Source organism: Ranitomeya imitator, unplaced genomic scaffold (assembly GCF_032444005.1).
Source record: "Ranitomeya imitator isolate aRanImi1 unplaced genomic scaffold, aRanImi1.pri SCAFFOLD_24, whole genome shotgun sequence".
NCBI lineage: Eukaryota > Metazoa > Chordata > Amphibia > Anura > Dendrobatidae > Ranitomeya > Ranitomeya imitator.
In genome coordinates this window covers 27936-99740 of record NW_027194605.1, presented here as the reverse complement: position 1 = coordinate 99740, position 71805 = coordinate 27936, and the positions used below count along the sequence as shown (strand labels likewise).

General features: G+C 50.1%; 3 non-coding genes across 3 annotated transcripts; all 3 read right to left on the bottom strand.

Annotated features, from left to right (window-relative positions):
* Window positions 1-19899: 19899 nt before the first annotated feature.
* TRNAV-AAC (transfer RNA valine (anticodon AAC)) lies at window positions 19900-19972 on the bottom strand. The gene has a single exon. It is a non-coding gene; the product is annotated as a tRNA-Val (tRNA).
* Window positions 19973-38328: 18356 nt separating this feature from the next.
* Window positions 38329-38401, bottom strand: TRNAV-AAC (transfer RNA valine (anticodon AAC)). The gene has a single exon. It is a non-coding gene; the product is annotated as a tRNA-Val (tRNA).
* Window positions 38402-40252: 1851 nt separating this feature from the next.
* TRNAV-UAC (transfer RNA valine (anticodon UAC)) lies at window positions 40253-40325 on the bottom strand. Its single transcript has one exon. It is a non-coding gene; the product is annotated as a tRNA-Val (tRNA).
* Window positions 40326-71805: the final 31480 nt, after the last annotated feature.

Genomic DNA, 71805 nt, shown 5'->3' with positions numbered 1-71805 from the left:
AGCGTTGTTTGATTCCGTCATGGACCCTGCGCTGTTATGTTATCCCTTGGCCATGCACAGTTTGCGCTGCCCATCCTCTGACATCATTTGTTGTCGTCCTGGCTGCGCCTGTGCGTCCACGCTGCCCGAAATCACACCTCGCAGTGTCGTCTAATGTGATCCCACAGTGGGCCTGGTATCCATGGCCATGCGCAGTGCATATACTAGCCTCTCACTCCCCTTCTTCACGCTTCTTCAGACTAGGCGGCGTCAGCTGATCCCTAATAGCATGCCACGGCCGTGACGCCGCATAGTCTGAAGAAGCAGGAAGGAGGTGAGTGAGAGGCGATGATATGCACTGCGCATGCCCATGGATCCCTGGCCCGCAGTGGGACTACATTAGATGACACTGCAAGGTTGGATCTAGGGCAGCTTGGACGCACAGGCACTGCCAGCCTGACACCTACATGATGTCAGAAGACGGGCACCGCTAACTGTGCATGGCCAAGGGATAGCATTACAGCGCGGGCTCCGTGACAGAACCAAACAACGTTGAGGAGGTGGCGCCCGGCACCAAGGGGGTTGGAATGACGGCTGTGCTGTGTCACATTACAAAGGAAAGTCCCACTTCCGGGATGGTTTGACGGTGTGAGGGGACACATTATATGAGTGTGTACTTCAGCGTTTGCAAGGAGCATAATTTTCGGAGCCACCATTTTCCATGTGCAGTATTACTGCTGTACAAGATGGCTCCTTCAGCAACAAATGCCTGGGGGGGGGGGGTTAAAGGTTCCCTTTCAACTTGCTCCACTGCAGGCTTCGGCCTACACTCTGCTCCTCTTTGATTCCCTGGGTTTCAACACTGTCAGTTGCCACCTGGAAGTGTTGTCTACACAGAAAAAACACTAGGTGATGTGTCAGTGGGGTTCAGCACCACCAGCTGTTCCCCTGCTGTGTAGTCGGCAACGTGTCCAGCACAAGCCACGCTGGCACAACAGAACAAAAGCTGCCACCAGTGCAGGCTTCAGCCTACACTCTGCTCCTCTCCTCCTCCTGCTGACCCTGGGCTCAAACACCGCTAGTTTTTGCCCGGAAGTGCTAGCTGCACAGAGAAAAACACCAGCCAATGTGTTAGTGGGGTTCAGCACCGCCAGCTGTTCCCCTGCTGTGTAGCCGGCAACGTGACCTGCAAACGCCACGCAGGCACATGAACTGAAATTAAAGGGAACCTGGCCCCACCCCCCCAGGTGTTTCTATGTATAACAGCCACCTAGTACAGCAGTACTGCTGCATTTGTACAAGGTGGCTGACTTTTTCTCCTTGCCCACGTGGAACTCAACACGTACAAAATGTGTCTCATTGAGACCATTCCACTGTCCCTGAGGTGTGACTTTCCTTTCAAATGATACGCAGCACCCCCCTTGGTAGCGTTTCCCGTCTTTTGTCATCATGGTTAGCTGGCTGCGCCTGTGCATCTGCCCTGCTAGAAACAACGCCCCTCGTTGTCATATTTATTTTGTCAGCGAGGGTGTGGTTTATGGGCACGAGCAGTGCATATGTTCGCCTGTCTTAACTCATCTCCTTCCGCCTTCTTCAGACTGTGCGGCCTCCTGGCCGTGGTAGGCGATAAGGGATCAGCTGAGGCCGCCCAGTCTGAAGCAGGTGTAAGGACATGTGTGAGCGGCAAACCTATTTACTGCACAAGGCCACGAATCCCAGCCACGCAGTGTGATTTTTTGAAAACACATTGTGGGTCTGGGATTCATGTCCATCGCTAACCGCAACGGCCGACATGAAATGAGGTCAGAAGACAGGAAGCGCTCACAGCGCATGGCCAAGGGATCACAATAGCGCAGACTCCTGTACAGCAAATAACAACGCTCAGGAATCTGCGCCCAGTACCTAAGTGCAAATTTTGACACCTGTGCTGCGTCTCCTTAAAAAGACAAGTCACGCCTCCACAACTGTTTGACAGTATAATGGGCTAAATAGTGTACGTGTTTTATTCAGCGTGTGCAAGGAGCAAACTAAATAGAACAACCTTTTACTTGTGCAGCATTAATGCTGCACAAGGTGTGGCTCTTGTACCTTGCAACACCTGAGGGGGGGGTTAAAGGTAACCTTTGAAATTGGTTCAACTAGGCTTCGGCCTACACTCTGCTCCTCTCCTCCTCCTGCTGACCCTGGGCTCTAACACCGCCAGTTTTTGCCCGGACATGCGATCTGCACAGAGAAAAACACCAGTCAATGTGTCAGTGGGGTTCAGCAACGCCAGCTGTTCCCCTGCTGTGTAGCTTGCATCGTGTCCAGCACAAGCCACGCTGGCACAACCGACCAAAAGCTGCCAACAGTGCAGGCTTCGGCCTACACATTGCTCCTCTCCTCCTCCTGCTGACCCTGGGCTCTAACACCGCCAGTTTTTGCCCGGACATGCGAGCTGCACAGAGAAAAACACCAGTCAATGTGTCAGTGGGGTTCAGCAACGCCAGCTGTTCCCCTGCTGTGTAGCTTGCATCGTGTCCAGCACAAGCCACGCTGGCACAACCGACCAAAAGCTGCCAACAGTGCAGGCTTCGGCCTACACATTGCTCCTCTCCTCCTCCTGCTGACCCTGGGCTCTAACACCGCCAGTTTTTGCCCGGACATGCGAGCTGCACAGAGAAAAACACCAGTCAATGTGTCAGTGGGGTTCAGCAACGCCAGCTGTTCCCCTGCTGTGTAGCTTGCATCGTGTCCAGCACAAGCCACGCTGGCACAACCGACCAAAAGCTGCCACCAGTGCAGGCTTCGACCTACACATTGCTCCTCTCCTCCTCCTGCTGACCCTGGGCTCTAACACCGCCAGTTTTTGCCCGGACATGCGAGCTGCACAGAGAAAAACACCAGTCAATGTGTCAGTGGGGTTCAGCAACGCCAGCTGTTCCCCTGCTGTGCAGCTTGCAACGTGACCTGCAAACGCCACGCAGGCACATGAACTGAAATTGAAGGGAGCCTGCCCCCCACCCCCAGGTGTTTCTATGTATAACAGCCACCTTGTACAGCAGTACTGCTGCATTTGTACAAGGTGGCTGACTTTTTCTCCTTGCCCACGTGGAACTCAACACGTACAAAATGTGTCTCATTGAGACCATTCCACTGTCCCTGAGGTGTGACTTTCCTTTCTAATGATACGCAGCACCACCCTTGTTAGCGCTGCCCGTCTTTTGACATCATTGGTTAGCTGGCTGCGCCTGTGCGTCTGCCCTGCTCGAAACAACGCCCCTCGGTGTCTTATTTTTTGGACAGCGAGGGTGTGATTGATGGGCATGTGCAGTGCATATGTTTGCCTGTGTTCACTCATCTCCTTCCGCCTTCTTCAGACTGGGTGTCCTCATGGCCGCGGCAGGCGATAAGGGATCAGATGAGGTCGCCCAGTCTGAAGCTGGTGTAAGGACATGTGTGAGTGTTAAACATATTTACTGCACAAGGCCACGAATCCCAGCCATGCAGTGTGATTTTTTGAAAACACACTGTGGGTCTGGGATTCATGTCCATCGCTAACCGCAACGGCCGACATGAAATGAGGTCAGAAGACAGGAAGCGCTCACAGCGCATGACCAAGGGATCACAATAGCGCAGACTCCTGTACAGCAAATAACAACGCTCAGGAATCTGCGCCCAGCAGCTAGGTGTAAATTTTGACACCTGTGCTGCATCTCCTTAAAAAGACAAGTCACGCCTCCACTACTGTTTGACAGTATAGTGGGCTAAATAGTGTACGTGTTTTATTCAGCGTGTGCAAGGAGCAAATTAAATAGAGCAACCTTTTACTTGTGCAGCATTAATGCTGCACAAGGTGTGGCTCTTGTACCTTGCAACACCTGAGGGGGGGTTAAAGGTAACCTTTGAAATTGGTTCAACTAGGCTTCGGCCTACACTCTGCTCCTCTCCTGCTGACCCTGGGCTCAAACACCGCTAGTTTTTGCCCGGAACTGCTAGCTGCACAGAGAAAAACACCAGCCAATGTGTTAGTGGGGTTCAGCACCGCCAGCTGTTCCCCTGCTGTGTAGCCGACATCGTGTCCAGCACAAGCCATGCTGGCACAACCGACCAAAAGCTGCCACCATTGCAGGCTTCGGCCTACACTCTGCTCCTCTCCTCCTCCTGCTGACCCTGGGCTCAAACACCGCCAGTTTCTGCCCGGACATGCTAGCTGCACAGAGAAAAACACCAGCCAATGTGTTAGTGGGGTTCAGCACCGCCAGCTGTTCCCCTGCTGTGTAGCCGACATCGTGTCCAGCACAAGCCACGCTGGCACAACCGACCAAAAGCTGCCACCAGTGCAGGCTTCGGCCTACACTCTGCTCCTCTCCTCCTCCTGCTGACCCTGGGCTCAAACACCTCCAGTTTCTGCCCGGAAGTGCTAGCTGCACAGAGAAAAACACCAGCCAATGTGTCAGTGGGGTTCAGCACCGCCAGCTGTTCCCCTGCTGTGTAGCCGGCAACGTGACCTGCAAACGCCACGCAGGCACATGAACTGAAATTAAAGGGAACCTGGCCCCACCCCCCCAGGTGTTTCTATGTATAACAGCCACCTTGTACAGCAGTACTGCTGCATTTGTACAAGGTGGCTGACTTTTTCTCCTTGCCCACGTGGAACTCAACACGTACAAAATGTGTCTCATTAGAGACCATTCCACTGTCCCTGAGGTGTGACTTTCCTTTCTAATGACACGCAGCACCCCCATTGTTAGCACTGCCCGTCTTCTGACATCATTGGTTGGCTGGCTGTGCCTGTGCGTCCGCCCTGCCCGACACAACGCCCCTCGTTGTCTCATATATTTTGACTGCGAGGGTGTGATTGATGGGCACGAGCAGTGCATATGTTCCCCTGTCTTCACTCCCCTCCTTCCGCCTTCTTCTGACTGTGCGGCCTCATGGCCGCGGCATGCGATAAGGGATCAGCTGAGGCCGCCCAGTCTGAAGCAGGTGTAAGGACATGTGTGAGCGGCGGACATATTTACTGCACAAGGCCATGAATCCCAGCACCGCAGTGTGACTTTAGGAAAAGGCACTGTGGGTCTGGGATTTATGGCCATCGTTAACCGCACCGGCCAACATGAAATGAGGTCATGAGACGGCCTGCACTAACAGGGTATTGCCAAGGGATAACACAAGAGCGCAGTTTCCTGTACTGCAAATAACAACGGTAAGGAATCTGCGCCCAGCACCTAGGTGTAAATATGTACACCTGTGCTGCGTCTCCTTAAAAAGACAAGTCACGCCTCCACTACTGTTTGACAGTATAATGGGCTAAATAGTGTACGTGTTTTATTCAGCGTGTGCAAGGAGCAAAATTAAGAGAGCAACCTTTGACTTGTGCATCATTAATGCAGTTCAAGGTGTGGCTCTTGTACCTTGCAACACCTGAGGTGGGGTAAAAGGTTACCTTTGAAATTGGTTCAACTAGGCTTCGGCCTACACTCTGCTCCTCTTCTCCTCCTGCTGACCCTGGGCTATAACACTGCCAGTTGTAGCCTGGAAGTGCTAGCTGCACAGAGAAAAACACCAGCCAATGTGTTAGTGGGGTTCAGCACCGCCAGCTGTTCCCCTGCTGTGTAGCCGACATCGTGTCCAGCACAAGCCACGCTGGCACAACTGACCAAAAGCTGCCACCAGTGCAGGCTTCGGCCTACACTCTGCTCCTCTCCTCCTCCTGCTGACCCTGGGCTCAAACACCTCCAGTTTCTGCCCGGAAGTGCTAGCTGCACAGAGAAAAACACCAGCCAATGTGTCAGTGGGGTTCAGCACCGCCAGCTGTTCCCCTGCTGTGTAGCCGGCAACGTGACCTGCAAACGCCACGCAGGCACATGAACTGAAATTAAAGGGAACCTGGCCCCACCCCCCCAGGTGTTTCTATGTATAACAGCCACCTTGTACAGCAGTACTGCTGCATTTGTACAAGGTGGCTGACTTTTTCTCCTTGCCCACGTGGAACTCAACACGTACAAAATGTGTCTCATTAGAGACCATTCCACTGTCCCTGAGGTGTGACTTTCCTTTCTAATGACACGCAGCACCCCCATTGTTAGCGCTGCCCGTCTTCTGACATCATTGGTTGGCTGGCTGTGCCTGTGCGTCCGCCCTGCCCGACACAACGCCCCTCGTTGTCTCATATATTTTGACTGCGAGGGTGTGATTGATGGGCACGAGCAGTGCATATGTTCCCCAGTATTCACTCCCCTCCTTCCGCCTTCTTCTGACTGTGCGGCCTCATGGCCGCGGCATGCGATAAGGGATCAGCTGAGGCCGCCCAGTCTGAAGCAGGTGTAAGGACATGTGTGAGCGGCGGACATATTTACTGCACAAGGCCACGAATCCCAGCACCGCAGTGTGACTTTAGGAAAAGGCACTGTGGGTCTGGGATTTATGGCCATCGTTAACCGCACCGGCCAACATGAAATGAGGTCATGAGACGGCCTGCACTAACAGGGTATTGCCAAGGGATAACACAAGAGCGCAGTTTCCTGTACTGCAAATAACAACGGTAAGGAATCTGCGCCCAGCACCTAGGTGTAAATTTGTACACCTGTGCTGCGTCTCCTTAAAAAGACAAGTCACGCCTCCACTACTGTTTGACAGTATAATGGGCTAAATAGTGTACGTGTTTTATTCAGCGTGTGCAAGGAGCAAAATTAAGAGAGCAACCTTTGACTTGTGCATCATTAATGCAGTTCAAGGTGTGGCTCTTGTACCTTGCAACACCTGAGGGGGGGTTAAAGGTTACCTTTGAAATTGGTTCAACTAGGCTTCGGCCTACACTCTGCTCCTCTCCTCCTCCTGCTGACCCTGGGCTATAACACCGCCAGTTGTAGCCTGGAAGTGCTAGCTGCACAGAGAAAAACACCAGCCAATGTGTTAGTGGGGTTCAGCACCGCCAGCTGTTCCCCTGCTGTGTAGCCGACATCGTGTCCAGCACAAGCCACGCTGGCACAACAGAACAAAAGCTGCCACCAGTGCAGGCTTCGGCCTACACTCTGCTCCTCTCCTCCTCCTGCTGACCCTGGGCTCAAACACCGCCAGTTTCTGCCCGGACATGCTAGCTGCACAGAGAAAAACACCCACCATTGTGTCAGTGGGGTTCAGCACCGCCAGCTGTTCCCCCGCTGTGTAGCCGGCATCGTGTCCAGCACAAGCCACGCTGGCACAACTGACCAAAAGCTGCCACCAGTGCAGGCTTCGGCCTACACTCTGCTCCTCTCCTCCTCCTGCTGACCCTGGGCTCAAACACCTCCAGTTTCTGCCCGGAAGTGCTAGCTGCACAGAGAAAAACACCAGCCAATGTGTCAGTGGGGTTCAGCACCGCCAGCTGTTCCCCTGCTGTGTAGCCGGCAACGTGACCTGCAAACGCCACGCAGGCACATGAACTGAAATTAAAGGGAACCTGGCCCCACCCCCCCAGGTGTTTCTATGTATAACAGCCACCTTGTACAGCAGTACTGCTGCATTTGCACAAGGTGGCTGACTTTTTCTCCTTGCCCACGTGGAACTCAACACGTACAAAATGTGTCTCATTAGAGACCATTCCACTGTCCCTGAGGTGTGACTTTCCTTTCTAATGACACGCAGCACCCCCATTGTTAGCGCTGCCCGTCTTCTGACATCATTGGTTGGCTGGCTGTGCCTGTGCGTCCGCCCTGCCCGACACAACGCCCCTCGTTGTCTCATATATTTTGACTGCGAGCTGTGATTGATGGGCACGAGCAGTGCATATCTTCGCCTGTCTTAACTCATCTCCTTCCGCCTTCTTCAGACTGTGCAGCCTCATGGCCGCGGCATGCGAGAAGGGATCAGCAGAGGCCGCCCAGTCTGAAGCAGGTGTAAGGACGTGTGTGAGCGGCCAAAATATTTACTGCTCAAGGCCACGAATCCCAGCACCGCAGTGTGACTTTATGAAAAGGCACTGTGGGTCTGGGATTTATGGCCATCGTTAACCGCACCGGCCAACATGAAATGAGGTCATAAGACGGGCAGCTCTAACAGGGCATTGCCAAGGGATAACACAAGAGCGCAGACTCCTGTACAGCAAATAACAACGCTCAGGAAGCTGCGCCAAGCACCAAGGCGTTATTTGGGACACCTGTGCTGCGTCTCCTTAAAAAGCCAAGTCACGCATCCACTACAGTTTGACTGTAGAATGGGCTAAATTGTGTACGTCTTTCATTCAGCGTGTGCAAGTAGACAAATTAATAGAGCAACCTTTCACTTGTGCAGCATTAATACTGCACAAGGTGTGTCTCTTGTAGTTTGTAACACCTGAGGGGCGGTTAAAGGTTTCCTTTGAAATTGGTTCAACTAGGCTTCGGCCTACACTCTGCTCCTCTCCTCCTCCTCCTGCTTCACCACGGGCTCTAACATCGCAAGTTTTTGCCCGCAAGTGCTAGCTGCACAGAGAAAAACACCCGCCATTGTGTTAGTGGGGTTCAGCAACGCCAGCTGTTCCCACACTGTGTAGCCGGCAAAGTGTCCTGCAAACGCAACGCTGACACAAAGCTGCCTCCAGTGCAGGCTTCGGCCTACACTCTGCTCCCCCTGCTTACCCTTTGCTCCAGCACCGCTAGTTGGGGCTCTAGGAAGACAATCTTTAATAGGCAACGCATCTGGGTTCCAGCACCGCCAGCTGGTTCTCGGCAGTGTTTTTGTCACTGGTACTCCCTCATGCCAAACCTGGTTCCAGCACCGTCAGCTGTTTCCGGGTAGTGTCAAGCTCACTGAGACGCCTATGCTTGCCCCGTCGTGTTGCGGTCGGGTTAGCCAACTCCAGGGTGCCTCCAGTTTAGGAGCTTCCTATGTGGGCTGCGTGAACTGGTAGTCAAGGCTGGTTCTGTAGTGCCAGTAGGCCCAGCTCCCCCTGTAGGACTGTTGGGGTTCGGTAACTGCGGCTGCCTCGCGGCCTAGCTGTTCTCTCCTCTCCTGTGGGCCTTGGGGTCCACCACCTGGTTCCAGCACCGTCAGCTGGTTCCGGGCCGAGCCATTGGCTTAGGTGCCTCCTCCTGGGTATCCGAGTTCCGCCAACGTCAGGCGGTCCTTGGTAGTGCTTTTAAGCGCGGGCACCTACAGCTTAGTAACCGGGTTCCAGCACCGCCAGCTGGTCCTCGGTCGTGCCATTGGCTCTTTCACACTGGGGCAACGCATCTGGGTTCCAGCACCGCCAGCTGGTTCTCGGCAGTGTTTTTGTCACAGGTACTCCCTCGTGCCAAGCCTGGTTTCAGCACCGTCAGCTGTTTCCGGGTTGTGTCAAACTCGCTGAGACGCCTATGCTTGCCCCGACGTGGTGCGGTCGGGTTAGCCAACTCCAGGGTGCCTCCAGTTTAGGAGCTTCCTATGTGGGCTGCGTGAACTGGTAGTCAAGGCTGGTTCTGTAGTGCCAGTAGGCCCAGCTCCCCCTGTAGGACTGTTGGGGTTCGGTAACTGCGGCTGCCTCGCGGCCTAGCTGTTCTCTCCTCTCCTGTGGGCCTTGGGGTCCACCACCTGGTTCCAGCACCGTCAGCTGGTTCCGGGCCGAGCCTTTGGCTTAGGTGCCTCCTCCTGGGTATCCGAGTTCCGCCAACGTCAGGCGGTCCTTGGTAGTGCTTTTAAGCGCGGGCACCTACAGCTTAGTAACTGGGTTCCAGCACCGCCAGCTGTTCCTCGGTCGTGCCATTGGCTCTTGCACACTGGGACAACGCATCTGGGTTCCAGCACCGCCAGCTGGTTCTCGGCAGTGTTTTTGTCACAGGTACTCCCTCGTGCCAAACCTGGTTTCAGCACCGTCAGCTGTTTCCGGGTTGTGTCAAACTCGCTGAGACGCCTATGCTTGCCCCGTCGTGGTGCGGTCGGGTTAGCCAACTCCAGGGTGCCTCCAGTTTAGGAGCTTCCTATGTGGGCTGCGTGAACTGGTAGTCAAGGCTGGTTCTGTAGTGCCAGTAGGCCCAGCTCCCCCTGTAGGACTGTTGGGGTTCGGTAACTGCGGCTGCCTCGCGGCCTAGCTGTTCTCTCCTCTCCTGTGGGCCTTGGGGTCCACCACCTGGTTCCAGCACCGTCAGCTGGTTCCAGGCCGAGCCTTTGGCTTAGGTGCCTCCTCCTGGGTATCCGAGTTCCGCCAACGTCAGGCGGTCCTTGGTAGTGCTTTTAAGCGCGGGCACCTACAGCTTAGTAACCGGGTTCCAGCACCGCCAGCTGTTCCTCGGTCGTGCCATTGGCTCTTGCACACTGGGGCAACGCATCTGGGTTCCAGCACCGCCAGCTGGTTCTCGGCAGTGTTTTTGTCACAGCTACTCCCTCGTGCCAAACCTGGTTTCAGCACCGTCAGCTGTTTCCGGGTTGTGTCAAACTCGCTGAGACGCCTATGCTTGCCCCGTCGTGGTGCGGTCGGGTTAGCCAACTCCAGGGTGCCTCCAGTTTAGGAGCTTCCTATGTGGGCTGCGTGAACTGGTAGTCAAGGCTGGTTCTGTAGTGCCAGTAGGCCCAGCTCCCCCTGTAGGACTGTTGGGGTTCGGTAACTGCGGCTGCCTCGCGGCCTAGCTGTTCTCTCCTCTCCTGTGGGCCTTGGGGTCCACCACCTGGTTCCAGCACCGTCAGCTGGTTCCAGGCCGAGCCTTTGGCTTAGGTGCCTCCTCCTGGGTATCCGAGTTCCGCCAACGTCAGGCGGTCCTTGGTAGTGCTTTTAAGCGCGGGCACCTACAGCTTAATAACCGGGTTCCAGCACCGCCAGCTGGTCCTCGGTCGTGCCATTGGCTCTTGCACACTGGGGCAACGCATCTGGGTTCCAGCACCGCCAGCTGGTTCTCGGCAGTGTTTTTGTCACAGGTACTCCCTCGTGCCAAACCTGGTTTCAGCACCGTCAGCTGTTTCCGGGTTGTGTCAAACTCGCTGAGACGCCTATGCTTGCCCCGTCGTGGTGCGGTCGGGTTAGCCAACTCCAGGGTGCCTCCAGTTTAGGAGCTTCCTATGTGGGCTGCGTGAACTGGTAGTCAAGGCTGGTTCTGTAGTGCCAGTAGGCCCAGCTCCCCCTGTAGGACTGTTGGGGTTCGGTAACTGCGGCTGCCTCGCGGCCTAGCTGTTCTCTCCTCTCTAGTGGGCCTTGGGGTCCAACACCTGGTTCCAGCACCGTCAGCTGGTTCCAGGCCGAGCCTTTGGCTTAAGTGCCTCCTCCTGGGTATCCGAGTTCCGCCAACGTCAGGCGGTCCTTGGTAGTGCTTTTAAGCGCGGGCACCTACAGCTTAGTAACCGGGTTCCAGCACCGCCAGCTGGTCCTCGGTCGTGCCATTGGCTCTTGCACACTGGGGCAACGCATCTGGGTTCCAGCACCGCCAGCTGGTTCTCGGCAGTGTTTTTGTCACAGGTACTCCCTCGTGCCAAACCTGGTTTCAGCACCGTCAGCTGTTTCCGGGTTGTGTCAAACTCGCTGAGACGCCTATGCTTGCCCCGTCGTGGTGCGGTCGGGTTAGCCAACTCCAGGGTGCCTCCAGTTTAGGAGCTTCCTACGTGGGCTGCGTGAACTGGTAGTCAAGGCTGGTTCTGTAGTGCCAGTAGGCCCAGCTCCCCCTGTAGGACTGTTGAGGTTCGGTAACTGCGGCTGCCTCGCGGCCTAGCTGTTCTCTCCTCTCCTGTGGGCCTTGGGGTCCACCACCTGGTTCCAGCACCGTCAGCTGGTTCCAGGCCGAGCCTTTGGCTTAGGTGCCTCCTCCTGGGTATCCGAGTTCCGCCAACGTCAGGCGGTCCTTGGTAGTGCTTTTAAGCGTGGGCACCTACAGCTTAGTAACCGGGTTCCAGCACCGCCAGCTGGTCCTCGGTCGTGCCATTGGCTCTTGCACACTGGGGCAACGCATCTGGGTTCCAGCACCGCCAGCTGGTTCTCGGCAGTGTTTTTGTCACAGGTACTCCCTCGTGCCAAACCTGGTTTCAGCACCGTCAGCTGTTTCCGGGTTGTGTCAAACTCGCTGAGACGCCTATGCTTGCCCCGTCGTGGTGCGGTCGGGTTAGCCAACTCCAGGGTGCCTCCAGTTTAGGAGCTTCCTATGTGGGCTGCGTGAACTGGTAGTCAAGGCTGGTTCTGTAGTGCCAGTAGGCCCAGCTCCCCCTGTAGGACTGTTGGGGTTCGGTAACTGCGGCTGCCTCGCGGCCTAGCTGTTCTCTCCTCTCCTGTGGGCCTTGGGGTCCACCACCTGGTTCCAGCACCGTCAGCTGGTTCCAGGCCGAGCCTTTGGCTTAGGTGCCTCCTCCTGGGTATCCGAGTTCCGCCAACGTCAGGCGGTCCTTGGTAGTGCTTTTAAGCGCGGGCACCTACAGCTTAGTAACCGGGTTCCAGCACCGCCAGCTGGTCCTCGGTCGTGCCATTGGCTCTTGCACACTGGGGCAACGCATCTGGGTTCCAGCACCGCCAGCTGGTTCTCGGCAGTGTTTTTGTCACAGGTACTCCCTCGTGCCAAACCTGGTTTCAGCACCGTCAGCTGTTTCCGGGTTGTGTCAAACTCGCTGAGACGCTTATGCTTGCCCCGTCGTGGTGCGGTCGGGTTAGCCAACTCCAGGGTGCCTCCAGTTTAGGAGCTTCCTATGTGGGCTGCGTGAACTGGTAGTCAAGGCTGGTTCTGTAGTGCCAGTAGGCCCAGCTCCCCCTGTAGGACTGTTGGGGTTCGGTAACTGCGGCTGCCTCGCGGCCTAGCTGTTCTCTCCTCTCCTGTGGGCCTTGGGGTCCACCACCTGGTTCCAGCACCGTCAGCTGGTTCCAGGCCGAGCCTTTGGCTTAGGTGCCTCCTCCTGGGTATCCGAGTTCCGCCAACGTCAGGCGGTCCTTGGTAGTGCTTTTAAGCGCGGGCACCTACAGCTTAGTAACCGGGTTCCAGCACCGCCAGCTAGTCCTCGGTCGTGCCATTGGCTCTTGCACACTGGGGCAACGCATCTGGGTTCCAGCACCGCCAGCTGGTTCTCGGCAGTGTTCTTGTCACAGGTACTCCCTCGTGCCAAGCCTGGTTTCAGCACCGTCAGCTTTTTCCGGGTTGTGTCAAGCTCACTGAGACGCCTATGCTTGCCCCGTCGTGGTGCTGTCGGGTTAGTCAACTCCAGGGTGCCTCCAGTTTAGGAGCTTCCTATGTGGGCTGCGTGAACTGGTAGTCAAGGCTGGTTCTGTAGTGCCAGTAGGCCCAGCTCCCCCTGTAGGACTGTTGGGGTTCGGTAACTGCGGCTGCCTCGCGGCCTAGCTGTTCTCTCCTCTCCTGTGGACCTTCGGGTCCACCACCTGGTTCCAGCACCGTCAGCTGGTTCCAGGCCGAGCCTTTGGCTTAGGTGCCTCCTCCTGGGTATCCGAGTTCCGCCAACGCCAGGCGGTCCTTGGTAGTGCTTTTAAGCGCAGGCACCTACAGCTTAGTAACCGGGTTCCAGCACCGCCAGCTGGTCCTCGGTGCCATTGGCTCTTGCACACTGGGGCAACGCATCTGGGTTCCAGCACCGCCAGCTGGTTCTCGGCAGTGTTCTTGTCACAGGTACTCCCTCGTGCCAAGCCTGGTTTCAGCACCGTCAGCTGTTTCCGGGTTGTGTCAAGCTCACTGAGACGCCTATGCTTGCCCCGTCGTGGTGCTGTCGGGTTAGCCAACTCCAGGGTGCCTCCAGTTTAGGAGCTTCCTATGTGGGCTGCGTGAACTGGTAGTCAAGGCTGGTTCTGTAGTGCCAGTAGGCCCAGCTCCCCCTGTAGGACTGTTGGGGTTCGGTAACTGCGGCTGCCTCGCGGCCTAGCTGTTCTCTCCTCTCCTGTGGACCTTCGGGTCCACCACCTGGTTCCAGCACCGTCAGCTGGTTCCAGGCCGAGCCTTTGGCTTAGGTGCCTCCTCCTGGGTATCCGAGTTCCGCCAACGCCAGGCGGTCCTTGGTAGTGCTTTTAAGCGCGGACACCTACAGCTTAGTAACCGGGTTCCAGCACCGCCAGCTGGTCCTCGGTGCCATTGGCTCTTGCACACTGGGGCAACGCATCTGGGTTCCAGCACCGCCAGCTGGTTCTCGGCAGTGTTTTTGTCACAGGTACTCCCTCGTGCCAAACCTGGTTTCAGCACCGTCAGCTGTTTCCGGGTTGTGTCAAACTCGCTGAGACGCCTATGCTTGCCCCGTCGTGGTGCGGTCGGGTTAGCCAACTCCAGGGTGCCTCCAGTTTAGGAGCTTCCTACGTGGGCTGCGTGAACTGGTAGTCAAGGCTGGTTCTGTAGTGCCAGTAGGCCCAGCTCCCCCTGTAGGACTGTTGAGGTTCGGTAACTGCGGCTGCCTCGCGGCCTAGCTGTTCTCTCCTCTCCTGTGGGCCTTGGGGTCCACCACCTGGTTCCAGCACCGTCAGCTGGTTCCAGGCCGAGCCTTTGGCTTAGGTGCCTCCTCCTGGGTATCCGAGTTCCGCCAACGTCAGGCGGTCCTTGGTAGTGCTTTTAAGCGTGGGCACCTACAGCTTAGTAACCGGGTTCCAGCACCGCCAGCTGGTCCTCGGTCGTGCCATTGGCTCTTGCACACTGGGGCAACGCATCTGGGTTCCAGCACCGCCAGCTGGTTCTCGGCAGTGTTTTTGTCACAGGTACTCCCTCGTGCCAAACCTGGTTTCAGCACCGTCAGCTGTTTCCGGGTTGTGTCAAACTCGCTGAGACGCCTATGCTTGCCCCGTCGTGGTGCGGTCGGGTTAGCCAACTCCAGGGTGCCTCCAGTTTAGGAGCTTCCTATGTGGGCTGCGTGAACTGGTAGTCAAGGCTGGTTCTGTAGTGCCAGTAGGCCCAGCTCCCCCTGTAGGACTGTTGGGGTTCGGTAACTGCGGCTGCCTCGCGGCCTAGCTGTTCTCTCCTCTCCTGTGGGCCTTGGGGTCCACCACCTGGTTCCAGCACCGTCAGCTGGTTCCAGGCCGAGCCTTTGGCTTAGGTGCCTCCTCCTGGGTATCCGAGTTCCGCCAACGTCAGGCGGTCCTTGGTAGTGCTTTTAAGCGCGGGCACCTACAGCTTAGTAACCGGGTTCCAGCACCGCCAGCTGGTCCTCGGTCGTGCCATTGGCTCTTGCACACTGGGGCAACGCATCTGGGTTCCAGCACCGCCAGCTGGTTCTCGGCAGTGTTTTTGTCACAGGTACTCCCTCGTGCCAAACCTGGTTTCAGCACCGTCAGCTGTTTCCGGGTTGTGTCAAACTCGCTGAGACGCTTATGCTTGCCCCGTCGTGGTGCGGTCGGGTTAGCCAACTCCAGGGTGCCTCCAGTTTAGGAGCTTCCTATGTGGGCTGCGTGAACTGGTAGTCAAGGCTGGTTCTGTAGTGCCAGTAGGCCCAGCTCCCCCTGTAGGACTGTTGGGGTTCGGTAACTGCGGCTGCCTCGCGGCCTAGCTGTTCTCTCCTCTCCTGTGGGCCTTGGGGTCCACCACCTGGTTCCAGCACCGTCAGCTGGTTCCAGGCCGAGCCTTTGGCTTAGGTGCCTCCTCCTGGGTATCCGAGTTCCGCCAACGTCAGGCGGTCCTTGGTAGTGCTTTTAAGCGCGGGCACCTACAGCTTAGTAACCGGGTTCCAGCACCGCCAGCTAGTCCTCGGTCGTGCCATTGGCTCTTGCACACTGGGGCAACGCATCTGGGTTCCAGCACCGCCAGCTGGTTCTCGGCAGTGTTCTTGTCACAGGTACTCCCTCGTGCCAAGCCTGGTTTCAGCACCGTCAGCTTTTTCCGGGTTGTGTCAAGCTCACTGAGACGCCTATGCTTGCCCCGTCGTGGTGCTGTCGGGTTAGTCAACTCCAGGGTGCCTCCAGTTTAGGAGCTTCCTATGTGGGCTGCGTGAACTGGTAGTCAAGGCTGGTTCTGTAGTGCCAGTAGGCCCAGCTCCCCCTGTAGGACTGTTGGGGTTCGGTAACTGCGGCTGCCTCGCGGCCTAGCTGTTCTCTCCTCTCCTGTGGACCTTCGGGTCCACCACCTGGTTCCAGCACCGTCAGCTGGTTCCAGGCCGAGCCTTTGGCTTAGGTGCCTCCTCCTGGGTATCCGAGTTCCGCCAACGCCAGGCGGTCCTTGGTAGTGCTTTTAAGCGCAGGCACCTACAGCTTAGTAACCGGGTTCCAGCACCGCCAGCTGGTCCTCGGTGCCATTGGCTCTTGCACACTGGGGCAACGCATCTGGGTTCCAGCACCGCCAGCTGGTTCTCGGCAGTGTTCTTGTCACAGGTACTCCCTCGTGCCAAGCCTGGTTTCAGCACCGTCAGCTGTTTCCGGGTTGTGTCAAGCTCACTGAGACGCCTATGCTTGCCCCGTCGTGGTGCTGTCGGGTTAGCCAACTCCAGGGTGCCTCCAGTTTAGGAGCTTCCTATGTGGGCTGCGTGAACTGGTAGTCAAGGCTGGTTCTGTAGTGCCAGTAGGCCCAGCTCCCCCTGTAGGACTGTTGGGGTTCGGTAACTGCGGCTGCCTCGCGGCCTAGCTGTTCTCTCCTCTCCTGTGGACCTTCGGGTCCACCACCTGGTTCCAGCACCGTCAGCTGGTTCCAGGCCGAGCCTTTGGCTTAGGTGCCTCCTCCTGGGTATCCGAGTTCCGCCAACGCCAGGCGGTCCTTGGTAGTGCTTTTAAGCGCGGACACCTACAGCTTAGTAACCGGGTTCCAGCACCGCCAGCTGGTCCTCGGTGCCATTGGCTCTTGCACACTGGGGCAACGCATCTGGGTTCCAGCACCGCCAGCTGGTTCTCGGCAGTGTTCTTGTCACAGGTACTCCCTCGTGCCAAGCCTGGTTTCAGCACCGTCAGCTGTTTCCGGGTTGTGTCAAGCTCACTGAGACGCCTATGCTTGCCCCGTCGTGTTGCGGTCGGGTTAGCCAACTCCAGGGTGCCTCCAGTTTTGGAGCTTCCTATGTGGGCTGCGTGAACTGGTAGTCAAGGCTGGTTCTGTAGTGCCAGTAGGCCCAGCTCCCCCTGTAGGACTGTTGGGGTTCGGTAACTGCGGCAGCCTCGCGGCCTAGCTGTTCTCTCCTCTCCTGTGGACCTTCGGGTCCACCACCTGGTTCCAGCACCGTCAGCTGGTTCCAGGCCGAGCCTTTGGCTTAGGTGCCTCCTCCTGGGTATCCGAGTTCCGCCAACGTCAGGCGGTCCTTGGTAGTGCTTTTAAGCGCGGGCACCTACAGCTTAGTAACCGGGTTCCAGCACCGCCAGCTGGTCCTCGGTCGTGCCATTGGCTCTTGCACACTGGGGCAACGCATCTGGGTTCCAGCAACGCCAGCTGGTTCTCGGCAGTGTTTTTGACACAGGTACTCCCTCGTGCCAAGCCTGGTTTCAGCACCGTCAGCTGTTTCCGGGTTGTGTCAAGCTCACTGAGACGCCTATGCTTGCCCCGTCGTGGTGCTGTCGGGTTAGCCAACTCCAGGGTGCCTCCAGTTTAGGAGCTTCCTATGTGGGCTGCGTGAACTGGTAGTCAAGGCTGGTTCTGTAGTGCCAGTAGGCCCAGCTCCCCCTGTAGGACTGTTGGGGTTCGGTAACTGCGGCTGCCTCGCGGCCTAGCTGTTCTCTCCTCTCCTGTGGGCCTTCAGGTCCACCACCTGGTTCCAGCACCGTCAGCTGGTTCTCGGCAGTGTCTTTTGCTCTTGTACCTTCTGCTCCCCATCCTGGTTCCAGTAACGTCAGCTGGTTCCGGGCAGAGCCTTTGGCTTAGGTGCCTCCTTCTGGGTATCCAAGTTCCACCAACGTCAGGTGGTCCTTGGTAGTGCTTTCGGGCACGGGTACCTCCTGCTTAGTAACCGGGTTCCAGTAACGTCAGCTGGTCCTCGGTAGTTCCATTGGCTCTTGGACCTTCGGCTACCCATCTGTGTTCCAGTACCGTCAGCTGGTTCTCGGCAGTGTCTTTTGCTCTTGTACCTTCTGCTCCCCATCCTGGTTCCAGTACCGTCAGCTGGTTCCGGGCAGAGCCTTTGGCTTAGGTGCCTCCTTCTGGGTATCCGAGTTCCACCAACGTCAGGCGGTCCTTGGTAGTGCTTTTTAGCACGGGTACCTCCTGCTTAGTAACCGGGTTCCAGTAACGTCAGCTGGTCCTCGGTAGTTCCATAGGCTCTTGAACCTTCGGGTAGCCATCCGAGTTCCAGTTCCATCAGCTGGTTCTTGGCATTTTCTCAGCCTTCTTGTACCTTCTGCTACATTTCCAAGTTGAAGACCCTAAAGTCGATGACCCGGAAGACCACCCCGATGACGACGACGACGACCCGGAAGACCACCCCGATGACGACGATGGCGGAGACGACGACGGCTGAGACGACGACGGCGGAGATGACGACATGGAAGACCGAGAAGCAGAAGAACAAGAGGCTGCATAACAAAGAGCAGAAGAACATTAAGCATAAGACTTAATATCAGAGCAAAAGATATTATCTAAATTATATGCAGAAGAAGACTAAGCAGTGTATGGGGGTGAGTCCGTTCCTCCTCGTGGTGCCCCTGGATAAAGCCTGATGCTGCAGGCCAAACTGAACGCGGACAAATGTAACTTTTGTGACTGGCAGAACGGAGGGTGTAATCTTCCAACTTTTATAGATAACAACTACGGGAATGCCTGTCACAAATGAGAATATGATGAAGAAGTAGAATAGGAAGAATAATAACAGTGGAATAAAAAGAATATGTAGAATAGGAAGAATAATAATAGTTGAATAAAATGAATATGAAGAATGTAATAAAAAAAAAAAAAAAAAGGTAAAGGATGAAGAAGAAGATGAATAAGGTGAACAAGAAGTTGATGTCAAAGATGCTGATGATGATGAAGATGAAAGTGTGGGAAAAGAAAAAAAAAAAAGAAAAAAAAGAAGGGGAAGGGCGTGGAATAGTGAAACATCAATATCTGACAAAATAAAAAAAAAAATGTACATAGTCAATATCTTTGTCACTCCGAACGTCTTAAAAAAAAAAAAAACATGCTATTCTATTTGATTGGGATAAACCTCTATGACTTTAATGTCTCCGCCACCTCCCCAAATACATCCGGCATTATTCTTAGTTGTTTTCCTTCATGTAGAATGAACCTACAAGGCAAGAAAGGGTTTATTTTAATTCCGATATTTTGGTCCCATTGACTTGCATTGGGATCGGGTATCGGGTATCGGTATCGGCGATATCCGATATTTTTTGAATATCGGCCGATCCTATCCGATACCGATACTTTCCGATATCGGAAGGTATCGCTCAACACTAGTGATAACCACTACACTACAGAAACTAGATGAAAGACGTTACTGGGCTCACGACAAGCAATCGAGATCAAGAACTGAAAGTCAATAGCTTTGTCAGCAAAGCATAATGGCATGTTTCTGCCCAGTTTTGGACTGGGGACCTTTCGCGCGTTAGGCAAACATGATAACCACTACACTACAGAAACTCCGTGCTAAGCTCAAACTGTTCAAACACACCGAAATGAAATTGAAAAAAAATGATCCAGCCAAACTCAACAGGTCTTCCTCTATGTCTGAACACAGGACAAAGTGCACTTTTCAACCAAGGAACCTTTCATTTGTCAGACTACTGAAAAAAAGAAAAAACATGGAAACAAAACCATTTTGCAAAAAAAAATCTCATGCCTTTGTCCAAAAGCCAAAAAGAAGAGAAAAAGCAAGTAGATGCCTGGTTTCGCACCTTGATCCTATCAGGTGTTACTTGAACTAGAAAAACGTATACAATGTCAAAAACACCCACTCTTGACAAAAGCAGACGCATGTAGAAATCATCAAAGGGGTAAAAATGATGCTGATTACACCAACAATATACACTTGTGATCAAAATAAAGAGAAACCGCATGCTTTTGCCCGGGATCGAACCGGAGACCTTTCGCGTGTAAAGCGAACGTGATAACCACTACACTACAGAAACTAGATAAAAGACGTTACTGGGCTCACGACAAGCAATCGAGATCAAGAACTGAAAGTCAATAGCTTTGTCAGCAAAGCATAATGGCATGTTTCTGCCCAGTTTTGAACTGGGGACCTTTCGCGTGTTAGGCGAACGTGATAACCACTACACTACAGAAACTCCGTGCTAAGCTCGAACTGTTCAAACACACCGAAATGAAATTGAAATAAAATGATCCAGCCAAACTCAACAGGTCTTCCTCTATGTCTGAACACAGGACAAAGTGCACTTTTCAACCAAGGAACCTTTCATTTGTCAGACTACTGAAAAAAAGAAAAAACATGGAAACAAAACCATTTTGCAAAAAAAAATCTCATGCCTTTGTCCAAAAGCCAAAATGAAAGAGAAAAAGCAAGTAGATGCCTGGTTTCGCACCTTGATCATATCAGGTGTTACTTGAACTAGAAAAACGTATACAATGTCAAAAACACACACTCTTGACAAAAGCAGACGCATGTAGAAATCATCAAAGGGGTAAAAATGATGCTGATTACACCAACAATATATACTTGTGATCAAAATAAAGAGAAACCACATGCTTCTGCCCAGGATCGAACCGGAGACCTTTCGCGTGTAAAGCAAACGTGATAACCACTACACTACAGAAACTAGATAAAAGATGTTACTAGGCTCACGACAAGCAATCGAGATCAAGAACTGAAAGTCAATAGCTTTGTCAGCAAAGCATAATGGCATGTTTTTGCCCAGTTTTGAACTGGGGACCTTTCGCGTGTTAGGCGAATGTGATAACCACTACACTACAGAAATGGAACGAAAATGGTTACTGTGGTCATGGCAAGGAATAAAGATCAAGGATTGAAAGTCAAGACGCATTGTTTCTGCCCAGTTTCGAACTGGGGACCTTTCGCGTGTGAGGTGAAGATGATAACCACTACACTACAGAAACTAGATGAAAGACGTTACTGGGCTCACGACAAGCAATCGAGATCAAGAACTGAAAGTCAATAGCTTTGTCAGCAAAGCATAATTGCATGTTTCTGCCCAGTTTTGAACTGCGGACCTTTCGCGTGTTAGGCGAATGTGATAACTAGTGTTGAGCATTCCGATACCGCAAGTATCGGGTATCGGCCGATACTTGCGGTATAGGAATTCCGATACCGAATTCCGATACTTCCCGCGTATCGGATACCGGAATCGGAAGTTCCCAGAATTCAAACTGAACGCAGCAGCCAATGAGGAATGAATGGAAGTGTGGGCACATCCTCTTTAGCATGGTGGGCATGTAAGTACTGGCAAGGCTGTGATTGGCTGCTGAAATGATGTCACTCTGCACTATAAAAAACGCTGCCGCCATTTTGCGCTCACTCTGCTGTGATTTCAGTTAGGGACAGGACGCTGTGTTCTAACTGAGGGCCAGTTGAGATAGCTATTTGCTTTATTTTGCTTTTCCAAGGCTAATTTAGCAAACGCTGTGTTCACTGTTCAGTTCACCTTGCTCTTGCCTTGCAGCGCTGTTTTAACAGCGTTCTGCAAGGTCTCAGTGTGTGTGTGTGTGTGTGCAGCTCACTCTGTAGTCTGTGTGCAGCCATATACCCGGTTGTATTCAGCTCAGGGGGGGTTCACACTGCCTCACACAGTTCTATCCATTGTCCTTTTTGCTCATAGTGCAGCCTGCTGCACATTTTTTCTAAAATTTCCTATTAGTGTTTTTCCACCCGTCTCCAGCTAAATAGTGGAAAAACACTAGATAGGATAACCTAGAGGGGGGTTTTTGGGCCTTGCAGCGCCGTTTACGGCTGTCTGCACGGTCTCCATGTGAGCGCAGCTCGCCCTGTAGTCTGTGTGCAGCCATAGCCGGTTGTATTCAGCTCAGGGTGCGCCACTGCCTCATACTGTAAAATAACTTGTCCTTTTTTCAAATAGTGCAGCCTGTTGAAAAAATTTTAAAAAATTTCCTATTAGTGTCTTTCCACCCGTCTCCAGCCAAATAGTGGAAAAACACTAGATAGGAGTACCTAGAGGAGGGTTTTTGGGCCTTGCAGCGCCGTTTACGGCTGTCTGCACGGTCTCCGTGTGAGCGCAGCTCGCCCTGTAGTCTGTGTGCAGCCACAGCTCGTTGTATTCAGCTCAGGGTTTGTCACTGCCTCATACCGTTAAAAAACTTTTCCTTTTTTTGAAATAGTGCAGCCTGTTTAAAAATTATTTAAAAAATTCCTATTAGTGTCTTTCCACCCGTCTCCAGCTAAATAGTGGAAAAACACTAGATAGGATAACCTAGAGGAGGGTTTTTGGGCCTTGCAGCGCCGTTTACGGCTGTCTGCACGGTCTCCGTGTGAGCGCAGCTCGCCCTGTAGTCTGTGTGCAGCGACAGCCCGTTGTATTCAGCTCAGGGTTTGTCACTGCCTCATACCGTTAAATAACTTTTCCTTTTTTTTTCAACTAGTGCAGCCTGTTGAAAATTTTGTAAACAATTTCCTATTAGTGTCTTTCCACCCGTCTCCAGTAAAATAGTGGCAAAACACTAGATAGGATAACCTAGAGGAGGGTTTTTGGGCCTTGCAGCGCCGTTTACGGCTGTCTGCACGGTCTCCGTGTGAGTTAAACTCGCTCTGTAGCCCGATCTGCAGAAAAAAAAAGTAAAGTTCACCAAACACCACTTAACACTTGTGTAGGCCACATTTTATAAATAATAAAGTCTAGTCCACACTTTACAACATTAGTGTTTCTTACACCTGTTAGGAGGAGCATTTCAGGAATAAGCACACTAAGGCCTTAGTACTTTTCTGCTTATCTTTATCTGTCAACCAAGATGAAGAGGGCAGGGAGTAAGGGTCGTGGGCGTGGAGCAGGGAGAGGAGCAGGGAGAGGACATGGTGATTCTGTGCCTGCTGCGGGCACCGGTGACTCACCATCACCCAGTTTCAGCAGGGAACAGTCCTTCATGCGCAGCTTTGTCGGAGAGCGCCGTGCACCGCTGCTGCGTGAAGATCAAATTAAAGCTGTTGTCGGATGGATGGCAGCTAACGCATCGACTTCAATTAGTGCCACATCCTCTCAGGCACAGACCACTGGAGAGCAGTCATCTGTCTCTTCACCACCTGCCAAATTGGCCAGGCAGTCAGAGAGCCCAGGACAGGAGCCGTCTCTACTTTTGTTCTCTGAATCTCTTGGCTTGGAAACAGGGGGCCAGCCAAGCAGTATTTGAGATATGGAAGAAGAGGCAGTGTGAAGTGATGCCCAACAGCTTTGTCTCTCTGACTCTGAAGAGGCGGGTGGGTCAGTGCCTGCGGTGACCACAGCGCAGTACGCATCTGATGATGAAACTCAGGTGCCGCTTTCTGGTGCATACTGTGCTGCCGAGACTACCCAGGAGGAACAGTTGGTGGCAGAGGGTAGTGGAGATGATGAGGTCCTTGACCCATCGTGGCATGAGGAACAGGAAGGTGGTGGGAGCAGCTCAGAGGAAGAGATTCCCCTAACGGGCCAAAGAGGGAGAGGGAGGGGGAAGACTGCGAAGCCTGTAGCCTCCACTTTGGCACCAGTTAGGAGCCTGTCTCTTTCAAAAGCCAAAAAGGGCGCTCCCAAGACTTGCATTGCCTGGTCCTTTTTTGACACAGTTGCAGATGACATTTGTTTTGTCAAATGCAAGCTGTGTCATCAGAAAGTTAAAAGAGGTAAAAGTGTCAGCAACCTCAATACCACAAATATGTGGAAACATGTGCGGACCAGGCACGCGGTGGAGTTACAAAAACACACTGAAGACGTAGGCCAACCAACAGCGGCAGCTACCACCTCTTCAGCTCGTGTAGCTTCTTCCTCCAGCTCACGCACAGCTTGTTCGGCTTCCTCCTTGGATCGCCATGGAAGAACCTCTGGCACTGTTGTCCAGAGACCTAGTGTAATTCCACCCACAGCACCACGTTCCCAGTCATCCTCACACTCCCAGCCTAGTCTACAGCCATCGGTAGTACAGGCATGGGAGAAAGGGCGGGCATTCTCGGCAAACCACCCCCGAGCACAGGCTTTGAATGCAGGCATTGCCAAACTTCTGTCCCTGGAAATGCTCTCATTCAGGCTGGTGGAGACTGACAGCTTCCGTGACTTGATGGCATTGGCAGTCCCACAGTACAAGGTGCCCAGCCGCTTTTACTTCAGCAGGCAAGATGTCCCTGCCCTGCACAAGCATGTGGAGGGACAAATCAAACATGCGCTACTGAACGCCGTCAGTAGCAAGGTCCACCTCACCACCGATGCGTGGACCAGTCAACATGGACAGGGGCGATACCTTTCCGTCACTGCCCATTGGGTTAATGTTGTTGAGCCGGGTACAGACCGTGCGAGTGGCGCAGGACGTGTCCTGCCCACTCCAAGGATTGCAGGAATCCAGTCTGTACGCATTGACTCCTCCTCTTACACCAGTTCCTCAGATTCCTCGCTGCAGGATCCGTCACAGTCCACCTCCACATGGACCCGTGAACGTTTACCTGTTACGACTGACATGAGCACAGCCGTGGCCAAACATCAGCAGGCCGTCTTGAAATTAGTTTCGAAGCCACACAGCGCAGGAGCTCTGGAATGCCCTAAAGCAGGAGAGCGATGTGTGGTTTGTGCCAGCGAATCTCCAGCCAGGCATGGTAGTGTGTGACAATGGCCGAAATCTGGTGGCAGCTTTAGGCCTTGGCAACCTCACTCACATCCCATGTCTGGCACATGTGCTCAATTTGGTTGTGCAGAGTTTTCTGAGGGACTATCCGGATCTTGATGCACTTCTGCACAAGCCCCGCCTAGAGTGTGCTCACTTGCGGCGTTCCAGCTTGGCAAGATCCCGCATTGCTGCTCTGCAGCGTCGGTTTCGCCTTCCTGAACATCGCATCATATGTGACCTACCTACCAGGTGGAATTCCACGTTACATATGTTGGAGCGGTTGTGTGAGCAGCAGCAAGCAGTAATGGAGTACCAGCTGCATCAGGCGCAAAGAAGTTGCAGTCAGCGCCGCTCAGACTTCACAACCACAGAGTGGGCCACTATGAAGGACGTCTGCCAGGTTTTGCGTCCTTTTGATTATTCCACGCGGATGGCAAGTGCAGATGATGCACTAGTCAGCATGACTGTCCCCCTTATCTGCTTACTTCAAGAAACCCTGCAAGGGATAAGGGATGATGTGGAAGAGGTTGAGGATGAGGAGTCACCTTTTCCATCAGGTTCTGGACAGTCAGCGCCACGTGGTTCCTCACAAAGGGGTCGGCAGGGGACCCTTTGTGAGGAGGATGAGGAGGAGTCAATGGACGAGGAAGAGCTACGTCCAGAGGAGGGAGTTCCACCATTGTCCAGTAGTCAGTGTGTACAGCGAGGGTGGGGTGATGAAGAGCGGGCAGAGATCATGTCTCAAGCAGGGGACAGCGTTTCTGGGCCAGTTGGCAGTCTGCAGCACATGGTTGAGTTCATGTTGCAGTGCCTGAGAGACGACCGCCGCATCGACCACATTCTCAATGTGCCTGATTATTGGGTATACGCCCTCCTTGATCCTCGCTACCGTGACAATGTCCAAAACCTCATCCCGGCGTTGACACGGGAGCGTAAAATGCGGGAGTACCACGACACACTGGTGAATTCCATCATCTTCTCCAGTCCAACTGAGAGGAGTGCTGCTAGTGCTTTACAAAGCAGCTCAGTGCGTCGAGGCAGTGGAGGAGGAGGCTCTGCACAAAGAGGGAGCAGAAGCAGTGCCTCTGCCCAAGGCAAGCCAAGTATGGCACAACTGTGGAAAACTTTTGTGTGCCCGCCCCAAATGTCTACACCATCACCGGCGGCTCCAGTCAGCAGGAGGCAACGGTTCCGTCAGATGGTGATAGACTACATGGCTTGCCCTCTTAGTGTACTCCCAGACGGCTCTTCCCCGTTCAAGTTTTGGGTCTCTAAGCTGGATACATGGCCAGAGCTAAGCCAGTATGCATTGGAGGTGCTGGCTTGCCCTGCGGCTAGTGTCTTATCGGAACGTGTCTTTAGTGCCGCAGGTGGTGTACTAACAGACCGTCACATGCGACTATCCTCCGATAACGTTGACTGGCCTACTTTCCTGAAAATGAACCAGGCCTGGATCTCGCAGGAATTTGCCACTCCTCTGCCTGATTAAGTAATTGGGTGTCATCCAGGTCTCCTGATGTGTTCATCTTTCTACCACCTGAACTGCTATTCCTGGGCTCCAACACCGCCAGTTGCGGCTCAGAAGTGCAGGCTGCACAGTATAAACATACGACCCAGTGTTATTGGGTTTCAGTAACGTCAGCTGATCCCCAGCTGTGTAGCCGGCAATGTGTCCTGCAAACCGCCACGCTGGCACAACAACCTAAATGTAAGGGAACCTGCCCCCCCCCCCTCGGCGTTTGTTACTGAAAGAGCCATCTTGTGCAGCAGTAATGTTGCACAAGGAAAAGGTAGCTCTTTTATTTTAGCTCCTTGCACACACAGAACTTAACACTTATAAAATGTGCTCACTGATACCGTTATACCGTCCCGGAGCTGGGACTTTCCTTCATAATGTGATGCAGCACAGCCGTCATTCCTACCCCCTTGGTGCCATGCGCTGCCTCCTCAGCGTTGTTTTAAGCTGTCACGGAGCCTGCGCTGTTCTGTTATCCCTTGGCCATGGCCAGTTTGCGCTGCCTGTCTTCTGACATAATTTGGTGTCAGGATGGCTGCGCCTGTGCGCCCGCGCTGCCCGAGAACCCGCCTCGCAGTGTCTTCTGATTGAATCACACTGCGAGCCTGGGATCCATGGGCATGCACAGTGCATATCTACACCTCGGGCTCTCGCCCATCTCCCTCCGCCTTCTTTAGACTGTGCGCCGTCAGCTGATCCCTAATAGCATGCCACGGCCGTGACGCCGCACAGTCTGAAGAAGAGGGAAGGAGGGGAGTGAGAGTCGAGGATATGCACTGTGCATGTCCATGGATCCAAGGCCCGCAGTGGGATTACAATAGACGACACTGCGAGGTGAGATCTGGAGCAGCGTGGACGCACAGGCACTGACAGCCTGACACCAAATTATGTCAGAAGACAGGCAGCGCTAATTGGGCATGGCCAAGGGATAACAGAACAGCGCAGGCTCCGTGACAGCTTAAAACAACGCTGAGGAGGCAGCGCACGGCACCAAGGGGATAGGAATGACAGCTGTGCTGCGTCCCATTACGAAGGAAATTCCCACCTCCGGGACGGTTTTACGGTATAAGGCGACACATTTTTAGTGTTTACTTCTGTGTTTGCAAGGAGCATAATTAAAAGAGCAACCTTTTCCTTTTGCATCCTTAGTGCTGCACAAGATGGCTCTTTCAGCTACAAACGTCTTGGGGGGGGGTTAAAGATGCCTCTACCCTGTGCCAGTCATTACACTGGCTACCCATCCACTCCAGAATCCAGTACAAAACTACAACCCTCATCCACAAAGCACTCCATGGCTCAGCACCACCCTACATCTCCTCCCTGGTATCAGTCTACCACCCTACCCGTGCCCTCCGCTCCGCTAATGACCTCAGGTTAGCATCCTCAATAATCAGAACCTCCCACTCCCGTCTCCAAGACTTTACACGTGCTGCGCCGATTCTTTGGAATGCACTACCTAGGTTAATACGATTAATCCCCAATCCCCACAGTTTTAAGCGTGCCCTAAAAACTCATTTGTTCAGACTGGCCTACCGCCTCAATGCATTAACCTAACGATCCCTGTGTGGCCTATTTATAATAAATAAAAAAAAAAAAAAAAAAAAAAAGGTTCCTCGCATCATGTTCTCATACACTTTATGCAGTATTAGCCCTCTGTGTCTGTACTGCTACATACTTAGGCAGGTAACTGGTTCATGCAGCTTTACATGAACACCTGAGCCTTACACTATAGCTGGTCCGAATAACTAAAGCAATTGTTACCATCCACCTCTCGTGTCTCCCCTTTTCCCCATAGTTTGTAAGCTTGCGAGCAGGGCCCTCACTCCTCCTGGTATCTGTTTTGAACTGTATTTCTGTTATGCTGTAATGTCTATTGTCTGTACAAGTCCCCTCTATAATTTGTAAAGCGCTGCGGAATATGTTGGCGCTATATAAATAAAATTATTATTATTATATTATTATTATTAAAGGTTCCCTTTCAACTTGCTCCAATCAGGCTTCGGCCTACACTCTGTTCCTCTGCTCCTCCTGCTGTCCCTGGGCTCTAACACCGCCAGTTGGTGCCTGGAAGTGCTGTCTGCACAGTCAACAGTCGCTCCTCTGTTATTGGGGTTCAGTAACGTCAGCTGATCCCCAGCTGTGTGTGCGGCAATACCTCCAATCTGCTCCTTCTGCTGTCCCTGGGCTCTAACACCGCCAGTTGGTGCCTGGAAGTGCTGTCTGCACAGTCAACAGTCGCTCCTCTGTTATTGGGGTTCAGTAACGTCAGCTGATCCCCAGCTGTGTGTGCGGCAATACCTCCAATCTGCTCCTCCTGTTGTCCCTGGGCTCCAACACCGCCAGTTGGTGCCTGGAAGTGCTGTCTGCACAGTCAACAGTCGCTCCTGTTATTGGGGTTCAGTAACGTCAGCTGATCCCCAGCTGTGTATCCGGCAACGTGTCATGCGACCGCCACGCTGGCACAACTAAAATGTAAGGGGACCTGTTCCCCCCCCCCCTAGGCGTTTGTTACTGAAAGAGCCACCTTGTGCAGCACTAATACTGCACAAGGAAACGGTCGCTCTTGAAATTATGCTCCTTGCAAACGCTGAACTATACACTCATGTAATGTGTCCCCTCACACCGTCCAACCGTCCTGGAGGTGGGACTTTCCTTTGTAATGTGACGCAGCACAGCCGTCATTGCTACCCCCTTTGCACCTTGCGCTGCCTCCTTAGCGTTGTTTGATTCCGTCATGGACCCTGCGCTGTTATGTTATCCCTTGGCCATGCACAGTTTGCGCTGCCCGTCCTCTGACATCATTTGTTGTCGTCCTGGCTGCGCCTGTGCGTCCACGCTGCCCGAAATACCACCTCGCAGTGTCGCCTAATGTGATCCCACAGTGGGCCTGGTATCCATGGCCATGCGCAGTGCATATTGTAGCCTCTCACTCCCCTTCTTCACGCTTCTTCAGACTAGGCGGCGTCAGCTGATCCCTAATAGCATGCCACGGCGGTGACGCCGGACAGTCTGAAGAAGCAGGAAGGAGGTGAGTGAGAGGCGACGATATGCACTGCGCATGCCCATGGATCCCTGGCCCGCAGTGGGATTACATTAGATGACACTGCGAGGTTGGATCTCGGGCAGCTTGGACGCACAGGCACTGCCAGCCTGACACCTAAATGATGTCAGAAGACGGGCACCGATAACTGTGCATGGCCAAGGGATAACATTACAGCGCGGGCTCCCTGACAGAACCAAACTACGTTGAGGAGGTGGCGCACGGCACCAAGGGGGTTGGAATGACGGCTGTGCTGTGTCACATTACAAAGGAAAGTCCCACTTCCGGGACGGTTTGACGGTGTGAGGGGACACATTATATGAGTGTGTACTTCAGCGTTTGCAAGGCGCATAACTTTAGGAGCCACCATTTTCCATGTGCAGTATTACTGCTGTACAAGATGGCTCTTTCAGCAACAAATGCCTGGGGGGGGGTTAAAGGTTCCCTTTCAACTTGCTCCACTGCAGGCTTCGGCCTACACTCTGCTCCTCTTTGATTCCCTGGGTTTCAACACTGTCAGTTGCCACCTGGAAGTGTTGTCTACACAGAAAAAAACACCAGCTGATGTGTCAGTGGGGTTCAGCACCGCCAGCTGTTCCCCTGCTGTGTAGTCGGCAACGTGTCCAGCACAAGCCACGCTGGCACGACAGAACAAAAGCTGCCACCAGTGCAGGCTTCGGCCTACACTCTGCTCCTCTCCTCCTCCTGCTGACCCTGGGCTCTAACACCGCCAGTTTTTGCCCGGAACTGCGAGCTGCACAGAGAAAAACACCAGCCAATGTGTTAGTGGGGTTCAGCACCGCCAGCTGTTCCCCTGCTGTGTAGCCGGCAACGTGACCTGCAAACGCCACGCAGGCACATGAACTGAAATTGAAGGAAGCCTGCCCCCCACCCCCAGGTGTTTCTATGTATAACAGCCACCTTGTACAGCAGTACTGCTGCATTTGTACAAGGTGGCTGACTTTTTCTACTTGCCCACGTGGAACTCAACACGTACAAAATGTGTCTCATTAGAGACCATTACAATGTCCCTGAGGTGTGACTTTCCTTTTTAATGACACGCAGCACCCCCATTGTTAGCGCTGCCCGTCTTCTGACATCATCGGTTGGCTGGCTGTGCCTGTGCGTCCGCCCTGCCCGACACAACGCCCCTCGTTGTCTCATCTATTTTGACTGCGAGGGTGTGATTGATGGGCACGAGCAGTGCATATCGTCGCCAGTCTTCACTCCCCTCCTTCCGCCTTCTTCAGACTGTGCGGCCTCATGGCCGTGGCAGGCGATAAGGGATCAGATGAGGCCGCCCAGTCTGAAGCAGGTGTAAGGACATGTGTGAGCGGCGAACATATTTACTGCACAAGGCCACGAATCCCAGCACCGCAGTGTGACTTTATGAAAAGGCACTGTGGGTCTGGGATTTATGGCCATCGTTAACCGCACCGGCCAACATGAAATGAGGTCATAACACGGGCTGCGCTAACAGGGTATTGCCAAGGGATAACACAAGAGCGCAGACTACTGTACTGCAAATAACAACGCTCAGGAATCTGCGACCAGCACCTCGGTGTAAATTTTGACACCTGTGCTGCGTCTTCTTAAAAAGACAAGTCACGCCTCCACTACAGTTTGACAGTATAATGGGATAAATAGTGTACGTGTTTTATTCAGCGTGTGCAAGGAGCAAAATTAAGAGAGCAACCTTTGACTTGTGCAGCATTAATGCTGCACAAGGTGTGGCTCTTGTACCTTTCAACACCTGAGGGGGGTTAAAGGTTACCTTTGAAATTGGTTCACCTAGGCTTCGGCCTACACTCTGCTCCTCTCCTCCTCCTGCTGACCCTGGGCTCAAACAACGCTAGTTTTTGCCCGGAAGTGCTAGCTGCACAGAAAAAAACACCAGCCAATGTGTTAGTGGGGTTCAGCACCGCCAGCTGTTCCCCTGCTGTGTAGCCGGCATCGTCTCCAGCACAAGCCACGCTGGCACAACAGACCAAAAGCTGCCACCAGTGCAGGCTTCGGCCTACACTCTGCTCCTCTCCTCCTCCTGCTGACTCTGGGCTCAAACACCGCTAGTTTTTGCCCGGAAGTGCTAGCTGCACAGAGAAAAACACCAGCCAATGTGTTAGTGGGGTTCAGCACCGCCAGCTGTTCCCCTGCTGTGTAGCCGGCAACGTGACCTGCAAACGCCACGCAGGCACATGAACTGAAATTGAAGGAAGCCTGCCCCCCACCCCCAGGTGTTTCTATGTATAACAGCCACCTTGTACAGCAGTAATGCTGCATTTGTACAAGGTGGCTGACTTTTTCTACTTGCCCACGTGGAACTCAACACGTACAAAATGTGTCTCATTAGAGACCATTACAATGTCCCTGAGGTGTGACTTTCCTTTTTAATGACACGCAGCACCCCCATTGTTAGCGCTGCCCGTCTTCTGACATCATTGGTTGGCTGGCTGTGCCTGTGCATCCGCCCTGCCCGACACAACGCCCCTCGTTGTCTCATCTATTTTGACTGCGAGGGTGTGATTGATGGGCACGAGCAGTGCATATCTTCACCAGTCTTCACTCCCCTCCTTCCGCCTTCTTCAGACTGTGCGGCCTTATGGCCGTGGCAGGCGATAAGGGATCAGATGAGGCCGCCCAGTCTGAAGCAGGTGTAAGGACATGTGTGAGCGGCGAACATATTTACTGCACAAGGCCACGAATCCCAGCACCGCAGTGTGACTTTATGAAAAGGCACTGTGGGTCTGGGATTTATGGCCATCGTTAACTGCACCGGCCAACATGAAATGAGGTCATAAGACGGGCAGCGCTAAAAGGGCATTGCCAAGGGATAACACAAGAGCGCAGACTCCTGTACAGCAAATAACAACGCTCAGGAAGTTGCGCCAAGCACCAAGGCGTTATTTGGGACACCTGTGCTGCGTCTCCTTAAAAAGGCTAGTCACGACTCCACTACAGTTTGACTGTAGAATGGGCTAAATTGTGTACGTCTTTCATTCAGCGTGTGCAAGTAGGCAAATTAATAGAGCAACCTTTGACTTGTGCAGCATTAATACTGCACAAGGTGTGTCTTTTGTACTTTGTAACACCTGAGGGGGGGTTAAAGGTTTCCTTTGAAATTGGTTCAACTAGGCTTCGGCCTACACTCTGCTCCTCTCCTCCTCCTACTGACCCTGGGCTCAAACAACGCTAGTTTTTGCCCGGAAGTGCTAGCTGCACAGAGAAAAACACCAGCCAATGTGTTAGTGGGGTTCAGCACCGCCAGCTGTTACCCTGCTGTGTAGCCGGCATCGTGTCCAGCACTAGCCACGCTGGCACAACAGACCAAAAGCTGCCACCAGTGTAGGCTTCGGCCCACACTCTGCTCCTCTCCTCCTCCTGCTGACTCTGGGCTCAAACACCGCTAGTTTTTGCCCGGAAGTGCTAGCTGCACAGAGAAAAACACCAGCCAATGTGTTAGTGGGGTTCAGCACCGCCAGCTGTTACCCTGCTGTGTAGCCGGCATCGTGTCCAGCACTAGCCACGCTGGCACAACAGACCAAAAGCTGCCACCAGTGTAGGCTTCGGCCTACACTCTGCTCCTCTCCTCCTCCTGCTGACTCTGGGCTCAAACACCGCTAGTTTTTGACCAGAAGTGCTAGCTGCACAGAGAAAAACACCAGCCAATGTGTTAGTGGGGTTCAGCACCGCCAGCTGTTCCCCTGCTGTGTAGCCGGCAACGTGACCTGCAAACGCCACGCAGGCACATGAACTGAAATTGAAGGAAGCCTGCCCCACACCCCCAGGTGTTTCTATGTATAACAGCCACCTTGTACAGCAGTACTGCTGCATTTGTACAAGGTGGCTGACTTTTTCTACTTGCCCACGTGGAACTCAACACGTACAAATTGTGTCTCATTGAGACCATTCCACTGTCCCTGAGGTGTGACTTTCCTTTCTAATGATACGCAGCACCCCCCTTGGTAGCGCTTCACGTCTTTTGACATCATCGGTTAGCTGGTTGCGCCTGTGCGTCCGCCCTGCTCGAAACAACGCTCCTCGGTTTCTTATTTATTTTGTCAGCGAGGGTGTGGTTTATGGGCACGAGCAGTGCATATGTTCGCCTGTCTTAACTCATCTCCTTCCCCCTTCTTCAGACTGTGCGGCCTCATGGCCGTGGCATGCGAGAAGGGATCAGCAGAGGCCACCCAGTCTGAAGCAGGTGTAAGGACGTGTCTGAGCAGCGAAAATATTTACTGCTCAAGGCCACGAATCCCAGCACCGCAGTGTGACTTTATGAAAAGGCACTGTGGGTCTAGGATTTATGGCCATCGTTAACCGCACCGGCCAACATGAAATGAGGTCATAAGACGGGCAGCGCTAACAGGGCATTGCCAAGGGATAACACAAGGGCGCAGACTCCTGTACAGCAAATAACAACGCTCAGGAAGTTGCGCCAAGCACCAAGGCGTTATTTGGGACACCTGTGCTGCGTCTCCTTAAAAAGGCTAGTCACGACTCCACTACAGTTTGACTGTAGAATGGGCTAAATTGTGTACGTCTTTCATTCAGCGTGTGCAAGTAGACAAATTAATAGAGCAACCATTGACTTGTGCAGCATTAATACTGCACAAGGTGTGTCTCTTGTACTTTGTAACACCTGAGGGGGGTTAAAGGTTACCTTTGAAATTGGTTCAACTAGGCTTCGGCCTACACTCTGCTCCTCTCCTCCTCTTCCTGCTTCACCACGGGCTCTAACATCGCAAGTTTTTGCCCGAAAGTGCTAGCTGCACAGAGAAAAACACCCGCCATTGTGTTAGTGGGGTTCAGCAACGCCAGCTGTTCCCCCACTGTGTAGCCGGCAAAGTGTCATGCAAACGCAACGCAGACACAAAGCTGCCTCCACTGCAGGCTTCGGCCTACACTCTGCTCCCCCTGCTTACCCTTTGCTCCAACACCGCTACTTGGGGCTCTAGGAAGACAATCTTTAATAGGCAACGCATCCGGGTTCCAGCACCGCCAGCTGGTTCTCGGCAGTGTTTTTGTCACGGGTACTCCCTCGTGCCCAGCCTGGTTCCAGCACCGTCAGCTGTTTCCGGGTACTGTCAAACTCACTGAGACACCTATGCGTTGCCCCGTCGTGTTGCGGTCGAGTTAGCCAACTCCAGGGTGCCTCCAGTTTAGGAGCTTCCTATGTGGGCTGCGTGAATTGGTAGTCAAGGCTGGTTCTGTAGCGCCAGTAGGCCAAGCTCCCCCTGTAGGACTGTTGGGGTTCGGTAACTGCGGCTGCCTCGCGGCCTAGCTGTTCTCTCCTCTCCTGTGGACCTTCGGGTCCACCACCTGGTTCCAGCACCGTCAGCTGGTTCCAGGCCGAGCCTTTGGCTTAGGTGCCTCCTCCTGGGTATCCGAGTTCCGCCAATGTCAGGCGGTCCTTGGTAGTGCTTTTAAGCGCGGGCACCTACAGCTTAGTAACCGGGTTCCAGCACCGTTAGCTGGTCCTCGGTCGTGCCATTGGCTCTTGCACACTGGGGCGACGCATCCGGGTTCCAGCACCGCCAGCTGGTTCTCGGCAGTGTTTTTGTCACGGGTACTCCCTCGTGCCCAGCCTGGTTCCAGCACCGTCAGCTGTTTCCGGGTACTGTCAAGCTCACTGAGACGCCTATGCTTGCCCCGTCGTGTTGTGGTCGGTTTAGCCAACTCCAGGGTGCCTCCAGTTTAGGAGCTTCCTATGTGGGCTGCGTGAATTGGTAGTCAAGGCTGGTTCTGTAGTGCCAGTAGGCCAAGCTCCCCCTGTAGGACTGTTGGGGTTCGGTAACTGCGGCTGCCTCGCGGCCTAGCTGTTCTCTCCTCTCCTGTGGACCTTCGGGTCCACCACCTGGTTCCAGCACCGTCAGCTGGTTCCAGGCCGAGCCTTTGGCTTAGGTGCCTCCTCCTGGGTATCCGAGTTCCGCCAACGTCAGGCGGTCCTTGGTAGTGCTTTTAAGCGCGGGCACCTACAGCTTAGTAACCGGGTTCCAGCACCGTCAGCTGGTCCTCGGTCGTGCCATTGGCTCTTGCACACTGGGGCGACGCATCCGGGTTCCAGCACCGCCAGCTGGTTCTCGGCAGTGTTTTTGTCACGGGTACTCCCTCGTGCCCAGCCTGGTTCCAACACCGCCAGCTGTTTCCGGGTACTGTCAAGCTCACTGAGACGCCTATGCTTGCCCCGTCGTGTTGCGGTCGGGTTAGCCAACTCCAGGGTGCCTCCAGTTTAGGAGCTTCCTATGTGGGCTGCATGAATTGGTGGTCAAGGCTGGTTCTGTAGTGCCAGTAGGCCAAGCTCCCCCTGTAGGACTGTTGGGGTTCGGTAACTGCGGCTGCCTCGCGGCCTAGCTGTTCTCTCCTCTCCTGTGGACCTTCGGGTCCACTACCTGGTTCCAGCACCGTCAGCTGGTTCCAGGCCGAGCCTTTGGCTTAGGTGCCTCCTCCTGGGTATCCGAGTTCCGCCAACGTCAGGCGGTCCTTGGTAGTGCTTTTAAGCGCGGGCACCTACAGCTTAGTAACCGGGTTCCAGCACCGTCAGCTGGTCCTCGGTCGTGCCATTGGCTCTTGCACACTGGGGCGACGCATCCGGGTTCCAGCACCGCCAGCTGGTTCTCGGCAGTGTTTTTGTCACGGGTACTCCCTCGTGCCCAGCCTGGTTCCAGCACCGTCAGCTGTTTCCGGGTACTGTCAAACTCACTGAGACACCTATGCGTTGCCCCGTCGTGTTGCGGTCGAGTTAGCCAACTCCAGGGTGCCTCCAGTTTAGGAGCTTCCTATGTGGGCTGCGTGAATTGGTAGTCAAGGCTGGTTCTGTAGTGCCAGTAGGCCAAGCTTACCCTGTAGGACTGTTGGTGTTCGGTAACTGCGGCTGCCTCGCGGCCTAGCTGTTCTCTCCTCTCCTGTGGACCTTCGGGTCCACCACCTGGTTCCAGCACCGTCAGCTGGTTCCGGGCCGAGCCTTTGGCTTAGGTGCCTCCTCCTGGGTATCCGAGTTCCGCCAACGTCAGGCGGTCCTTGGTAGTGCTTTTAAGCGCAGGCACCTACAGCTTAGTAACCGGGTTCCAGCACCGTCAGCTGGTTCTCGGTCGTGCCATTGGCTCTTGCACACTGGGGCAACGCATCCGGGTTCCAGCACCGCCAGCTGGTTCTCGGCAGTGTTTTTGTCACGGGTACTCCCTCGTGCCCAGCCTGGTTCCAGCACCGTCAGCTGTTTCCGGGTACTGTCAAGCTCACTGAGACGCCTATGCTTGCCCCGTCGTGTTGTGGTCGGGTTAGCCAACTCCAGGGTGCCTCCAGTTTAGGAGCTTCCTATGTGGGCTGCGTGAATTGGTAGTCAAGGCTGGTTCTGTAGTGCCAGTAGGCCAAGCTCCCCCTGTAGGACTGTTGGGGTTCCGTAACTGCGGCTGCCTCGCGGCCTAGCTGCTCTCTCCTCTCCTGTGGACCTTCGGGTCCACCACCTGGTTCCAGCACCGTCAGCTGGTTCTCGGCAGTGTCTTTTGCTCTTGTACCTTCTGCTCCCCATCCTGGTTCCAGTACCGTCAGCTGGTTCCGGACAGAGCCTTTGGCTTAGGTGCCTCCTTCTGGGTATCCAAGTTCCACCAACGTCAGGTGGTCCTTGGTAGTGCTTTCAGGCACGGGTACCTCCTGCTTAGTAACCGGGTTCCAGTAACGTCAGCTGGTCCTCGGTAGTTTCATTGGCTCTTGGACCTTCGGCTACCCATCCGGGTTCCAGTACCGTCAGCTGGTTCTCGGCAGTGTCTTTTGCTCTTGTACCTTCTGCTCCCCATCCTGGTTCCAGTAACGTCAGCTGGTTCCGGGCAGAGCCTTTGGCTTAGGTGCCTCCTTCTGGGTATCCGAGTTCCGCCAACGTCAGGCAGTCCTTGGTAGTGCTTTTTAGCACGGGTACCTCCTGCTTAGTAACCGGGTTCCAGTAACGTCAGCTGGTCCTCGGTAGTTCCATAGGCTCTTGAACCTTCGGGTAGCCATCCGAGTTCCAGTTCCATCAGCTGGTTCTTGGCATTTTCTCAGCCTTCTTGTACCTTCTGCTACATTTCCAAGTTGAAGACCCTAAAGTCGACGACCCGGAAGACCACCCCGATGACGACGACGACGGCGGAGACGACGACGGCGTAGACGACGACCCTGGAGACGACGACCCTGGAGACGACGACATGGAAGACCGAGAAGCAGAAGAACAAGAGGCTGCAGAACAAAGAGCAGAAGAACATTAAGCATAACACTTAATATCAGAGCAAAAGATATGATCTAAATTATATGCAGAAGAAGACTAAGCAGTGTATGGGGGTGAGTCCGTTCCTCCTCGTGGTGCCCCTGGATAAAGCCTGATGCTGCAGGCCAAACTGAACGCGGACAAATGTAACTTTTGTGACTGGCAGAACGGAAGGTGTAATCTTCAAACTTTTATAGATAACAACTACGGGAATGCCTGTCACAAATGAGAATATGATGAAGAAGTAGAATAGGAATAATAATAATAGTTGAATAAAATGAATATGTAGAATAGGAAGAATAATAATAGTTGAATAAAATGAATATGAAGAATGTAATAACAAAAAAAATAGGTAGAAGATGAAGAAGAAGATGAATAAGGTGAAGAAGAAGTTGATGTCAAAGATGCTGATGATGATGAAGATGAAAGTGTGGGAAAAGTAAAAAAAAAGAAGGGGAAGGGCTTGGAATAGTGAAACATCAATATCTGACAAAATAAAAAAAATATTTACATAGTCAATATCTTTGTCACTCCGAACGTCTTTAAAAAAAAAACAAAAACATGCTATTCTATTTGATTGGGCTAAACCTCTATGACTTTAATGTCTCCGCCACCTCCCCAAATACATCCTACATTATTCTTAGTTGTTTTCCTTCATGTAGAATGAACCTACAAGGAAAGAAAGGGTTTATTTTAATTCCGATATTTTGGTCCCATTGACTTGCATTGGGATCGGGTATCGGTATCGGCGATATCCGATATTTTTTGAATATCGGCCGATCCAATCCGATACCGATACTTTCCGATATCGGAAGGTATAGCTCAACACTAGTGAAAACCACTACACTACAGAAACGGAGCGAAAAAAGTTACTGTGGTCATGGCAAGGAATAAAGATCAAGGATTGAAAGTCAAAATGCATTGTTTCTGCCCAGTTTCGAACTGGGGACCTTTCACGTGTGAGGCGAACGTGATAACCACTACACTACAGAAACTAGATGAAAGATGTTACTGGGCTCACGATAAGCAATCGAGATCAAGAACTGAAAGTCAATAGCTTTGTCAGCAAAGCATAATGGCATGTTTCTGCCCAGTTTTGAACTGGGGACCTTTCGCGTGTTAGGCGAACGTGATAACCACTACACTACAGAAACTCCGTGCTAAGCTCAAACTGTTCAAACACAGCGAAATGAAATTGAAAAAAAATGATCCAGCCAAACTCAACAGGTCTTCCTCTATGTCTGAACACAGGACAAAGTGCACTTTTCAATCAAGGAACCTTTCATTTGTCAGACTACTGAAAAAACGAAAAAACATGGAAACAAAACCATTTTGCAAAAAAAAATCTCATGCCTTTGTCCAAAAGCCAAAAAGAAAGAGAAAAAGCAAGTAGATGCCTGGTTTCGCACCTTGATCCTATCAGGTGTTACTTGAACTAGAAAAACGTATACAATGTCAAAAACACACACTCTTGACAAAAGCAGACGCATGTAGAAATCATCAAAGGGGTAAAAATGATGCTGATTACACCAACAATATACACTTGTGATCAAAATAAAGAGAAAACGCATGCTTCTGCCCGGGAACGAACCGGAGACCTTTCGCGTATAAAGCGAACGTGATAACCACTACACTACAGAAACTAGATAAAAGACGTTACTGGGCTCACGACAAGCAATCGAGATCAAGAACTGAAAGTCAATAGCTTTGTCAGCAAAGCATAATGGCATGTTTCTGCCCAGTTTTGAACTGGGGACCTTTCGCGTGTTAGGCGAATGTGATAACCACTACACTACAGAAACTCCGTGCTAAGCTCAAACTGTTCAAACACACCGAAATGAAATTGAAAAAAAATGATCCAGCCAAACTCAACAGGTCTTCCTCTATGTCTGAACACAGGACAAAGTGCACTTTTCAACCAAGGAACCTTTCATTTGTCAGACTACTGAAAAAAAGAAAAAACATGGAAACAAAACCATTTTGCAAAAAAAAATCTCATGCCTTTGTCCAAAAGCCAAAAAGAAAGAGAAAAAGCAAGTAGATGCCTGGTTTCGCACCTTGATCCTATCAGGTGTTACTTGAACTAGAAAAACGTATACAATGTCAAAAACACACACTCTTGACAAAAGCAGACGCATGTAGAAATCATCAAAGGGGTAAAAATGATGCTGATTACACCAACAATATACACTTGTGATCAAAATAAAGAGAAACCGCATGCTTCTGCCCGGGATCGAACTGGGGACCTTTCGCGTGTGAGGCGAACATGATAACCACTACACTACAGAAACTAGATGAAAGACGTTACTGGGCTCATGACAAGCAATCGAGATCAAGAACTGAAAGTCAATAGCTTTGTCAGCAAAGCATAATGGCATGTTTCTGCCCAGTTTTGAACTGGGGACCTTTCGCGTGTTAGGCGAATGTGATAACCACTACACTACAGAAATGGAGCGAAAAAGGTTACTGTGGTCATGGCAAGGAATAAAGATCAAGGATTGAAAGTCAAGATGCATTGTTTCTGCCCAGTTTAAAACTGGGGACCTTTCGCGTGTGAGGCGAACGTGATAACCACTACACTACAGAAACTCCATGCTAAGCTCAAACTATTCAAACACACCGAAATGAAATTGAAAAAAAATGATCCAGCCAAACTCAACAGGTCTTCCTCTATGTCTCAACACAGGACAAAGTGCACTTTTCAACCAAGGAACCTTTCATTTGTCAGACTACTGAAAAAAAGAAAAAACATGGAAACAAAACCATTTTGCAAAAAAAAATCTCATGCCTTTGTCCAAAAGCCAAAAAGAAAGAGAAAAAGCAAGTAGATGCCTGGTTTCGCACCTTGATCCTATCAGGTGTTACTTGAACTAGAAAAACATATACAATGTCAAAAACACACACTCTTGACAAACGCAGACACATGTAAAAATCATCAAAGGGGTAAAAATTATGCTGATTACACCAACAATATACACTTGTGATCAAAATAAAGAGAAACCGCATGCTTCTGCCCGGGATCGAACCGGAGACCTTTCGCGTGTAAAGCGAACGTGATAACCACTACACTACAGAAACTAGATAAAAGACGTTACTGGGCTCACGACAAGCAATCGAGATCAAGAACTGAAAGTCAATAGCTTTGTCAGCAGAGGATAATGGCATGTTTCTGCCCAGTTTTGAACTGGCGACCTTTCGCGTGTTAGGCAAATGTGATAACCACTACACTACAGAAACGGAACGAAAAAGGTTACTGTGGTCATGGCAAGGAATAAAGATCAAGGATTGAAAGTCAAAATGCATTGTTTCTGCCCAGTTTCGAACTAGGGACCTTTCGTGTGTGAGGAAAACGTGATAACCACTACACTACAGAAACTAGATGAAAGACGTTACTGGGCTCACGACAAGCAATCGAGATCAAGAACTGAAAGTCAATAGCTTTGTCAGCAAAGCATAATGGCATGTTTCTGCCCAGTTTTTAACTGGGGACCTTTCGCGTATTAGGCGACCGTGATAACCACTACACTACAGAAACTCCATGCTAAGCTCAAACTGTTCAAACACACCGAAATGAAATTGAAAAAAATGATCCAGCCAAACTCAACAGGTCTTCCTCTATGTCTGAACACAGGACAAAGTGCACTTTTCAACCAAGGAACCTTTCATTTGTCAGACTATTGAAAAAAGGAAAAGCATGGAAATAAAACCATGTTGCAAAAAAAATCTCATGCCTTTGTCCAAAAGCCAAAAAGAAAGAGAAAAGGCAAGTAGATGCCTGGTTGCGCACCTTGATCCTATCAGGTGTTACTTGAACTAGAAAAACGTATACAATGTCAAAAACACACACTCTTGACAAAAGCAGACGCATGTAGAAATCATCAAAGGGGTAAAAATGATGCTGATTACACCAACAATATACACTTGTGATCAAAATAAAGAGAAACCGCGTGCTTCTGCCCGGGATCAAACCGGAGACCTTTCGCATTGAAACCTCGATTCTCCGGTGATTCCATTCAACAGGTTAAAATCATCATCTCCCTGCTGCGTGGTGATCCACAGGATTGGGCATTTATCCTGGAATCTGGGGATCCTGCTTTGCTTAATGTAGACTCCTTCTTTCAGACGTTAGGATTACTGTATGATGAACCTAATTTGGTGGATCAAGCTGAGACCTTGTTGGCCCTGTCTCAGGGGCAAGAGGCGGCTGAATTGTATTGTCAGAAATTCAGAAAATGGTCTGTGTTGACTAAATGGAATAATGATGCTTTGGCGGCAATTTTCAGAAAGCGTCTTTCTGAATCCGTTAAAGATGTTATGGTGGGGGTTCCCACACCCTCCAATCTGAGTGATTCTATGTCTCTGGCCATTCAGACTGACCGGCGCTTGCGGGAGCGCAGAACTGTGCGCGCTATGGCGTTATCCTCAGAACAAATTCCTGAGCCTATGCAGTGTGATAGGATTCTGTCTAAAACAGAACGACAAGGTTTCAGACGTCTCAATAGGTTGTGTTATTATTGTGGCGACGCTTCCCATGTCATTTCTGTCTGCCCTAAGCGGACAAAGAGGATCGCCAGTTCAATTTCCATCAGTACTGTACAACCTAAATTTCTGTTATCTGTGTCCTTGATTTGTTCATTGTCATCATGTTCTGTCATGGTGTTTGTGGATTCAGGCGCCACCTTAAACTTAATGGACTTTGACTTTGCTAGGCGTTGTGGTTTTCCCTTGCAGCATTTGCAGAACCCTATTCCTTTAAGGGGCATTGATGCTACACCCTTGGCTAAAAATAAGCCCCAGGTTTGGACACAGGTGACCATGCGCATGACGCCAGCACATCAGGAAGATTGTCGATTTCTGGTGTTGCATAATTTGCATGATGCTATCGTGCTGGGTTTTCCGTGGTTACAGGTACATAATCCTGTTTTGGATTGGAAGTCCATGTCTGTGACTAGTTGGGGTTGTCAGGGGGTTCATAATGATGTTCCTCTGATGTCTATCGCCCCTTCTTCCTCTTCTGAAATTCCGGAGTTTTTGTCTGATTTTCAGGATGTATTCGATGAGCCCATGTCCAGTTTCCTTCCACCGCACAGGGACTGCGATTGTGCTATTGACTTGATTCCAGGCTGTAAGTTTCCTAAGGGCCGACTTTCAACCTGTCTGTAACTGAACATGCCGCCATACGGAGCTATATTAAGGAGTCTTTGGAGAAAGGGCATATTCGGCCATCTTCTTCACCGTTGGGAGCGGGGTTCTTTTTTGTTGCTAAAAAAGATGGTTCCTTAAGACCCTGTATTGATTATCGCCTCTTGAATAAGATTACGGTCAAGTTTCAATACCCCCAGAAATTTAAAAAATGTAACAGCTTTATTAAATATATTAATTACACAAAATAACAGACTCGACATACAGCGTACACATAAAGTCCATGTACGGCGGACAAAGACCACTGCAAATAACACCTTGGGTACAGACTGTGCATAAACCAATAGCTACCAGAAACATGTCAGTACTGAACATGGATCTCTTGTATATCGTTAAGGTGCATGGTGCAAACTACATGTGCCCAGTAAAGCCATGTCAATAGTATCTCATCAGACTAAAGTCAGTAACAACCCAAAAAGACACATGGAGCACATGTCCCAAAATGTAAAAAATGTACGTTTTTATTATAATAATATCTAAAAAACATATCAAGTCAAAATACTCATAACATATACAGAGCATACAATAGGGGAACACTAAGGAAAGCACTGAAAGTATTAAAAAGACGGAAAACCCCAGTATGCCGCTAATACGGCTTAGTAATATCAATGCCATAAAGTGCACAATTTCAGGCAAGAAAACCACCACTCCCGAACATCTATAGGTGAGACAATACACCTCCCCAAGTGAGGTGCCGCTAACCACAACGCGGCCTATGTCATAATCATTGGTAATTTTAGTGGTTCTTACCCATCAGATCAGAGTACGGCATACAGGGGTCACCGCCGCAGCCCCAACGCGCGTTTCGCGTTGGCTTCGTCAGGGGGCAGTGCAGTGCATAGGACTGGGCCTGATTTTATAATGCCCGACCATCCGGAACAGGTGCGCCTAATTGCGGCGCATGTCCCCCATTAGTCTCGCCGGGAAATGCATCCCGGGCCGCATCCAACATGGCGCCGCGGTTCACAGTCACGTACTAGTGATGCCACTGACCCGCAGACGTCATTACCGGGAGCCGCCCACAATGCCCCAGCCGCAGACCATGGAAGACATGCGCACTAGGCACCAAACAGCAGGTACAAGTATAACCCTCATAACCTTCACTCGCATATGCGAGATTGCATAGAGACAAAGTGCAAAACGTGCATACCGTCAGGCGGACTACGTGAAATTGAATACGTGAATACTATGTATATAAAAAAGAAAAGAAAGAGAGAGAACTAGTGAACAGTAGCTAGAGGAGAATTGGAACATTGGATAACACTATAGTTTAGACAAAAGCCAGGTATGATGGTGTTATTCAATGATAATATATATTTCACAAACAATTCCTGCACATATGTTGTTTTCATAGTTAATCCAATGCACACCACACCGGCTATATCCAATGTAACAAAAGCTCCTCACAATACCCCACAAAGTGAACAAAGAAGACAAAATGAACCAAACATATGTTAATATTAATACATATCCAAAATAGACATATCATAAAAGTAAGAAACACTGACTCTATGTTTGAGGGACAGGCTGTGGACCTTGGGGAGAGGTTTAGGGCACGTGGGTATAGTGGCCGCTCAATTAAGAAGGGCTACCTCAGAGCTAGAAAATCCAAAAGAAATGATTTATTGGCTGATAGGAAAATAGACACCAGAAAAAACAAAAAGTGGGATGGTCAACCACGATTTATATCCACCTACAACCACAGATGGGATCTTATGAGATCTATTATGAATAAACATTGGTCTGTCTTATTGACAGACGTTAGTTTGCGCAAACATTTGTCTGACCGTCCCCTTATGACAGCATGCAGGAGTGTAAATATACGCGACATGGTGGTACATAGCCACTACGTCGCAAAAACACCAGGTTTGTTTGGTGTGGGACAGCAGAGAAATGGCTTTTTCCCGTGTGGGAGTTGTCTGGCGTGTAGGAATTTGGTGAGGTCCACATCGTTCGCGTCATCGGATGGAAGAATTTTTGAGATCAGAGAGCACATTACGTGTAGTTCCACCTTTGTAGTTTACTACGCGGTGTGCACGTGCAATTTGATTTATGTGGGATTAACTTCACGTGAATTGCGTGTTCGCGTTCGTGAACATGTACGTGACATCATGGGAGCCCGAGACGCGAACGATGTGGACAGCCTGAAACCAATACCGTGACACTTTCGCTTACATCATCACTGTGATCCCAAACATCTGAAGATATGGGGTATTGATAAGGTGCGTGCTGGCATTAGGGGAGGAGACTTGAAGCGCAAACTGGCACAATGTGAGTGTAGGTGGATTACGCTCCTCAATACCATTTCCCCATTAGGGCTTAATGAACATCTTAGTTTCAGTTCCTTTTTATAAATATTTTCTCCAGTTCAGGTTATTTTATTTTTATTGTTTGTGCTGTGTTGTGTATCTGTGTCTAATTGTATTTTTGTATTTCTATTACTCTCATGTTTAGTTTTCATGTCCTGCAGCATATATGTGCTTATATACTGAATCTTCCGGATGGGATGTGTGGATCAATATGATACTGACCATGATTGAAGCACTGTCATCAGGTTTCTTCACTGAACCACTTACACATGCGAATTATGGAAAATCAAATGGCGGACAATTTAAAGTGGATGCACGTCTACACCCCCCCTTTTTGTGTTTCTTACTTTTATGATATGTCTATTTTGGATATGTATTAATATTAACATATGTTTGGTTCATGTTGTCTTCTTTGTTCACTTTGTGGGGTATTGTGAGGAGCTTTTGTTACATTGGATATAGCCGATGTGGTGTGCATTGGATTAACTATGAAAACAACATATGTGCAGGAATTGTTTGTGAAATATATATTATCATTGAATAACACCATCATACCTGGCTTTTGTCTAAACTATAGTGTTATCCAATGTTCCAATTCTCCTCTAGCTACTGTTCACTAGTTCTCTCTCTTTCTTTTCTTTTTTATATACATAGTATTCACGTATTCAATTTCACGTAGTCCGCCTGACGGTATGCACGTTTTGCACTTTGTCTCTATGCAATCTCGCATATGCGAGTGAAGGTTATGAGGGTTATACTTGTACCTGCTGTTTGGTGCCTAGTGTGCATGTCTTCCATGGTCTGCGGCTGGGGCATTGTGGGCGGCGCCCGGTAATGACGTCTGCGGGTCAGTGGCGTCACTAGTACGTGACTGTGAACCGCGGCGCCATGTTGGATGCGGCCCGGGATGCATTTCCCGGCGAGACTAATGGGGGACATGCGCCGCAATTAGGCGCACCTGTTCCGGATGGTCGGGCATTATAAAATCAGGCCCAGTACTATGCACTGCACTGCCCCCTGACGAAGCCAACGCGAAACGCGCGTTGGGGCTGCGGCGGTGACCCCTGTATGCCGTACTCTGATCTGATGGGTAAGAACCACTAAAATTACCAATGATTATGACATAGGCCGCGTTGTGGTTAGCGGCACCCCACTTGGGGAGGTGTATTGTCTCACCTATAGATGTTCGGGAGTGGTGGTTTTCTTGCCTGAAATTGTGCACTTTATGGCATTGATATTACTAAGCCGTATTAGCGGCATACTGGGGTTTTCCGTCTTTTTAATACTTTCAGTGCTTTCCTTAGTGTTCCCCTATTGTATGCTCTGTATATGTTATGAGTATTTTGACTTGATATGTTTTTTAGATATTGTTATAATAAAAATGTACATTTTTTACATTTTGGGACATGTGCTCTATGTGTCTTTTTGGGTTGTCTATATATTTTGGAGTGTCCGAGTTTAGTTTAAAGGGTTTCTAGCACGGGTATTTACCCTAACACTATACTATTAGTATGTGTGTGAGATCCACTACATTGCTGTCCATTGTGGGATGTGTCTAAAGTCAGTAACAGTAACAGAGGTACTATGCGTGTCTTACCTACACTAATTGGTGCCAGCGTCCGTCCGGCGGCCCCGACGCGCGTTTCGTGTAGGCTTCCTCGGGGGGTCTCATGTGCAGCAGGTCAGGATGGTATTTCAGATCCTTCGTGCCAATGCCTTGTTTGTGAAAGGGTCTAAGTGTCTTTTTGGGGTGCAGAAGGTCTCCTTTTTGGGCTTTATTTTTTCTCCCTCGTCTATAGAGATGGTTCCGGTTAAGCTTCAGGCCATTCATCATTCATGATTGGATTCAGCCCACATCCGTGAAGAGCCTTCAAAAATTTTTGGGTTTTGCTAATTTTTATCGCCGTTTCATTGCTAATTTTTCCAGCGTGGTTAAACCCTTGACTGATTTGACGAAGAAGGGCGCTGATGTGGCGAATTGGTCCCCTGCGGCTGTCTCTGCCTTTCAGGAACTTAAACGTCGTTTTACTTCTGCTCCAGTGTTGCGTCAACCGGATGTTTCTCTTCCGTTTCAGGTTGAGGTTGACGCTTCTGAGATTGGGGCAGGGGCTGTTTTGTCTCAGAGGGATCCTGTTGGTTCCTTAATGAAACCGTGTGCCTTCTTTTCCCATAAGTTTTCGCCTGCTGAACGCAATTATGATGTCAGCAATCGGGAGTTGTTGGCTATGAAGTGGGCGTTTGAGGAGTGGCGACATTGGCTTGAGGGTGCTAAGCACCGTATTGTGGTCTTGACCGATCATAAGAATCTGATTTACCTCGAGTCTGCCAAACGGTTGAATCCTAGACAGGCTCGATGGTCCTTGTTTTTTTCTCGTTTTGATTTCGTGGTCTCGTACCTTCCGGGTTCTAAGAATATTAAGGCTGATGCCCTCTCTAGGAGTTTTTTGCCTGATTCTCCTGAGGTCTTGGAACCGGTCGGTATTCTGAAAGAAGGGGTGGTCCTTTCTGCCATTTCTCCTGATTTACGACGGGTTCTTCAGGAATTTCAGGCTGACAAACCTGACCGTTGTCCTGTGGGGAAACTGTTTGTTCCTGACAGATGGACTAGTAGAGTGATTTCTGAGGTTCACTGTTCTGTGTTGGCTGGTCATCCTGGCATTTTTGGTACCAGAGACTTGGTTGGTAGGTCCTTTTGGTGGCCTTCTTTGTCGCGTGATGTGCGGTCTTTTGTGCAGTCCTGTGGGACTTGTGCGCGGGCCAAGCCTTGTTGCTCCCGTGCTAGTTGGTTGCTTTTGCCTTTGCCGGTCCCTGAGAGGCCCTGGACGCATATTTCTATGGATTTTATTTCCGATCTTCCTGTTTCCCAGAGGATGTCGGTTATCTGGGTTGTTTGTGACCGATTCTCTAAGATGGTTCATTTGGTGCCTTTGCCTAAATTGCCTTCTTCTTCTGATTTGGTTCCGTTGTTTTTTCAGCATGTGGTCCGTTTGCATGGTATTCCGGAGAATATTGTGTCCGACAGAGGTTCCCAGTTTGTTTCTAGATTTTGGTGGGTCTTTTGTGCCAAGCTGGGCATTGATTTGTCTTTTTCTTCTGCATTTCATCCTCAGACAAACGGCCAGACCGAGCGAACTAATCAGACTTTGGAGACTTATTTGAGATGCTTTGTGTCTGCTGATCAGGATGATTGGGTGGCTTTTTTGCCATTGGCCGAGTTTGCCCTTAATAATCAGGCTAGTTCGGCTACTTTGGTTTCGCCTTTCTTTTGTAATTTTGGTTTTCATCCTCGTTTTTCTTCTGGGCAGGTTGAGCCTTCTGACTGTCCTGGTGTGGATTCTGTGGTTGACAGGTTGCAGCAGATTTGGGTTCATGTGATGGACAATTTGGTGTTGTCTCAGGAGGAGGCTCAACATTTTGCTAACCGTCGTCGGTGTGTTGGTTCCCGGCTTCGGGTTGGGGATCTGGTTTGGTTGTCTTCCCGTCATGTTCCTATGAAGGTTTCTTCTCCTAAGTTCAAGCCTCGGTTTATTGGTCCTTATAGGATTTCTGAGATTATTAATCCGGTGTCTTTTCGTCTGGCGCTTCTGGCCTCTTTTGCTATCCATAATGTCTTCCATAGATCTTTATTGCGGAAATATGTGGAGCCCGTTGTTCCCTCTGTTGATCCTCCGGCCCCTGTGTTGGTTGATGGGGAGTTGGAATATGTTGTTGAGAAGATTTTGGATTCCCGTTTTTCGAGGCGGAAGCTTCAGTATCTTGTCAAATGGAAGGGTTATGGCCAGGAGGATAATTCTTGGGTTTTTGCCTCTGATGTCCATGCCGCTGATTTGGTTCGTGCCTTTCATCTGGCTCATCCTGATCGGCCTGGGGGCTCTGGTGAGGGTTCGGTGACCCCTCCTCAAGGGGGGGTACTGTTGTGAATTGTGAATTTTGCTTTTGGGCTCCCTCCGGTGGTTGTAGATGGTAATGCAGTTGTCTCTGGGCTGCAGTCTTGGACAGGTGTATCCGCTAATTGCAATTCTGTCTGGGCTATTTAGCTTTGCAGGACTCTTTAGTCCTGGCCAGTTGTCAATGTTTCTTTGGAAGTGTTGGATCTCTGCCTGGCCTCTCCTGCTTATCTGCCAGTTCAACAAAGATAAGTGTCTGTTTCTTTTTCTGAAGCACACATGTGGTGTGCTTATTTTCAGTGCTGATCTTTTGTTTCTATTTGTCCAGCCTGACTGTGTCAGTTGTTTTTCTCAGTCTGGTTGGATTCTCTGGAGTTGCAGATAAACTCTCCACATCTTTAGTTAGGTGGTGGAGTTTTGTATTTTCTGCTGTGGATATTTTTGTAGTATTTTTATGCTGACCGCTTAGTATCCTGTTATGATCTGGTGGTTAGGACAAATAGTGGACCTGGTAGTTAGAGCACCAGAAAAGACCTGAAAGCACATTAATACAGGACAAGCTCTGGGAAGTGGAACCTCTGCTGACCGCAATCCCTAATCCTATCACGCACACTAGAAATAGCCGTGGAGCGCTCCTATCATGACCTAGGCACCTCGTCACAGCCTCAGAACTAGCTAGCCCTAGAGATAGGAAAAATAAGCCTATCTTGCCTCACAGAAAATTCCCCAAAGGAAAAGGCAGCCCCCTTGTTGTGAATTCTGTGGTCGAGCTCCCTCCTGTGGTCACGGGTGGTACTTCGGCTGTTTCTGTCTATAGGCTTCCGTTGGTGGATGTGAGTGGTACTGCGGCTTCTGGGTTTCCTTCCTCAGGTGATGAGGTTAAGTCGTTAGGTGCTGCTCTATTTAACTCCACCTAGTGCTTTGATCCTTGCGTCCAGTCAATGTTCTAGTATTGGTCTTGCTTCCTCCTGGATCGTTCCTGTGGCCTGTCTATCCTGCATAAGCTAAGTTTTGTTTGTGTTGTTTTTGTTTGCTATTTTTTCTGTCCAGCTTGCTATATTGGTTTTTCTTGCTTGCTGGAAGCTCTGGGACGCAGAGGAAGCACCTCCGTACCGTTAGTCAGTGCGGAGGGTCTTTTTGCCCCCTCTGCGTGGTTGTTTGTAGGATTTTGTGTTGACCGCAAAGCTATCTTTCCTATCCTCGGTCTATTCAGTAAGTCGGGCCTCACTTTGCTAAAATCTATTTCATCTCTGTGTTTGTATTTTCATCTTACTCACAGTCATTATATGTGGGGGGCTGCCTTTTCCTTTGGGGAATTTCTCTGAGGCAAGGTAGGCTTATTTTTCTGTCTCCAGGGCTAGCTAGTTTCTCAGGCTGTGTCGAGTTGCATAGGGAGCGTTAGGCGCAATCCACGGCTACCTCTAGTGTGGTATGATAGGTGTTATGAATGGCAATTCAGTATCACAATGGACATGGAGGTCAGAGCACATACAGTGATCTGACAATAACCCAAAATAACAGAACGAGCTCTGAGACGTGGGAACTCTGCAGACCGCAATCCCTGATCCTCTCCAAACACAACTAGAGGCAGCCGTGGATTGCGCCTAACGCTCCCTATGCAACTCGGCACAGCCTGAGAAACTAACTAGCCTGAAGATAGAAAAATAAGCCTACCTTGCCTCAGAGAAATACCTCAAAGGAAAAGGCAGCCCCCCACATATAATGACTGTGAGTAAGATGAAAAGACAAACGTAGGGATGAAATAGATTCAGCAAAGCGAGGCCCGATATTCTAGACAGAAGGAGGATAGGAAAGATAACTTTGCGGTCTACACAAAACCCTAAAGAAAACCACGCAAAGGGGCAAAAACACCCTCCGTACCGAAATAACGGCACGGAGGTACACCCTTTGCGTCCCAGAGCTTCCAGCAAAACAAAAGACAAGCTGGACAGAAAAAACAGCAACAAATAGCAAAGAAGCACTTAGTTATGCAGAGCAGCAGGCCACATGAATGATCCAGAGAAACACAAGTCCAACACTGGAACATTGACAGGAAGCATGAAACAAAGCATTAGGTGGGGTTAAGTAGAGAAGCACCTAACGACCTCACCAGATCACCTGAGGGAGGAAACTCAGAAGCAGCAGTACCAGTTTCCTCCACAAACGGAAGCTCCCAGAGAGAATCAGCCGAAGTACCACTTGTGACCACAGGAGGGAGCTCTGCCACAGAATTCACAACAGTACCCCCCCCTTGAGGAGAGGTCACCGAACCCTCACCAGAGCCCCCAGGCCGACCAGGATGAGCCACATGAAAGGCACGAACAAGATCGGTAGCATGGACATCAGAGGCAAAAACCCAGGAATTATCCTCCTGAGCATAACCCTTCCATTTAACCAGATACTGGAGTTTCCGTCTTGAAACACGAGAATCCAAAATCTTCTCCACAATATACTCCAATTCCCCCTCCACCAAAACCGGGGCAGGAGGGTCAACAGATGGAACCATAGGTGCCACGTATCTCCGCAACAATGACCTATGGAAGACGTTATGTATGAAAAAAGAATCTGGGAGGGTCAGACGAAAAGACACAGGATTAATAACCTCAGAAATCCTATAAGGACCAATGAAACGAGGTTTAAACTTCGGAGAGGAAACCTTCATAGGAATATGACGAGAAGATAACCAAACCAGATCCCCAACACGAAGTCGGGGACCCACACGGCGTCTGCGATTAGCGAAACGTTGAGCCTTCTCCTGGGACAAGGTCAAATTGTCCACTACATGAGTTCAAATCTGCTGCAACCTGTCCACCACAGTATCCACACCAGGACAGTCCGAAGACTCAACCTGTCCTGAAGAGAAACGAGGATGGAACCCAGAATTGCAGAAAAATGGCGAAACCAAGGTAGCCGAGCTGGCCCGATTATTAAGGTCGAACTCAGCCAAAGGCAAAAAGGACACCCAGTCATCCTGATCGGCAGAAACAAAGCATCTCAGATAGGGTTCCAAGGTCTGATTGGTTCGTTCGGTCTGGCCATTAGTCTGAGGATGAAAAGCCGAGGAAAAAGACAAGCCAATACCCATCCTACCACAAAAGGCTCGCCAAAACCTCGAAACAAACTGGGAACCTCTGTCAGAAATGATATTCTCTGGAATGCCATGCAAACGAACCACATGCTGGAAGAACAATGGCACCAAATCAGAGGAGGAAGGCAACTTAGACAAGGGTACCAGATGGACCATCTTAGAAAAGCGATCACAGACCACCCAAATGACTGACATCTTTTGAGAGACGGGAAGATCTGAAATAAAATCCATAGAGATATGTGTCAAAGGTCTCTTCGGGACCGGCAAGGGCAAAAGCAACCCACTGGCACGAGAACAGCAGGGCTTAGCCCGAGCACAAATCCCACAGGACTGCACAAAAGAACGCACATCCCGCGACAGAGATGGCCACCAAAAGGATCTAGCCACTAACTCTCTGGTACCAAAGATTCCAGGATGACCAGCCAACACCGAACAATGAACCTCAGAGATCACTTTATTTGTCCACCTATCCGGGACAAACAGTTTCTCCGGTGGACAACGATCAGGTTTATTAGCCTGAAATTTTTGCAGCACCCGCCGCAAATCAGGGGAGATGGCAGACACAATTACTCCTTCCTTGAGGATACCCGCCGGCTCAGATAAACCCGGAGAGTCGGGCACAAAACTCCTAGACAGAGCATCCGCCTTCACATTTTTAGAGCCCGGAAGGTACGAAATCACAAAGTCAAAACGGGAGAAAAACAGCGACCAACGAGCCTGTCTAGGATTCAAACGCTTAGCAGACTCGAGATAAGTCAGGTTCTTATGATCAGTCAATACCACCACGCGATGCTTAGCTCCTTCAAGCCAATGACGCCACTCCTCGAATGCCCACTTCATGGCCAGCAACTCTCGGTTGCCCACATCATAATTCCGCTCAGCAGGCGAAAACTTCCTGGAAAAAAAGCGCATGGTTTCATCACTGAACAACCAGAACCTCTCTGCGACAAAACAGCCCCTGCTCCAATCTCAGAAGCATCAACCTCGACCTGGAACGGAAGAGAAACATCTGGTTGACACAACACAGGGGCGGAAGAAAAACGACGCTTCAACTCTTGAAAAGCTTCCACAGCAGCAGAAGACCAATTGACCAAATCAGCACCCTTCTTGGTCAAATCGGTCAATGGTTTGGCAATACTAGAAAAATTGCAGATGAAGCGACGATAAAAATTAGCAAAGCCCAGGAACTTTTGCAGACTTTTCAGAGATGTCGGCTGAGTCCAATCATGGATGGCTTGGACCTTAACAGGATCCATCTCGATAGTAGAAGGGGAAAAGATGAACCCCAAAAATGAAACCTTCTGCACACCAAAGAGACACTTGATCCCTTCACAAACAAAGAATTAGCACGCAGGACCTGAAAAACCGTTCTGACCTGTTTCACATGAGACTCCCAATCATCTGAGAAGATCAAAATGTCATCCAAGTACACAATCAGGAATTTATCCAGGTACTCTCGGAAGATGTCATGCATAAAGGACTGAAACACTGATGGAGCATTGGCAAGTCCGAATGGCATCACTAGATACTCAAAATGACCCTCGGGCGTATTAAATGCAGTTTTCCATTCATCGCCTCGCCTGATTCGCACCAGATTATACGCACCACGAAGATCAATCTTGGTGAACCAACTAGCCCCCTTAATCCGAGCAAACAAATCAGATAACAAAGGCAAGGGGTACTGAAATTTAACAGTGATCTTATTAAGAAGGCGATAATCTATACAAGGTCTCAGCGAACCATCCTTTTTGGCTACAAAAAAGAACCCTGCTCCTAATGGCGACGATGACGGGCGAATATGCCCCTTCTCCAGGGATTCCTTCACATAACTGCGCATAGCGGTGTGCTCAGGCACGGATAAATTAAACAGTCGACCTTTTGGGAATTTACCACCAGGAATCAAATTGATAGCACAATCACAATCCCTATGCGGAGGTAGGGCATTGGACTTGGGCTCATCAAATACATCCCGGTAATCAGACAAGAACTCTGGAACCTCAGAAGGGGTGGATGACGAAATTGACAAAAATGGAACATCACCATGTACCCCCTGACAACCCCAGCTGGACACCGACATGGATTTCCAATCCAATACTGGATTATGGGCTTGTAGCCATGGCAACCCCAACACGACCACATCATGCAGATTATGCAACACCAGAAAGCGAATAACCTCCTGATGTGCAGGAGCCATGCACATGGTCAGCTGGGTCCAGTATTGAGGCTTATTCTTGGCCAAAGGCGTAGCATCAATTCCTCTCAATGGAATAGGACACTGCAAGGGCTCCAAGAAAAACCCACAACGCTTAGCATATTCCAAGTCCATCAAATTCAGAGCAGCGCCTGAATCCACAAACGCCATGACAGAATATGATGACAAAGAGCAGATCAAGGTAACGGACAGAAGAAATTTTGACTGTACCGTACCAATGGTGGCAGACCTAGCGAACCGCTTAGTGCGCTTAGGACAATCAGAGATAGCATGAGTGGAATCACCACAGTAGAAACACAGCCCATTCAGACGTCTGTGTTCTTGCCGTTCAACTCTGGTCAAAGTCCTATCGCACTGCATAGGCTCAGGTTTAAGCTCAGGTAGTACCGCCAAATGGTGCACAGATTTACGCTCACGCAAGCGTCGACCGATCTGAATAGCCAAAGACATAGACTCATTCAAACCAGCAGGCATAGGAAATCCCACCATGACATCCTTAACGTCTTCAGAGAGACCCTTTCTGAACATAGCTGCCAGCGCAGATTCATTCCATTGAGTGAGCACTGACCATTTTCTAAATTTCTGGCAATATACCTCTATCTCATCCTGACCCTGACAAAGAGCCAGCAAATTCTTTTCTGCCTGATCCACTGAATTAGGCTCATCGTACAGCAATCCGAGCGCCAGGAAAAACGCATTGATATTACTTAATGCAGGATCTCCTGGCGCAAGAGAAAATGCCCAGTCCTGAGGGTCGCCGCGCAAAAAAGAAATAATAATCAAAACCTGTTGAACTGGATCACCAGAGGAACGAGGTTTCAAGGCCAGAAATAACTTACAATTATTTTTGAAACTCAGAAACTTAGTTCTATCTCCAAAAAACAAATCAGGAATAGGAATTCTTGGTTCTAACATAGATTTCTGATCAATAGTGTCTTGAATCTTTTGTACTCTTGCCGAGAGCTGATCCACAAATGAAGACAGACTTCTAATGTCCATCGCTACACCTGTGTACTGAACCACCCAAATGTCTAGGGGAAAAAAAAGACAAAACACAATGCCAAGAAAAAAAAATGGTCTCAGAACTTCTTTTTTCCCTCTATTGAGAATCATTAGTACTTTTGGCTTCCTGTACTGTTATGAATGGCAATTCAGTATCACAATGGACATGGAGGTCAGAGCACATACAGTGATCTGACAATAACCCAAAATAACAGAACGAGCTCTGAGACGTGGGAACTCTGCAGACCGCAATCCCTGATCCTCTCCAAACACAACTAGAGGCAGCCGTGGATTGCGCCTAACGCTCCCTATGCAACTCGGCACAGCCTGAGAAACTAACTAGCTTGAAGATAGAAAAATAAGCCTACCTTGCCTCAGAGAAATACCCCAAAGGAAAAGGCAGCCCCCCACATATGACTGTGAGTAAGATGAAAAGACAAACGTAGGGATGAAATAGATTCAGCAAAGCGAGGCCCGATATTCTAGACAGAAGGAGGATAGGAAAGATAACTTTGCGGTCTACACAAAACCCTAAAGAAAACCACGCAAAGGGGCAAAAAGACCCTCCGTACCGAACTAACGGCACGGAGGTACACCCTTTGCGTCCCAGAGCTTCCAGCAAAACAAAAGACAAGCTGGACAGAAAAAACAGCAACAAATAGTAAAGAAGCACTTAGCTATGCAGAGCAGCAGGCCACAGGAATGATCCAGAGAAACACAAGTCCAACACTGGAACATTGACAGGAAGCATGAAACAAAGCATTAGGTGGGGTTAAGTAGAGAAGCACCTAACGACCTCACCAGATCACCTGAGGGAGGAAACTCAGAAGCAGCAGTACCAGTTTCCTCCACAAACGGAAGCTCCCAGAGAGAATCAGCCGAAGTACCACTTGTGACCACAGGAGGGAGCTCTGCCACAGAATTCACAACAGATAGGATTAGGGATTGCGGTCAGCAGAGTTCCCACGTCTCAGAGCTCGTCCTATGTTATTTGTAACTATCAGGTCACTTGTGTGTTCTTAACCACCAGGTCCATTGTGGTTCTGAATTACCTATTCATAACAGTACTGGAGGCCCAAAGTACTAATGCATTTCAATAGAGGGAAAAAAGAAGTTCTGAGACCATTTTTTTTTTCTTTGCACTGTGTTTTGCCTTTTTTTTCCCCTAGACATCTGGGTAGTTCAGGACACAGGTGTAGTGATGGACATTCAAGGTCTGTCTTCATGTGTGGATCATCTCACTGCAAGAGTACAAAATATTCAAGACTTTGTGGTTCAGAATTCTATGTTAGAACCAAGAATTCCTATTCCTGATTTGTTTTCTGGAGATAGAGCAAAATTTCTGAGTTTTAAAAATAATTGTAAACTGTTTCTGGCTTTGAAACCTCGCTCCTCTGGTGACCCAGTTCAACAAGTTAAGATCATTATTTCTTTATTACGTGGCGACCCTCAAGACTGGGCATTTTCCCTTGCGCCAGGAGATCCTGCATTATGTAATATTGATGCGTTTTTCCTGGCGCTCGGATTCCTGTACGATGAACCTAATTCGGTGGATCAGGCAGAGAAAAATTTACTGGCTCTGTGTCAGGGTCAGGATGAGATAGAGATTTATTGTCAGAAGTTTAGAAAGTGGTCCGTGCTAACTCAATGGAATGAAGGAGCGCTGGCAGCTATCTTCAGAAAGGGTCTTTCTGAAGCCCTTAAGGATGTCATGGTGGGATTTCCCATGCCTGCTGGTCTGAATGAGTCTATTTCTTTAGCCATTCAGATCGGTCGACGCTTGCGTGAGCGTAAATCTGTGCACCATTTGGCGGTATTATCCGAGCATAAACCTGAGCCTATGCAGTGTGATAGGACTTTGACCAGAGTTGAACGGCAAGAACACAGACGTCAGAATGGGCTGTGTTTCTACTGTGGTGATTCCACTCATGCTATCTCCGATTGTCCTAAGCGCACTAAGCGGTTCGCTAGGTCTGCCACCATTGGTACGGTACAGTCAAAATTTCTTTTGTCCGTTACTTTGATCTGCTCTTTGTCATCTTATTCTGTCATGGCATTTGTGGATTCAGGTGCTGCCCTGAATTTGATGGACTTGGGAGTATGCTAGGCATTGTGGGTTTTTCTTGGAGCCCTTGCAGTGTCCTATTCCATTGAGAGGAATTGATGCTACACCTTTGGCCAAGAATAAGCCTCAGTACTGGACCCAGCTGACCATGTGCATGGCTCCTGCACATCAGGAGGATATTCACTTTCTGGTGTTGCATAATCTGCATGATGTGGTCGTGTTGGGGTTGCCATGGCTACAGATCCATAACCCAGTATTAGATTGGAAATCAATGTCTGTGTCCAGCTGGGGTTGTCAGGGGGTACATGGTGATGTCCCATTTCTGTCTATTTCGTCATCCACCCCTTCTGAGGTCCCAGAGTTCTTGTCTGATTACCGGGATGTATTTGATGAGCCCAAGTCCAATGCCCTACCTCCGCATAGGGATTGTGATTGTGCTATCGATTTGATTCCTGGTAGTAAGTTTCCTAAAGGTCGACTGTTTAATTTATCTGTACCTGAGCACGCCGCTATGCGGAGTTACGTGAAGGAGTCCTTGGAGAAGGGTCATATTCGCCCATCATCGTCGCCATTGGGAGCGGGGTTCTTTTTTGTGGCCAAGAAGGATGCTTCGCTGAGACCTTGTATAGATTACCGCCTTCTAAATAAAATCACGGTCAAATTTCAGTACCCCTTGCCGCTGCTATCTGATTTGTTTGCTCGGATCATGGGGGCTAGTTGGTTCACCAAGATAGATCTTCGTGGTGCGTATAATCTTGTGCGTATTAAGCGGGGCGATGAATGGAAAACTGCATTTAATACGCCCGAGGGCCATTTTGAGTATCTAGTTATGCCTTTCGGACTTGCCAATGCTCCATCGGTGTTTCAGTCCTTTATGCATGACATCTTCCGAGAGTACCTGGATAAATTCCTGATTATATACTTGGATGATATTTTGGTCTTCTCGGATGATTGGGAGTCTCATGTGAAGCAGGTCAGAATGGTGTTCCAGGTCCTGCATGCTAATTCTTTGTTTGTGAAGGGATCAAAGTGTCTCTTTGGTGTTCAGAAGGTTTCATTTTTGGGGTTCATTTTTTCCCCTTCTACTATCGAGATGGACCCTGTTAAGGTCCAGGCCATCTATGATTGGACTCAGCCGACATCTCTGAAGAGTCTGCAAAAGTTCCTGGGCTTTGCTAATTTTTATCGTCGCTTCATCTGTAATTTTTCTAGTATTGCTAAACCATTGACCGATTTGACCAAGAAGGGTGCTGATGTGGTCAATTGGTCTTCTGCTGCTGTGGAAGCTTTTCAAGAGTTGAAGCGTCGTTTTTCTTCTGCCCCTGTGTTGTGTCAACCAGATGTTTCGCTTCCGTTCCAGGTCGAGGTTGATGCTTCTGAAATTGGAGCGGGGGCTGTTTTGTCGCAGAGAAGTACTGATTGCTCGGTGATGAAACCATGCGCCTTCTTTTCCAGGAAGTTTTCGCCTGCTGAGCGAAATTATGATGTTGGCAATCGAGAGTTGCTGGCTATGAAGTGGGCATTCGAGGAGTGGCGTCATTGGCTTGAAGGAGCTAAGCATCGCGTGGTGGTCTTGACTGATCTTAAGAACTTGACTTATCTCGAGTCTGCCAAACGGTTGAATCCTAGACAGGCTCGTTGGTCGCTGTTTTTCTCCCGTTTTGACTTTGTGGTTTCGTACCTTCCGGGCTCTAAAAATGTGAAGGCGGATGCCCTGTCTAGGAGTTTTGTGCCCGACTCTCCGGGTTTGTCTGAGCCGGCGGGTATTCTCAAAGAGGGAGTAATTTTGTCTGCCATCTCCCCTGATTTGCGGCGGGTGCTGCAAAAATTTCAGGCTAATAAACCTGATCGTTGCCCAGCGGAGAAACTGTTTGTCCCTGATAGGTGGACGAATAAAGTTATCTCTGAGGTTCACCGTTCGGTGTTGGCTGGTCATCCTGGAATCTTTGGTACCAGAGATTTAGTGGCTAGATTCTTTTGGTGGCCGTCTCTGTCGCGGGATGTGCGTTCTTTTGTGCAGTCCTGTGGGATTTGTGCTCGGGCTAAGCCCTGCTGTTCTCGTGCCAGTGGGTTGCTTTTGCCCTTGCCGGTCCCGAAGAGACCTTTGACACATATCTCTATGGATTTTATTTCGGATCTCCCCGTCTCTCAAAAAATGTCGGTCATTTGGGTGGTTTGTGATCGCTTCTCTAAGATGATCCATTTGGTACCCTTGTCTAAATTACCTTCCTCCTCTGATTTGGTGCCATTGTTCTTCCAGCATGTGGTTCGTTTACATGGCATTCCAGAGAACATCGTTTCTGACAGAGGTTCCCAGTTTGTTTCGAGGTTTTGGCGTGCTTTTTGTGCTAGGATGGGCATTGATTTGTCTTTTTCCTCGGCTTTCCATCCTCAGACTAATGGCCAGACCGAACGAACCAATCAGACCTTGGAAACATATCTGAGATGCTTTGTTTCTGCTGATCAGGATGATTGGGTGTCCTTCTTGCCTTTGGCTGAGTTCGCCCTTAATAATCGGGCCAGTTCGGCTACCTTGGTTTCGCTGTTTTTCTGCAACTCTGGGTTCCATCCTCGTTTCTCTTCAGGGCAGGTTGAGTCTTCGGACTGTCCTGGTGTGGATACGGTGGTGGACAGGTTACAGCAGATTTGGACTCATGTAGTGGACAATTTGACCTTGTCCCAGGAGAAGGCTCAAGGTTTCGCTAATCGCAGACGCTGTGTGGGTCCCCGACTTCGTGTTGGGGATTTGGTTTGGTTGTCATCTCGTCATATTCCTATGAAGGTTTCCTCTCCTAAGTTTAAGCCTCGTTTCATTGGTCCGTATAGGATTTCTGAGGTTCTTAATCCTGTGTCTTTTCATTTGACCCTTCCAGATTCTTTTTCCATCCATAACGTATTCCATAGGTCATTGTTGCGGAGATACGTGGCACCTATGGTTCCATCTGTTGATCCTCCTGCCCCGGTTTTGGTGGAGGGGGAGTTAGAGTATATTGTGGAGAAGATTTTGGATTCTCGTGTTTCGAGACGGAAACTCCAGTATCTGGTTAAGTGGAAGGGTTATTATTATTATTATTATTTATTATTATAGCGCCATTTATTCCATGGCGCTTTACATGTGAGGAGGGGTATACATAATAAAACAAGTACAATAATCTTGAAAAATACAAGTCACAACTGGTACAGGAGGAGAGAGGACCCTGCCCGCGAGGGCTCACAATCTACTTATGGTCAGGTCTAATTATGGTCAGGAAGATAATTCCTGGGTCTTTGCCTCTGATGTCCATGCTGCCGATCTTGTTCGTGCCTTTCATGTGGCTCATCCTGGTCGGCCTGGGGGCTCTGGTGAGGGTTCGGTGACCCCTCCTCAAGGGGGGGGTACTGTTGTGAATTTTGTGGCAGAGCTCCCTCCTGTGGTCACAAGTGGTACTGCGGCTTCTGAGTTTCCTTCCTCAGGTGATGTGGTGAAGTCGTTAGGTGCTGCTCTATTTAACTCCACCTAGTGCTTTGCTCCTGGCCTCCAGTCAGTGTTCTAGTATTGCTCTTGCTTCCTCCTGGATCGTTCCTGTGGCCGTCTGCTCAGCATAAGCTAAGTTCTGCTTGTGTTTATTTTGTTGCTATATTTTCTGTCCAGCTTGCTTTTTTGGTTTTGCTTGCTTGCTGGAAGCTCTGAGACGCAGAGGGAGCACCTCCGTACCGTTAGTCGGTGCGGAGGGTCTTTTTGCCCCTCTGCGTGGTTGTTTGTAGGTTTTTGTGTTGACCGCAAAGCTATCTTTCCTATCCTCGATCTATTCAGTAAGTCGGGCCTCACTTTGCTAAATCTATTTCATCTCTGTGTTTGTATTTTCATCTTACTCACAGTCATTATATGTTGGGGGCTGCCTTTTCCTTTGGGGAATTTCTCTGAGGCAAGGTAGGCTTATTTTTCTATCTTCAGGGCTAGCTAGTTTCTCAGGCTGTGCCCGAGGCGCCTAGGTTTGGTCAGGAGCGATCCACGGCTACCTCTAGTGTGGTATGATAGGATTAGGGATTACGGTCAGCAGAGTTTCCACGTCTCAGAGCTCGTCCTATGTTTTGTGGGTTTTGTCAGGTCACTTGTGTGCTCTGAACTTCAGGGTCCATTGTGGTTCTGAATTACCTAATTATAACACCTATGGTTCCATCTGTTGATCCTACTGCCCCGGTTTTGGTGGAGGGGGAGTTGGAGTATATAGTGGAGAAGATTTTGGATTCTCGTGTTTCGAGACGGAAATTCCAGTATCTGGTTAAGTGGAAGGGTTATGGTCAGGAAGATAATTCCTGGGTCTTTTCCTCTGATGTCCATGCTGCCGATCTTGTTCGTGCCTTTCATATGGCTCATCCTGGTCGGCCTGGGGGCTCTGGTGAGGGTTCGGTGACCCCTCCTCAAGGGGGGGGTACTGTTGTGAATTCTGTGGTCGAGCTCCCTCCTGTGGTCACGGGTGGTACTTCGGCTGTTTCTGTCTATGGGCTTCCGTTGGTGGATGTGAGTGGTACTGCGGCTTCTGGGTTTCCTTCCTCAGGTGATGAGATTAAGTCGTTAGGTGCTGCTCTATTTAACTCCACCTAGTGCTTTGATCCTTGCCTCCAGTCAATGTTCTAGTATTGGTCTTGCTTCCTCCTGGATCGTTCCTGTGGCCTGTCTATCCTGCATAAGCTAAGTTTTGTTTGTGTTGTTTTTGTTTGCTATTTTTTCTGTCCAGCTTGCTATATTGGTTTTTCTTGCTTGCTGGAAGCTCTGGGACGCAGAGGAAGCACCTCTGTACCGTTAGTCGGTGCGGAGGGTCTTTTTGCCCCCTCTGCGTGGTTGTTTGTAGGATTTTGTGTTGACCGCAAAGCTATCTTTCCTATCCTCGGTCTATTCAGTAAGTCGGGCCTCACTTTGCTAAATCTATTTCATCTCTGTGTTTGTATTTTCATCTTACTCACAGTCATTATATGTGGGGGGCTGCCTTTTCCTTTGGGGAATTTCTCTGAGGCAAGGTAGGCTTATTTTTCTGTCTTCAGGGCTAGCTAGTTTCTCAGGCTGTGCCGAGTTGCATAGGGAGCGTTAGGCGCAATCCACGGCTACCCCTAGTGTGGTATGATAGGATTAGGGATTGCGGTCAGCAGAGTTCCCACGTCTCAGAGCTTGTCCTATGTTATTTGTAACTATCAGGTCACTTGTGTGCTCTTAACCACCAGGTCCATTGTGGTTCTGAATTACCTATTCATAACACCCCCCACATTTATTGACTGTGAGTAAGATGAAATCACAAACACAGAGATGAAATAGATTTAGCAAAGAGAGGCCCGACTTACTAAACAGACAGAAGATAGGAAAGGTCACTTTGCAGTCAGCAAAAAACCCTACAAAAAGCCACACAGAGAGTGCAGGGAAAAATACCTTCCGCACCAACTAACGGAGCAGAGGCGCCCCTCTGCGTCCAGAGCTTCCAGCAAGCAAGGCAAAATTCACATAAGCATGCTGGACAGAAAAAATAGCAAACAAGAAAAAAGCAAAGCAAAACTTAGCTTCAGCTGGAGGAAACAGGTAACCAGGAAGATCCAGGAGCGAACTAGACCAATGCTACAACATTGCTAGCTGGCATAGGACAAGGATCCAAGTGGAGTTAAATAGAGCAGCCCACTAACGAATTAGCCTCGTCACCTGTAGAAGGAAACTCAGAAACACCCACAGGCATCAGAGAAAGTCCATGGACAGAACCAGCCGAAGTACCATTCATGACCACAGGAGGGAGCCCGAAAACAGAATTCACAACAGTACCCCCCCCTTGAGGAGGGGTCACCGAACCCTCACGAGAGCCCCCAGGCCGACCAGGATGAGCCAAATGAAAGGCACGAACCAGATCGGCCGCATGAACATCAGAGGCAAAAACCCAGGAATTATCCTCCTGAGCATAACCCTTCCACTTGACCAAGTACTGGAGTTTCCGTCTCGAAATACGAGAATCCAAAATCTTCTCCATCACATACTCCAACTCCCCCTCAACCAACACCGGAGCAGGAGGGTCAACAGATGGAACCACAGGCGCCACATATCTCCGCAACAACGACCTGTGGAACACATTATGGATGGCAAAAGAATCTGGAAGGGCCAAACGAAATGACACAGGATTGATAACCTCAGAAATTTTATACGGACCAATGAAACGAGGCTTAAACTTAGGAGAGGAAACCTTCATAGGAACATAACGAGACGACAACCAAACTAAATCCCCAACACGAAGTCGGGGACCCACACAGCACCGGCGGTTAGCGAAACGTTGAGCCTTCTCCTGGGACAATGTCAAATTGTCCACCACATGAGTCCAAATCTGCTGCAACCTATTCACCACAGTATCTACACCAGGACAGTCAGAAGACTCAACCTGCCCTGAAGAGAAGCGAGGATGGAAACCAGAATTGCAGAAAAACGGCGAAACCAAAGTAGCTGAGCTGGCCCGATTATTAAGGGCAAACTCAGCCAACGGCAAAAAGGACACCCAATCATCCTGATCAGCAGAAACAAAGCATCTCAGATATGTTTCCAACATCTGATTAGTTCGTTCAGTTTGGCCATTTGTCTGAGGATGGAAAGCCGAGGAAAAAGACAGATCAATGCCCATCCTAGCACAAAAGGATCGCCAAAACCTCGAAACAAACTGAGAACCTCTGTCCGAAACGATGTTCTCCGGAATGCCATGTAAACGAACCACATGCTGGAAAAACAATGGCACCAAATCAGAGGAGGAAGGCAATTTAGACAAGGGTACCAAATGGACCATCTTAGAAAAGCGATCACAAACCACCCAAATGACCGACATCTTTTGAGAGATGGGGAGATCCGAAATAAAATCCATAGAGATATGCGTCCAGGGCCTCTTCGGGACCGGCAAGGGCAAAAGCAACCCACTAGCACGAGAACAGCAGGGCTTAGCCCGAGCACAAGTCCCACAGGACTGTACAAAAGAACGCACATGCCGTGACAAAGAAGGCCACCAAAAGGATCTAGCCACCAAATCTCTGGTACCAAAGATTCCAGGATGCCCAGCCAACACCGAACAATGAAGCTCAGAGATAACTCTGCTAGTCCATTTATCAGGGACAAACAGTTTCTCTGCTGGGCAACGGTCAGGTCTATCAGCCTGAAATTTTTGCAGCACCCGCCGCAAATCAGGGGAGATGGCAGACAAAATGATCCCCTCTTTGAGAATACCTGCCGGCTCAGAAACACCCAGAGAGTCAGGCACAAAACTTCTTGACAGGGCATCAGCCTTCACATTCTTAGAGCCTGGAAGGTACGAAACCACAAAATCAAAACGGGAGAAAAATAACGCCCATCGAGCCTGTCTCGGATTCAACCATTTGGCAGACTCAAGATAAGTCAAATTTTTGTGATCTGTCAAGACCACCACGCGATGCTTGGCTCCTTCCAGCCAATGACGCCACTCCTCGAATGCCCACTTCATGGCCAACAATTCACGATTACCAACATCATAATTGCGCTCAGCAGGCGAAAACTTTCTAGAAAAGAAAGCACATGGCTTCATTCCCGAGCCATCAGAACTTCTTTGCGACAAAACAGCCCCTGCTCCAATCTCAGAGGCATCAACCTCAACCTGAAACGGGAGCAAAACATCTGGCTGGCACAACACAGGGGCAGAAGAAAAACAACGCTTCAATTCCTGAAAAGCATCCACGGCCGAGGAAGACCAATTGACCACATCAGCACCCTTCTTGGTCAAATCAGTCAATGGTTTAGCAACACTAGAAAAATTAGCGATGAAGCGACGATAAAAATTAGCAAAGCCCAGGAACTTTTGCAGGCTCTTCACAGATGTCGGCTGAGTCCAATCATGAATGGCCTGGACTTTAACAGGGTCCATCTCGACAGTAGAAGGGGGAAAAATGAACCCCAAAAATGAAACCTTTTGAACTCCAAAGAGACACTTTGACCCCTTCACAAACAAGGAATTAGCATGAAGGACCTGGAACACCATTCTGACCTGCTTCACATGAGACTCCCAATCATCTGAAAAGACCAAAATATCATCCAAATACACAATCAGGAATTTATCCAGGTACTCTCGGAAGATGTCATGCATAAAGGACTGAAATACTGATGGAGCATTGGAAAGCCCGAATGGCATCACCAGGTACTCAAAATGGCCCTCGGGCGTATTAAATGCTGTTTTCCATTCATCGCCCCGTTTAATACGCACAAGATTATACGCCCCTCGAAGGTCTATCTTGGTAAACCAACTAGCCCCTTTAATACGAGCAAACAAGTCAGACAGCAACGGCAAAGGATACTGAAATTTGACAGTAATTTTATTAAGAAGGCGGTAATCAATACAAGGTCTCAAAGAACCATCCTTCTTGGCCACAAAAAAGAACCCTGCTCCCAACGGTGATGACGATGGGCGAATATGGCCTTTCTCCAAGGATTCCTTTATATAACTCCGCATAGCGGCGTGCTCTGGCACAGATAAATTGAATAATCGGCCCTTAGGAAACTTACTACAAGGAATCAAATTAATTGCACAATCGCAATCCCTATGAGGAGGTAGGGCACTGGCTTTGGGCTCATCAAATACATCCTGATAATCCGACAAAAACTCCGGAACCTCAGAAGGAGTAGAAGACGAAATAGACAAAAATGGAACATCACCATGCACCCCCTGGCAACCCCAGCTGGACACAGACATAGATTTCCAGTCCAATACTGGATTATGGACCTGTAGCCATGGTAACCCTAAAACGACCACATCATACAGATTATGTAACACCAAAAAACGGATATCCTCCTGATGTGCAGGAGCCATGCACATGGTCAATTGGGTCCAGTACTAAGGCTTATTCTTGGCCAAAGGCGTAGCATCAATTCCTCTCAATGGACTAGGATGTTGCAAGGGCTCCAAGAAAAAACCACAGCGCCTAGCATACTCCAAGTCCATCAAATTCAGGGCAGCGCCTGAATCCACAAATGCCATAACAGAGTAGGAAGACAAAGAACAAATCAGAGTAACGGACAATAGAAATTTTGACTGTACCGTACCAATGGTGGCAGACCTAGCGAACCGCTTAGTGCGCTTAGGACAATCTGAGATAGCATGAGTGGAATTACCACAGTAAAAACACAGCCCATTCCGACGTCTGTGTTCCTGCCGTTCAGCTCTGGTCAAAGTCCTATCACACTGCATAGGCTCAGGCCCATGCTCAGATAGTACCGCCAAATGGTGCACAGTTTTACGCTCACTCAAGCGCCGATCGATCTGAATAGCCAAAGACATAGACTCATTCAGACCAGCAGGCATAGGAAATCCCACCATGACATCTTTAAGGGCTTCAGAGAGACCCTTTCTGAAGATTGCTGCCAGGGCACATTCATTCCACTGAGTGAGCACAGACCACTTTCTAAACTTCTGACAATATATCTCTGCTTCATCCTGACCCTGACACAGAGCCAGCAAGACTCTCTCTGCCTGATCCACTGAATTAGGTTCGTCATAAAGCAATCCGAGCGCCAGGAAAAACGCATCCACATCACGCAATGCCGGATCTCCTGGCGCAAGGGAAAATGCCCAGTCTTGAGGGTCACTACGTAACAAAGAAATAATGATCCTTACTTGTTGAGCAGGATCACCTGAGGAGCGAGGTTTCAAAGCTAGAAACAATTTACAATTATTTTTGAAATTCAAAAACTTAGATCTATCACCAAAAAATAAATCAGGAATTGGAATCTTAGGCTCTGACATCGGATTCTGAACCACAAAATCTTGGATGTTTTGTACCCTTGTAGTGAGATTATCCATCCAAGAGGACAGACCTTGAATGTCCATGTCCACACCTGTGTTCTGAACCACCCAGAGGTAAAGGGGATAAGTGAGACAGAACACGCTGCAAAGAAAAAAAAATGGTCTCAGAGCTTCACTTATCCCTCTATTGAGATGCATCAATACTTTTGGCCAGCTGTACTGTTATGATCTGGTGGTTAGGACAAATAGTGGACCTGGTAGTTAGAGCCCCAGAAAAGACCTGATAGCACATTAATACAGGACAAGCTCTGGGAAGTGGAACCTCTGCTGACCGCAATCCCTAATCCTATCACGCACACTAGAAATAGCCGTGGAGCGCTCCTATCATGACCTAGGCGCCTCGTCACAGCCTCAGAACTAGCTAGCCCTAGAGATAGGAAAAATAAGCCTATCTTGCCTCAGAGAAAATTCCCCAAAGGAAAAGGCAGCCCCCCACATATATTGACTGTGAGTAAGATGAAATCACAAACACAGAGATGAAATAGATTTAGCAAAGAGAGGCCCGACTTACTAAACAGACAGAAGATAGGAAAGGTCACTTTGCAGTCAGCAAAAAACCCTACAAAAAGCCACACAGAGAGTGCAGGGAAAAATACCTTCCGCACCGACTAACGGAGCGGAGGCGCCCCTCTGCGTCCAGAGCTTCCAGCAAGCAAGGCAAAATTCACATAAGCATGCTGGACAGAAAAAATAGCAAACAAGAAAAAAGCAAAGCAAAACTTAGCTTCAGCTGGAGGAAACAGGTAACCAGGAAGATCCAGGAGCGAACTAGACCAATGCTACAACATTGCTAGCTGGCATCGGACAAGGATCCAAGTGGAGTTAAATAGAGCAGCCCACTAACAAATTAGCCTCGTCACCTGTAGAAGGAAACTCAGAAACACCCACAGGCATCAGAGAAAGTCCATGGACAGAACCAGCCGAAGTACCATTCATGACCACAGGAGGGAGCCCGAAAACAGAATTCACAACAGTATCCTGTCCTGTCCTTTTCTATTTAGCTAGAAGTGGCCTCCTTTGCTAAGCCTGTTTTCTGCCTGCGTGTGTCTTTTCCTCTCCAACTCACAGTCATTATTTGTGGGGGGCTGCCTATCCTTTGGGGGTCTACTCTGAGGCAAGATAGTTTTCCTATTTCCATCTTCAGGGGAATTTAGTCCTCCGGCTGTGTCGAGGTGTCTAGATTTTGTTAGGCACACCCCACGGCTACTTCTAGTAGCGGTGATAAGATCAGGGATTGCGGTCAGTATAGTTACCACCTACTCCAGTGAAGGTTTTCATGCTGCTCCAAGGCCACCTAATCATAACACAGGACACAGCTGACAGGACACAACTGACAGGACACAGCTGACAGGACATGGCTGACAGGACACGACTGAGAGGACACGGCTGTCAGGACACAACTGAGAGGACATGGCTGACAGGACACAACTGAGAGGACATGGCTGACAGGACACAACTGAGAGGACATGGCTGACAGAACACAACTGACAGGACACAGCTGACAGGACACAACTGACAGGACACAGCTGACAGGACATGACTGACAGGACACAGCTGACAGGACACGGCTGACAGGACACGGCTGACAGGACACAACTGACAGGACACGGCTGACAGGACACAACTGACAGGAGACAGCTGACAGGACATGGCTGACAGGACACGACTGAGAGGACACGGCTGACAGGACATGGCTGACAGGACACGACTGAGAGGACACAGCTGACAGGACATGACTGACAGGACACAGCTGACAGGACACAACTGACAGGACACAGCTGACAGGACATGGCTGACAGGACACGACTGAGAGGACATGGCTGACAGGACACAACTGAGAGGACATGGCTGACAGGACACAACTGAGAGGACATGGCTGACAGGACACAACTGAGAGGACACGGCTGACAGGACACAACTGACAGGACACAGCTGACAGGACACGGTTGACAGGACACCACTGAGAGGACACAGCTGAAAAGACACAGCTTGACAGGACACAACTGAGAGGACATGGTTGACAGGACACAACTGAGAGGACATGGCTGACAGGACACAACTTAAAGGACATGGCTGACAGGACACAACTGAGAGGACATGGCTGAGAGGACACGGCTAACAGGACATGACTGAGAGGACATGACTGACAGGACACGGCTGACAGGACATGACTGACAGGACACGGCTGACAGGACACAACTGAGAAAACATGGTTGACAGGACACAACTGAGAGGACATGGCTGACAGGACACAACTGAGAGGACATGGCTGACAGGACACAACTGAGAGGACATGGCTGACAGGACACAACTGAGAGGACATGGCTGACAGGACATGGCTGACAGGACACGGCTGACAGGACACAACTGACAGTACACAACTGACAGTACACAGCTGACAGGACATGGCTGACAGTACACAGCTGACAGTACACAGCTGACAGGACACGGCTGACAGGACACGACAGAGGACACAGCTGAGAGAACACGGCTGACAGGACACAACTGAGAGGACTTGGCTGACAGGACACAACTGAGAGGACTTGGCTTATAGGACACAACTGAGAGGACTTGGCTGACAGGACACTACTGAGAGGACATGGCTGACAGGACACAACTGAGAGGACTTGGCTGACAGAGCACAACTGAGAGGACACGGCTGACAGGACACAACTGAGAGGACATGGTTGACAGGACACAACTGAGAGGACTTGGCTGACAGGACACAACTGATAGGACACGGCTGACAGGACGTGACTGAGAGGACATGGCTGGCAGGACACAACAAAGGACATGGCTGACAGAGCACAACTGAGAGGACATGGCTGACAGGACACGGCTGAGAGGACATGGCTGACAGGACACGGCTGAGAGGACAGGGCTGACAGGACATGGCTGAGAGGACAGGGCTGACAGGACATGACTGTTATGACCTGGTGGTCAGGACAATAATGGACCTGGTGGTTAAGAGCACACGGAATGACCTGATAGTTACTGATAATATAGGATGAGCTCTGAGATGTGGGAACTCTGCTGACCGCAATCCCTAATCCTATCACACACTCTAGAAATAGCCGTGGATTGCTCCTAACGCTCCCTATGCAACTCAACACAGCCTAAGGAACTAGCTAGCCCTAAAGATAGAAAAATAAAGCCTACCTTGCCTCAGAGAAATTCCCCAAAGGAAAAGGCAGCCCCCCACATATAATGACTGTGAGTAAAGATGAAAATTACAAACACAGATGAAATAGATTTAGCAAAGTAAGGCCCGACTTACTGAACAGACAGAGGATAGGAAAGGTAGCTTTGCGGTCAGCACAAAAAACTACAAAAAGACCACGCAGAGGGCGCAAAAAGACCCTCTGCACCGACTCACGGTGCGGAGGCGCTCCCTCTGCGTCCCAGAGCTTCCAGCAAGCAAGACAACAATCAAAATTGCAAGCTGGACAGAAAAATAGCAAACCAGAGAAAAACAAGCAGGAACTTAGCTTCTGCTGGGAAGACAGGTCACAAGAACGATCCAGGAGTGAACTAGACCAATACTGGAACATTGACAGGTGGCATGGAGCAATGATCTAGGTGGAGTTAAATAGAGCAGCCAGCTAACAAATTAACCTCGTCACCTGTGGAAGGAACCTCAGAAGCCGCAGCTCCACTCACCACCACCAGAGGAAGCCCATGGACAGAACCAACCGAAATACCATTCATGAGCACAGGAGGGAGCTTGACAACAGAATTCACAACAGTACCCCCCCCCTTGAGGAGGGGTCACCGAACCCTCACCAGAGCCCCCAGGCCGACCAGGACGAGCCAAATGAAAGGCACGAACCAGATCGGCAGCATGAACATCGGAGGCAAAGACCCAGGAATTATCTTCCTGACCATAACCCTTCCATTTGACCAGGTACTGGAGTTTCCGTCTCGAAATACGAGAATCCAAAATCTTCTCCACCACATACTCCAACTCCCCCTCAACCAACACCGGGGCAGGAGGATCAACGGATGGAACTACAGGCGCCACGTATCTCTGCAACAATGACCTATGGAATACATTATGGATGGCAAAAGAAGCTGGAAGGGTCAAACGAAACGACACAGGATTGAGAACCTCAGAAATCTTATACGGACCAATGAAACGAGGCTTAAACTTAGGAGAGGAAACCTTCATAGGAACATAACGAGACGACAACCAAACCAAATCCCCAACACGAAGTCGGGGACCCACACAGCGCCGGCGGTTAGCGAAACGTTGAGCCTTCTCCTGGGACAATGTCAAATTGTCCACCACATGAGTCCAAATCTGCTGCAACCTATCCACCACAGTATCTACACCAGGACAGTCCGAAGACTCAACCTGCCCTGAAGAGAAACGAGGGTGGAAACCAGAATTGCAGAAAAACGGCGAAACCAAAGTAGCCGAGCTGGCCCGATTATTAAGGGCAAACTCAGCCAAAGGCAAAAAGGACACCCAATCATCCTGATCAGCAGAAACAAAGCATCTCAGATATGTTTCCAAAGTCTGATTAGCTCGTTCGGTTTGGCCATTTGTCTGAGGATGGAAAGCCGAGGAAAAAGACAAATCAATGCCCATCCTAGCACAAAAGGCTCGCCAAAACCTCGAAACAAACTGGGAACCTCTGTCCGAAACGATGTTCTCCGGAATGCCATGTAAACGAACCACATGCTGGAAAAACAATGGCACCAAATCAGAGGAGGAAGGCAATTTAGACAAGGGTACCAAATGGACCATCTTAGAGAAGCGATCACAAACCACCCAAATGACCGACATCTTTTGAGAGACAGGGAGATCCGAAATAAAATCCATAGAGATATGCGTCCAGGGCCTCTTCGGGACCGGCAAGGGCTAAAGCAACCCACTGGCACGAGAACAGCAGGGCTTAGCCCGAGCACAAGTCCCACAGGACTGCACAAAAGAACGCACATCCCGCGACAAAGACGGCCACCAAAAGGATCTAGC